The sequence below is a fragment of the Punica granatum genome, chromosome 7 (assembly GCF_007655135.1).
Source record: "Punica granatum isolate Tunisia-2019 chromosome 7, ASM765513v2, whole genome shotgun sequence".
Classification (NCBI taxonomy): domain Eukaryota; kingdom Viridiplantae; phylum Streptophyta; class Magnoliopsida; order Myrtales; family Lythraceae; genus Punica; species Punica granatum.
Genome location: NC_045133.1, coordinates 14,113,589 through 14,174,536, shown reverse-complemented (window position 1 = coordinate 14,174,536; position 60,948 = coordinate 14,113,589). Strand labels below are relative to the sequence as shown.

At 51.3% G+C, this 60,948-nt stretch overlaps 1 protein-coding gene across 1 annotated transcript; it reads right to left on the bottom strand.

Moving 5' to 3' along the window:
* Positions 1-14,699: 14,699 nt before the first annotated feature.
* LOC116214414 (uncharacterized protein Mb2253c-like) lies at positions 14,700-15,437 on the bottom strand. Its single transcript, XM_031549823.1, has one exon. The coding sequence runs from the start codon at positions 15,435-15,437 to the stop codon at positions 14,700-14,702; it is 738 nt and encodes a 245-aa protein (XP_031405683.1).
* Between the last annotated feature and the right edge of the window lie 45,511 nt (positions 15,438-60,948).

Here is a 60,948-nt window from a genome sequence, read left to right as displayed (position 1 = left end):
CCGCTCTCGACCGGCCACCGAGCGCAAAGGGATGTCGGCTTATGTTTATGTTCTTTTTCTTTCGCGTATTGTATTTTGTAAAACTATGGAACTCGGGTCAAACCAACGTAATAACATTAGCATTTTGAAAACTCATGCATCTCATACATCTTGTCCCTTTATTTATTCCGTACTTATCATTTCAAAATGTCGACGTTGCCCTTACACATTCTTCGAATTTAGGTGATCGCAACTGGCGTCACATCGATACCCAACTCGTCAACGTGTCAGGATGGCGGAAGAGGATCGCGTCGATATCTCCGAGGAAGTTAATCCACCGGCCCCGGCACATTCTCAACCGCCCCCGACGTATGCTCCACCACCTCCGACTCCCGCGGGCGTACTTCCGGCGTATTCAGGCGCCCCTTCCCGCCCCCGACGTCTTCAGGGGTGCCCCTCCAACGAGTCTCACTAACGTCGTCCACCTCCGACGACCATGCTCGCATCGTAGCACTCGAGGCCACAGTCAATCAATTAGCTGCGAGCATGACCACCAACATGGCGGAGTTGTTTGCCCTACTCAGAAGACCGAACCGCGGATCCTCAAGCTCCACACCACCTTTGGGACAAGGACCCACGGCCGACCCGACATCTTGGATTCCGCCTACTCAAGTTCCGGAAAACACTGATGTTCCCGCACCACCAACGATGCACACGGCCGCGGCTCACCCATTTACCATTCCTTAGCCACCACCACCGGCCCCCACAGCCATCCCTCTTCCACCGGCGGCGTTCCTCACTTCGGACCAGGTCCTATCTGCGCCGCCACCAGTTTCCATGCTGGCCCCAGCTGCAGCATATACCGTCCCTCCGCCGATGGTTTTTCCAGCGCCAAGCGCACTTGCTCCGACTCACCCTCAAGCCGCAGATCTTCCCTCCTACCCACCTCTACAACCTCACACCAACTTCCCCTACCAAGCACCGCCGCCCATAGACACTCTTTCCTCGAACCAGGCACGCCGACTCACGCGGCCCAGTTCGCCTCACCGACACCCTTTATCATCTAGGCTGACACCGAGCAAGAGCGAAGGCTCAAGAGGATGGAAGAAACGATATGGGTCTTACAGGCAAGTGAGGCTCGACCCAACGTGCGCTACGGCGACTGTAGTCTATTCCTGGGCATGAGGTTACCCTCGAAGGTCAAGATCCCGGAGTTCAGAACCTACGAAGGCACAACGGATCCGCGGTACCATCTCCGTCATTACCGAGGGAAGATGCTACAGTATTGGGATTACGAGGAATTCGTCATCCACTCATTCCAAGATAGCCTGTCGGGATCCGCTCTCGATTGATTCATGTCACAGTACCAATACTGTGCAGAAACTCCACCGACCCTCTTGGAATTGAGCATGAAGGAGATGGCGCACGGCCAAAGATTCGAGGAATACGCTACTAAATGGCGTGCCCAAGCAGCAAAGCACATCCCTCCAATCATCGAAGTACAATAGATCCAGTTATTCCATTCCACCCTGAGAGGAGTGTACTATTTGCACTTGTTGGCCCACACCTCTTCATTCTCCGATCTCATCGAGGCTGGTAAAAAGCTTGATTTGGGCATTAAGCTTAGTAGGATGGAAGGCCCCACCGGTAAAGGAGAAGAACCCTCGAAGAAGGCCCCTGCGACGACGACGTCTTCCAACAGAAGGAAAGGGAAGGAGGTTTCAGTTAACGCCGTCAATTCGGCACATCCAATGCCCCAATAGTACTCGATGAACGTCACGTCTGCACCCCCAGTGGTCCCCACCTATGCTCCGCAATATCGGCCTCAACCCCCTACCCAACCGATCTACTATTCTGCACTACCACCTCCACCCCCACTTACGGTGTCGTCGCCCGTTGTCCACCACTATACCCTTACTCCACCCCAAGCCCCTCAATACCAACCCCCGACTCCGAGGGTTTCTCAGCCAACACAACGAGTCCCACCCCCGCAAGGTCAACAGGGCGGTGCGGCACAACCGCGACCCCGCAGGCAATACCCGTCCCTGCCGGTCCCGTTTTCCCACATTTACCAGCAAATTCGCGACAAGATCGGGACAATAGCGCCCGGCCCGAACTTCGATCCAACCATCCAAGATCAAAGCAAGCAGTGTGAATATCATCAAGGCGTGCCGGGGCACATCTTGAATAATTGCTGGAAGCTACGGGAGAGGATCCAAGAGATGATCGACGCAAAAGAGCTCGTGTTCAATGCTGTAAGATCTTCGAACGTACAAGCTAATCCCCTCCCCGACCATGGACCGGCTCGGGGGTCCTCCGTCAACATGATCAGCATATGCGCATTAGGGGAGGGCGAAAGCGAGCAAGGCTGCCCCTCCCCCTTCGTGATTGAGTACGTCCCCGCAGGAACTGCAGTTGGGTTCGCCGGGATTGACGCATCCCTTGCCCCGTTCGTCATAAATATTCTCGCCCGAGAACCATACTCGGACGACAAGGTCCCCTGGACCTATGAGGGAGGGCTCGGAAGCCTCGAGCAACAATTTAGTGTCATGGGCATAACACGCTCGAGACGGCTATATGAGAGCCCGGCAGCCGCAGACAAAGGGAAGGCACCCGTAATAGGAGTTGAGGCCATACCTGAAGCCCCGCCTACTCCACCCAAGAAAGTGACCGAAGAAGAGGCTGAAGCCTTCATGAAGATCATTAAGGCAAGCGAGTATAAGGTGGTGGAACAGATGGCCAAATCTCCGGCCCATATATCATTGCTCGCCTTCCTCCTCAGCTCGGAACCACATAGGGAAGCCCTCCTGCGGGTCCTAACGACTGCACAAGTTCCTAAGGGGACATCTCCAGACCGGATAGAGGAAACCATCAACTCCATCTTCTCCAATACGATCTCGTTTTCGGCTGACGAGCTCCCCTCTGAAGGGTGTGTGCATTCCCGGGCATTGCACATCGTCTGCAAATGCAACAACCATATCGTTGGCCGAGTCATGATTGACAACGGCTCCGCGCTCAACGTATGCCCGGTGACTACTTTAAAGCAGATGAACGTAGATCTCAATCGCGTCCGCCCTAGCAAGACAGCGGTCCAAGCCTTCAGCGGCTCGCGGAGGGAGGTGAACGGGGAAATCGACCTCCTCATAGACGTTGGCCCATGCTCTTTTAGCGTCACATTCCAAGTACTGGATATCCTGAACGCCTTCAGCCTACTGCTCGGGAGGCCTTGGATCCACTCGGCCGGTGCCATTCCCTCCTCTCTACATCAGAAGCTGAAATTCGTCGTCGAAGAGAGGATTATCACGGTCAAAGGGGAGGAAGACTACGCCATCTATAAAGAGACGGCAGTCCCTTACATCAGCGTCGGAAACGACGAAAACCTGCCCTTCTACTCCTTCGAGACCATCTCCGTCATTCGGGACTACGGAGAGATCAGACCATCCCATGCCGACCGCATGATAGGGAAAGTTCTCTTGCGCCATAACTACATCCCCGGCACCGGCCTTGGGGCGCGCGGGCAAGGGATCAATCGCCCCATTGAGGTTGAGGAATACAAGCATATGAGGGGACTCGGCTTTCGCCCCTCCTTCCATGAAATCATTGACGCCCACAGGGGCAACCATCTCCAACGCCTCGCCATGCACTACTGGAGGCTCAACAAGGGAGTGCAAGTTCCCCCGCTGTCTCACTTCTTTCCCGGACGTCCACTCATCATCGGGAGCACCCTTGACGGCCCTTCCTCGGACCTCAATGACACGTCTAACACTTTGCCAACCGTGCATGCCGTCACCGAGGAGTCCTTCAGGGGTTCACATCCGCCCGGCGTAGGAAAATGAGGAGCTTAACAACTGGACCTCAGTCCCGCGCTATTCAGCTGTGATCGCCGATGTGTAAGACTTATCTGTGTATAAGAAGTTTCCCGCGTGTCGGTGTAGCCATAGGCCACACGACGGATGAGGGATCTCTGTTATGGTTTCACGATTCATGCTATCAATGAAATCCCTACATTCATTTTTTTATTCCTGCGTGTTTTATCTTCTTTCCCTACTCTCTCGTTCACAGCGTCCTAAATTTTCTGAAACTATTTTTTTCAATTTTCCAGGCTCCACTGGAATCCAAATTATCGACACGTCAATTCGAACCCACCCGAAGAGTGTCTCGGAGAGCTTGGACCCATATACTTCGGGGAAGGGCCCGACGAAGACAGTCAAGTGCCCAAGATGGAAGAGAGTTTGCTCCGCCTCGAGGATCGCCAGCTCACTTCACTCGAGCCAACGAAAGAGATTAATGTGGGCACCAAAGATGAGCCTCGTATCTTAAAGATTGGTACCGGCCTCGACTTAACGCAACGAGCCCGAATGGTCGATTTCCTGACAAGATACCAAGAAGTTTTCGCTTGGTCCTACGCCGACATGCCGGGCCTAGATCCATCGATAGTCAAGCACTTCCTCCCACTCGACACAGAAAAGTTCCCACCCAAACGACAGCAGTTGCGACGGCAACGAACGAGCCTCCTTCTCCGTATCAAAGAGGAGGTTCTCAAGCAGATCAACGCAGGCTTCCTCGAAGTCTGTAACTATTCTGAATGGGTGGCAAATATTGTACCGGTGGAGAAGAAAGACGGAAGGGTCCGAGTTTGCGTCGATTACCGAGACCTCAACAAAGCCAGTCCCAAAGACAACTTTCCGTTACCTCACATTGACGTTTTGGTCGACAACACTGCGCGCCATACTCAATTCTCCTTTATGGACGGCTTCTCTGGATATAACCAAATCCGGATGGCCGAGGAAGACAAGATCAAGACGACATTCACGACAATGTGGGGAACCTTCTGTTATCGAGTCATGCCTTTCGGCCTCAAGAACGTCGGGGCAACCTATCAGAGGGCCATGGTCATGTTGTTCCACGACATGATGCACAAGGAAATAGAGGTCTACGTCGATGACATGATCGCCAAGTCAAGAGAAGGAGAAAATCACCTTGTCAACTTAGAGCGCCTCTTCAATCGCCTAAAAAAATATAAGCTTCGGCTCAACCCGACGAAGTGCACATTCGGCGCCAGGTCGGGGAAGTTGTTGGGGTTTGTGCTCAGTGAACGCGGCATCGAAGTTGACCCGGAAAAAGTCAAGGCCATTAGGGAGCTCCCTCCACCATCATTGGTTCGTGAAGTACGAGGCTTCTTGGGGCGATTGAACTATATCGCACGATTCATTGCAAACCTGACAGACAAATGCCAACCACTCTTTCGCCTGCTCCGCAAAAACGCAGCAATCGAATGGAACGAAGAATGTCAGAAAGCCTTTGACACCATCAAGGTATATCTAGTTCAACCGCCTGTATTGGTTCCGCCTACACCAGGCCACCCCCTCGTACTCCACCTAACGGTGCGTTGACAATCATTGGGGTGCATGTTAGGGCAGGAGGAGGAATCTTCACACACGGAGCACGCAATCTACTATCTGAGCAAAAAGTTCACTAATGGAGAATCCAATTATCCGGAAATTGAGAAAATGTGTTGTGCATTGGTGTGGGTCATGCAAAGACTCTGACAATACACTCTCTATCACTGAATTCGTTTGCTGTCAAAGATGGACCCCTTGAAGTATTTGCTTGGTAGCCCATCCTCCATGCGGAACATCGCCAAGTGGCGTTGTCAATTAACGAAATACGACATTGAATACGTGTCCCGTACCTCGGTTAAAGGGTAGGCGATCGTGGATATTTGGCAGAATTCCCAATTGAGGATAGCACGTCGATCAATCCCGACTTCCCGGACGATGGAATTCTCCAAGTAGATGATGAAGAAGAGAAACCGGAGTGGAAGATGTACTTTGACGGTGCCGTCAACTCCACGGGGTCCGACATCTGCGCAGTGGTAATATCCCCGGACGGACGCTATTACCCAGTGGCGGCAAAGATCGACTTCCCGTGCACCAATAACGTGGCCGAATACAAGGCATGCATCCTTGGCCTACAAGCGGCAATCGACTTCAAGGTAAAAGAGCTAGAAGTATTCGGCGACTCTATGCTCACAATCTTCCAAACATTGGGACAATGGAAGACAAAAGATGCGAAGTTAGTGCCATACCACGAGTACCTCGAGAGGTTAGCTGAGAACTTCGAAGACATCTCGTTCACCTACACCCCGCGCATGAATAATCAGTTCGCAGATGCGCTCGTGACCCTCGCTTCCATGGTGAGCATCACAAAGGAAAACCTTATCGAGCCCCTCAAGATTGAGATAGCCAAAGGACCGGCACACTGCAACGCAATCGAAGTGTCCGAGGCAAAGCCGTGGTACGAAGACATTAAGAATTTCTTACGAACCGGCCAATACCCTCCTTTCACCGACCGCCGTGATCGAAAGACGCTCAGGCGCCTCGCGATACACTATTTTTTGAGCAGTGAGATATTGTACCGCCGTTCCTTTGACTCCACGCTCCTCCAATGCATCGAGGAACACGAATCACGACGTCTCATGGAGGAAGTGCACAGGGGAAATTGTGCACCCCATATGAATGGTCTCATGCTCGCTAAGAAGATTATGTGCCTAGGCTACTATTGGTCCACCATGGAGACTAATTGTGTGAAGCATGTCAGACATTGCCACCAATGTCAGGTCTACGCCGATCAGATCAAAGCGCCGCCCAATGAACTACGCCACATGACGGCACCATGGCCTTTTTCAATGTGGGGAATGGATGTTATTGGCCCGATCAACCCCAAAGCGTCTAACGGACATATGTTTATCTTGGTGGCAATTGATTACTTCACCAAATGGATCGAGGCTATCACTCTAGCGTCGGTCACTGTAAAAGCCGTGGCCCGTTTTCTCAAACGTGATGTCATTGCCCGGTATGGAGTCCCGACGATGATCATCACGGATAATGCCAAGAATTTGAACAACAAAGTCATCGACGAGCTCTATGCCCAATTCAAGATCCAGCATCGCAATTCCACCCCATACCGTCCACAAATGAACGGTGCGGTGGAAGCTGTGAACAAGAACATCAAGAAGATCATTGAGAAAATGACCGTGAATTACAAGGACTGGCACGAAATGCTCCCTTACGCTCTCTTGGCATACCGAACGTCAATCCGGACTTCCACGGGGGCAACCCCATATTCCTTGGTCTACGGCATGGAAGCAGTCCTCCCAATCGAGGTTGAAATCCCTTCCATGAGGATTCTTGCCGAAGCCGAACTTAAAGAAGCAGAATGGGCAAAACAGCGTTACGAACAGTTAAACTTCATTGATGAAAAGAGACTGAGGGCGCTATGCCATGGACAGTGCTACCTGTGCGCACCCGAATTTCATCTCGTCGGGGCACGCATGCGTAAAGCCCATGCAACGCGGCTTGGGAGAGTCCACCTTCCCGGGGACGCGCGACGGACGCACGTGAGAAGGAGTCGCCACTTACTGTTTACGACCCGTAGGTCGAGGGCCGTTGAGTCGCCCGGGTCTAGGGGTACGGGTACACCTAAATATTAAGGCAATGGTCATACGGAACCGGAAATTCCGAATTCGGGGGTTCTATTACGTGCGGGCCTATATCCCGCACGCCCTTTCGATACTCTAGTTTGCTTGGCTTTCCGTTTTGTTTATTTACCGCGTGATTTAGGGTTGCATTTGACTTGCCCATTTTGACACCGTAAAGTCGATGAATTGATCAAATTGGGCCAAGAACCCAAAAGATGAGTAGTCTCGTGTGTCGAGGAATCGGTTCACTATCCTAACGTTTACAGTTTGTCAAACCACGGCGGTCGACTCCCTGCGTGAATCGAAACCGCGAGTATTCGGGCTTACTCATCTCTAGGCATTAATAGGCCAACTTGGCCGGTTCAACACTCGAACCTCTCGCTTGTCGATCGGGGATCCTTACAAATGAATGAATGGATGTACAAATAAGATCCTCACAATCTACACTCGAATAATTACATAATACAACTGAATAAAGTAAATGGACCCCGATCGGTTTGCATTGGGCCAATATTCCGCTCCGGCTCTCCGTGTGTTTTGAATGACCAATAAATAATTAAGGCAACGCGGGCTCAAGGAGCTGGGGGTCGGGTCCAATCGAACCGACGGTTTATAGGAGAACCGATTGGTTCCCACTGTAACCGTTGGACTGATCGAGTTCCCGGGTGATATCTAAACACGTTTCACACATCCAATCCAAATTGCCTTCCACATAGGCCATATTTGGAGTGTGATGGTGACTCGAGGCTAGATCCCATTCCGCACTCGAGTTGCGCGCGCTCAATGAGTTAGGAGGCGTTGGACCTCGTGTTCGGTGATTTGGGGCGTTGGACCTTGTGCAACACGTAACCTATGGGCTCGGACCCGAACCGCAACAAATCAGCAAAAAAAAATGGAAAACAGAAGAAAAATGATAAAACTGACGAAAAACAGATAATAACTGACAAGTATCGGTGAATACAGACAAGTGGTGTATTAAGTCGAGTGTACGTGATTTAATTAGTTATTAACCGGGGTTGAGTAACAAACAAAGTATCTAACCTAGGCAAACATAGATGGCGGGCTAGAATATGGTTCTAAGCCAATTATGTGTGTGAACTTGTTTTAGAACTCTTATTCAGTTAGGTGTCACTACGGTTTCACCGAATTAGCCAAACTCGTATTTTGACTCTAAATTGGAATCTAGCATTCCACCTATCCATTATCTAATGTTTGCTTAAGTCGAATGCACGATTAATCCGATTCTTCATGTTTTGTAACAGAAGTAAAATGTTCACCACCGAATCTACGATAGGAAGATAGAAACACCGAAAGTGAACGAAATGGGCCATGCGAATGAAACTCGCACCAGAACGGGTAGCCCTTTTTCATTCGTAGATCGAGGTGTTTCCAACTCCCTGACGCCTAAGGTATCGGTGAATCAATGAATGACGATTATGCCATTGGGTAATGAAATTTTTGATGTTCGTGTACAAATTGAAGATCGCGTCACACGAAGAAGTCTAAGGAGGACTCGCGTGCCTTGACTCGAGCCACCTCAAATCGGGCCCGGACTCGAGTCATAGCATGCGAGTACTCGTTAGACGTCAATTCTATTCGTGTTACGTGTCTCGGTATTTTGAAATCATGTGCTTTTAAAGAAAAGAGCATTTTTGCCATTCCGTGAGCCATCGATGCGTTTACTAATTAATAACCAATTCACCTAATTATTTAGTCCAAGTGATTTACTTAGTTGAATGGCACGTCCCGTTTATCCCGTTTGTGAGATTCTTCGATATTTATTATTTCATGTCGCGGTTACGGTTTCGACGGGTGAAATCTGGATATAACATGTCTAATAAGTAATAAACGCGTAGACGACGATTAAAAGGGAATGCAATTTCGAGTAATTCCAAGGATCGACCTCGGAAAGACGGAGAGACCAACCGAGACCCCAAAGAGGTCACGGATGATTCGGGCACCTCTCAAGGGTGATCGGCCGAATATTCCTTGACCCGGTTCGAGTTTCGATGGGTCTTTCACGTTGTTCCTAACCGCCCCTTGCATACATCAAACAACATGTATGTGAGAACAACACATATTTCACTAGATCGGCGCCAACACGATCACGATTTACACAAATAAGTACGTGAGACATTCAAAACATTATATTCACGGAATCAACAAACAATATTAGCTCATTTCATGATAAACCTAAAAATAATACACGGGAATCGCACGGTATCAAGGAAAAGGGTGCCCTAAGGCTTCGGATAGGCCAAGGAGCCTCACGACCCCTATTGTAAGGAGGTGGCCGTGGGTTTCTCGGCATGGCCGAACCCTCCAAGGGCTCTCCTTCCTAGATTCCGAGCCATTCCCCTCATTTAATCATGTCTTAGCCGCGGTTAGAGACTTCCCGACGTAGAGGTGGCCTAATCCGGGAGGAGGAGAGGGTCATGGACCCTAGGGGGCCGAAGAGGCTCACGGCCCTCCTTCATGAGGCTCGGCCGAGAGGCTCTATGGCCTCCTCGAGTTTATGATGATCTCCTCCTCTCGGATCCGGTCCTTCTCACGTTATGCATGCATATTAATACGACGTACGGATGTGATAATAACACATGACGATGCATGGTTTGCATGGGATTTAGATCCGAAAAAAAAAACGCCACCTTTCATGCTTCTCGATTATTTTAACCATATAAACGTTTCATACAAGCAAGAATCGAATATCCTAGCTTCCCTAAGTTGTAAAGAGATGTTACCTAGCCTCGATGTGCGAGGAAAAGAGTCGGGGACGCGGTCTTGAGAGTCGCAAGACTCAGCTAGAAGCAACGGGTCAAGGGACCCGGGAGGTGGCAGCCGCGGCAACTCGGGAAGAACGGGGTCGGCACGCTAGCTCCGGCCACGGCACGATGCAAGATCGGGCTCGTTGGACTCCTAAGGGACGGATCTAGACGTTCATGGGTAGTCCCGAACGTGCCAAGCCCTAGACAAGCCCGAAATAGTGAGAGAAAGTTCGGTAAAAACACAAGGAGCTCGGTAAGGAAGAAAACGATGAAACGGTGGTTGTGCACGGTGGATCGGCCCTCGGATCGTGGCCTCCTCTTCACGGGAGAGGGTGAGGGTTGTGAGGAACCCTTTGAACGTGATGGCACGACTCGCCAAGGTCATGGGGCGAAACGACATGCGTGGAGGTCCGGTGTGCACTCGGTAACGGTCTCGGGACCCGATTCTTCGTGCGGGCAGAACACGATGATGGAGGCTTCAAATGGAAAAACTAAGCCCGGAAATGGACTTAGGGGGTGGGAAATATGTAGGCTAGGGAGTTTAATGATTTTTGGTTTAAGTCGAGTCAGGTGGTTACCGAAATACCGGGTGGTTTTCCGGTGATTTTGGCCGGTTTCGGCCTTAGCAAATGCTGGACGGAAATAAGGAGGTGGCTGGAGTTTGAGAGGTTTTTGGAGAGAGATTGGCTTGAGAGAGAGTGAAGTGGAAGAAGTGATTAAGCCTAATGATGAATGTGAACTTATAGGAGGCTCTAATGGTTCGGTTAAGTGAAGTTAATCACGGTTTTGAGGCTAATAGGGGGCTGCCGAAAATTGGAGGGAGATTAGGATGGGGTTTGGGTCATGTTGAGTGTGGGGAAAGCAAAGGAGACGTGATGGGGGTGATGGATGGATGATAGGAAGTAATGGATGTGTAAGAGAAATTTGAATTTGTGGTGGGGGAGCTTTGAGCCGCCGGCCATGGGGAATTAGCCGTGGCTAATTGCGGCTGAGCCGCGGCTTGAGGGATTGAGCCGTGGCTTGGGGTTGAGCCGCGGCTTGGTGGCTTGGCTTGGCTGAGCTGTGGGTCCCATTCGAATAAGAGAAAAGCCGAGAAAAGCTCGAGACTTGATTGAACGCACATCCGATCTCCGATGTCCAATTAATTAATGGATTTGGAACGCTTGCACGAAGAGGATTTGAGTGAACCCAATATCGCCATATCTCATGTGAACGAATGTTCGGGTGGCTCGGGGCCTTGAGAGTCGGTTTTGCCCTGTTCGGACATTCAGAGTGGAGTTGAGTGCCCCCGGTCTTCGATTGCTCTTTGTGCATCTTAATGTTCATTTCGATGATCCTTTTGCCTCGCGGGGGATCGTTGGCTCGTCGTCCCCGACCGAAGACCGTTGCCTCGGGGGAGACCTAAGGACTTGTGACCGGGGCTTTTTCAGTGTTTCCCGAATGTCTTGAGGTGTTCGGGGATCGCTGTGATCTCTGTTTTCTGTGAATGTGCCCCGAAGATTCACCGGGAGGCGTTCGCTACCATTGAAACGTCCCTCGAGAAACCCTGTAGAGTTCCGAAAGGTCATCTGAAGCTTGTTCCCCGACCCCGGTGGTCCCTGGGTGCCTGTAGGCCCGTTTTGGGGTGCCGTTTACTTGTCAGTGGGTTGGGGCCTCCCGGAGCCCCGTCAAAAAAGACGTCTGTGAGAGTTTGGGATACGCCCCGGCCTAAGTAGGACACCTCCGAAATGAGCCCGGATGCGTCATTGGTCACTTTGGCACCGGGAGGGATTTTTAGAGTCCCATATTGGGCACCTTTCGAGGCTTCGGTGATTTGGTGATGAACAGTGCCACAGTGCAGGCTCCGCTGTTTTCGGGGTTCCTTGTTTGTCTGTTCTTCTGACGGCTCTCCTCTGCCTTTCTAGTGCACCCTGCTTTTCTCCTGTAATTCATGTCTCAGTGCCCGCATGTTCGCCTCTGATTGTCGAGTGATGAATAGTAACCCGAGCTTTAGTCGGGGATTCTCGTGTAGGAAGCCGGTGGGCCGAAAACTCGTGTCTTTACTTTCCCTGCACCGCACAGGCCCATAAGCCCGTGTTTTTACTTTTCCTACACTGCACAGGCCCATAAACCCGTGTCTTTACTTTCTCGCACTGCACGAGCCCATAAACCCGTGTCTTTACTTTCTTGCACTGCACGGGCCCATAAACCCGAATGACTGGGATGGACCCAAATGAGACCGGGATAGACCCGAATGATCGGGATGGACCCGAATGGGGATTTAGACTGGGAATTTGCGCAAAGCGCTGTGTGATACGGCTTGCTTGGCATGCGAGTCTGGACCGCCTCATGCGCAGTGATTGATGATGATGTTCTATCATTTGTCCTTCTTTGAATATCGTCGGTTTGGGCGGTGTGGCGCATCCCTCGACGGCTCCCGGCGTATCGAGAGCACGGCCCGTCGCGCGAGGCAGACATGAATCCGTCGGCGGGGAGCATCCTTTGGGGTTCACGATCGTGCCTGCACTTAGAAAAGAAAAAGCCTACAAGGGATGTCAGCCGCACAAAATCGTTGAGACTACGACGCGTACAAGGAATCTATGTAAAGATGTATCGGGGGCATGATATTGGTGGTCATTTGAAGGGCGGCCGCGTCCCTGTCGGAGAATGGCTTTTTCTGAGATGGGTAACCCGCAGAATATGTGCATAGAGGTAAAGGAAGGGATCTTATGGGATCCTCCAAATCAAGGATACGTCGATTCGGCCCCATTCCGGGGCGAGTCTCGAGCCTGGAGAGTTGAAGAGAGTTTGCTTGCGTTGGAGGATGCCGAACCACTACTCAGTGCAACTTCATGGAGAAGTGTTGCCTTTCTTTTGTGGTCGAGCCGACATTGTCCCCTAACTTTTGCCTAGGCTGCGAGATGCGTGATAACCTAGCGGGGTATTTTATTTGATTTTTCTCACATGAATGCTCACCTTTTGCTACGATCACCCATGTTTGGGTCCAATCGCACCTCTCAGTTCCTCTAACTTTTGCCTAGACCGCCCTTTGCGGGTTTTCAGCCTAACGAGGAATTGATTTGTGCTCTCCTTTTGCCACGACTCCCCTTTGCGGGATTTTAAGTCGTGCTACTCGTTCCCTAGCTTTTGCCTAGGCCGCCTCGAGGAGGTTTTCGACTTAGCGGGAGATTTATTTTTTTTCTCTCAAGAAGGTTTTACATTGGACAAATGGCGGGAGTTGGCACTCGTGCATGTGAACGGAAATGTCTTACAATGAAACGGGCGCGAGGCCCGGCAAACGAAAAGTAAACACAAGTCGTCACGGATAATACTTCTTGATGGCATCAGCGTTGACGGGAAGTACATTTTCAGTGCCGTCCATATCGCTCAAAATGACTGCTCCCCCGGAGAACGTCTCTTTGACGATGAAGGGACTGTCGTATTTTTACGAGAACTTCCCTCGAGAATCGGTGCGACATGTAAGACCTTTCTCAAGACAAGGTCACCGGGACTGAACTCTTGATGACGGACCTTGGCGTTGAATGCTCGAGCCATCCTCTGTTGGTAGCACTGTCCGTGGCAAGTGCCTTCAACCTTTTCTCATCAACGAGGTTTAACTGTTCGTATCGTTGTTTCGCCCACTCCGCTTCTGCAAGTTCGGCCTCGGCAAGGATCCTCATGGAAGGGATCTCGACCTCAATTGGGAGGACTGCCTCCATGCCATAGACCAGGGAGTACGGGGTTGCCTCGGTTGAAGTCCGTATGGATGTTTGGTACGTCAAGAGTGCATAGGGGAGCATCTCGTGCCAATCTTTGTAGTTCACCGTCATTTTTTCGATGATCTTCTTGATGTTCTTATTTGCCGCCTCCACCGCACCGTTCATTTGGGGACGGTATGGGGTGGAGTTGCGATGTCGAATTTTGAATTGTGCACATAGCTCGTCGATGACCTTGTTGTTCGGGTTCTTGGCGTTGTCCGTGATAATTGTCGCAGGGACCCCGTACCGGGCAATGGCGTCACGTCTGAGAAAACGGGCCATGGCTTTTGCGATGACTGATGTGAGAGTGATGGCCTCGATCCATTTGGTGAAGTAATTGATTGCCACCAGGATAAACATGTGTCCGTTAGACGCTTTGGGGTTGATCGGGCCAATCACGTCCATCTCCCACATTGAGAAAGGCCACGGGGCTGTCATAGGGCGTAGTTCATTGGGCGGCGCCTTAATCTGATTGGCATAAATTTGGCATCGGTGGCAATGCCGGACATGCTTTACACAAGTAGTCTCTATGGTGGACCAATAATAGCCTAAGCGCATAATCTTTTTAGCGAGCATGAGGCCATTCATATGGGGTCCACAATTTCCTCCGTGCACTTCCTCCATAAGACGTCGCGATTCGCGTTCGTCGATGGATCGAAGGAGCGTGGAATCAAAGGAACGGCGGTACAGTATCTCACCGCTCAGAAAGTAGTGCATCACAAGGCGTCTAAGCGTCTTTCAATCGCAGCGATCGGCGAACGGGGGATATTGGCCCGTTTGTAGAAAGTTCCTGATGTCTTCGTACCACGGCTTCGCTTCGGACGCTTCAATCGCGTTGCAGTGGGCCGGGCCTTTGGCCACTTCGATTTCGAGAGGTTCGATGATGTTCCCCTCTGAGATGCTTGCCATGGACGCGAGTGTTGCAAGTGCGTCCGCGAACTGATTCTTCGCGCGTGGAGTGTAGGTGAATGAGATCTTCTCAAAACTCTTCGCCAATTCCTCAAGGTACTCATGGTACGGGACTAACTTCGCGTCCTTTGTCTTCCATTGCCCCAGTGTTTGGAAGATCATGAGCATGGAGTCGCCGAATAACTCTAACTCCTTCACCTTGAAATCGATCGCCGCTTGCAAACCTAGGATGCACGCCTCGTACTTGGCCACATTATTGGTATAGGAGAAACCCACCTTCGCAGCGACTGGATAATGACGCCCGTCCGGGGATATCAAGACTGCCCCAACTCCTGATCCTACGGAATTGACAGCTCCGTCGAAGTACATCTTCCATGTTGGCTCCTTCTTCTCTTCATCTACCTGGAGGATCCCTTCATCCGGGAAGTTCGTGTTAATCGGCGTGTCGTTGTCGATCGGGAACTCTGCTAGGTGGTCGGCAATCGCTTGCCCCTTGATAGACGTGCGGGGCACGTACTCGATGTCGTATTCCATCAATTGGCAGTGCCATTTTGCGATGTTCCTCATGGAGGAGGGGCTATCGAGCAAATATCGTAGGGGTCCGCTTTTGACAGCAAGCGAATTGTGTGATAGAGCGTATACTGTCGAAGCCTCTGCATGACCCACACTAACGCAGCACACATTTTCTCAATCTCCGGATAATTGGATTCCCCTTCGGTGAACTTCTTGCTCAAGTAATATATCGCCCTTTCCGTGCGTGTCGACTCGTCTTCTTGCCCTAGCATGCACCCCAAGGATTGCCGGCGCACCGTGATGTATAGAATGAGGGGCCGATTTGGCACGGGTGGTACCAATATCGGCGGCTGAATTAGGTAGGCCTTGATGGTGTCAAAGGCCTTCTGACACTCGTGGTCCCACTCCATCGCTGCATTCTTGCGGAGCAAGCGAAAGAGTGGTTGACACTTATCCGTCAGGTTTGCAATGAAGTGCGCAATGTAGTTCAGTCGCCCCAAGAAGCTGCGTACCTCTCGAACCGTTGACGGCGGGGGAAGCTCTTTGATCGCCTTGACTTTGTCCGGATCCACTTCGATGCCGCGCTCGCTGACCACGAATCCTAGCGGCTTTCCTGATCGAGCACTAAATGTGCATTTTGCCGGATTAAGCCGAAGCTTGTATTCTTTTAAGTGATCGAAAAGGCACTTCAGGTTGACAAGGTGGTCTTCTCTCTCTTTGGACTTGGCGATCATATCGTCGACATACACCTCGACCTTTTTGTGCATCATGTCGTGAAACAAGGTGACCATAGCCCTCTGATAAGTGGCCCCTGCGTTCTTGAGGCTGAAAGGCATAACGCGGTAGCAAAAAGTTCCCCACATCGTAGTGAACGTCGTCTTGAGTTTGTTCTTTTCGGCCATCCGAATTTGATTGTATCCGGAGAAGCCGTCCATGATAGAGAATTGGGCGTGGCGCGCTGTATTGTATACTAGGACGTCGATGTGCGGCAGGGGGAAATTGTCCTTAGGGCTAGCTTTGTTGAGGTCCCGATAGTTGACGCAGACTCGGACCCTTCCATCCTTCTTTTTCACCGGCACAATGATCGCCACCCACTCGGAATAGTTGCAGACTTCGGGGAACCCCATGTTGATCTGTTTGACGACCTCTTCTTTGATGCGGAGGAGAAGACTAGCCCGTTGTCGCCCTAACTGTTGGCACTTGGGCGGGAATTTCTGAGTGCCGAGTGGAAGGAAGTGCTCGACTATCGAGGGGTCTAAGCCGGGCATATCGGCATAGGACCAGGCGAAGACCTCTTGGTACTCCCTTAAGAAATCAATCATCCGGGCTCGTTGCGCGGGGTCGAGGGCTGTCCCGATTTTCAAGGTGCGCGGTTCTTCTTCGGTGCCCACGTTGATCTCCTCTATCGGCTCGACCGAGGTGATTTGATGGTCCTCAAGGCGACGCAAACTCTCTTCTATCTCGGGCACTTGACTGTCCTCAGGAAGCTCTTCCCCAAAGTATACGGGTTGGGGCTCATCGAGGTACTCTTGGAATGGGCTCAATTTGAAGTGTTAGGGATTTGGATTTGAGTGGACCCTGGAAATTCGAGAGAATTGTCTTAGAAAATTTATAGTGCTGCGAAATAGAGAATAGGAAAAGGAGATGAAACGCATGGGAATTCAAAAAAATGCGTGAGAGATTTCATTGATAATGTGAACATTAAGCCATAATAGAAACCCCTCTCCCGTCGTGTGGCGCATGGCTTATGCCGACACGCGGGGAACATCTTATACATAGATGAGCCTTACACATCGGCAATCACAGCCGAGTAGCGCGGGACTGAGGTCCAGTTATTAAGCTCCTCATTTTCCTGCGCCAAGCGGATGTGAACTCCTAAAGGAATCTCCTTGGTGACGGCGTACACGGCTGACGGAGCGGTAGGAGTGTCGTCGGAGTCCGAGGAAAGGCCGTCAAGGGTGCCCCCGATAGTGTGTGAAGGCCCGGGGAAGAAGTGGGATAGCGGGGGGACTGGAGTGCCCCTGTTGAGCCTCCCATAGTGTGCGGTGAGGCGGTGGAGATGGTTGCCCCTGCGGGCTTCGATGATTTCGTGACAGGAGGGGCGAAAGCCGAGTCCCCTCCTGTGCTTGTATTCCTTGATTTCAATAGGGCGGGATGGTCTAATCTCTCCGTAGTCCCGGCGTTATCACAATTTGTTTAGCTCATTCAAACATACAAACATTCACAAACGTGTTAATTAAGGAAAATGATAACATAACACCGGCTTCATGCATGCAATAATGATAAACAAACTCGGAAATTAACTTGAATAGGCTAAGGAGACCGATCTTAACCCGAAAAGAGCAATTTAAGTCTCAACCCTCTCCTTTAGAGAATTGACCGAGACTTAATGTGCCATAATAGGGTCGGGATAGTCTTCTTTATGATGATCCAAGCCCCTTTCCGACATGGTAGCAAGTCCTAAGATAGTGTACGTGTATAATATAACATAAAATTGCATAAAAATTAAATCTTGCGAATGAAACATGCATGAAAACACCATAATACTCCATAGCCATGCAAAAATATAAAAAGTCCTAACTCCTCTAAGTCAAAAGTGTTTTACCTAGCCTCGGAATACGAGGAAAGAGTCGGGGAAGTGTTTGAGAGTCGAGTGACTCGGTGGAACCCTTAAAAGGGTATTCGGGTGCAAGGGTGGACGTGCACGGGCACGGTCGAGCACGGTGACGGGAGCTAGTGGGCACGGACAGGCGCTGGTGGTGGGCGCGGGTGTGCGCGGTGACAGGCGCAGGCGTGCGCGGATGACAGGCACGGGCGTGCGCGGGTGACGGGCGCGGGCGTGCGCTGGTGACGGACGCGGGCGTGCGCTGGTGACGGGCACGGGCGTGCGTGGTGACGGGCGCGGGCGTGCGCTGGTGACGGCGCGGCGTGCGCTGGTGACTGGCGCGGGCGTGCGCGGTGACGGGCGCGGCGTGCGCTGGTGACGGGCGCGGCGTGCGCGGTGACGGGCGGCGGCAGCGTGCGCGGGTGACGGGCGCGGCGTGCGTGCGCGTGACGAGCGCGGCGTGCGCGTGCGCGGTGACGAGGCGGGCGTGCGCTGGTGACGAGCGCGGGCGTGCGCGGTGACGAGCGCGGGCGTGCGCTGGTGACGAGCGCGGGCGTGCGCTGGTGACGGCGCGGGCGTGCGCTGGTGACGAGCGCGGGCGTGCGCTGGTGACGAGCGCGGGCGTGCGCTGGTGACGAGCGCGGGTGCGCGGGTGACGGGCGCGGCGTGCGCGGTGACGGCGCGACGGGCGCGGGCGTGCGCGGGTGACGAGCACGGGCGTGCGCTGGTGACGGCTGGTGACGGACGCTGGCTGCGCTCGGTGACGCCTGGCTGCGCTCGGTAACGCCTGGTGACGGGCACTGTTCACCCGAGAGCTCCAACTTCACCCGAAATGATCCAAAATGATAAGCAAACGACTCCAAACTAAAAAACTGGGTTCAGAAATGGAATCCTTGGGTCCGAAACATGTCGTCTATGAAGTTTGAAGAATTTTGGATATAAGTCGGAATAGTGCCCGCTATGGATCCCGACCTAAACTCCAAAGCTATTTGGCTTGATTCTTGATTTTCATGAAGTTCTTTGCTTGCTGCTGGTTCCTAAGGAGTTGAGAGCATTTTCTAGAGGGAGAAACTAGCAAGATGAGGTGTGCTTCATCAATGATTAGCTTAATCACAAATAGGCAATATATATGTGAAGCTAATGAGCAATTAAGCAAAACAAAGCACCATTAAGGGCCTCATTAATGAAGGTCGGTTGCCCTAATGGAGATGAGGATGAATGTCATCCAAGTATCTTGATGAGGAAGAGCCAAGAAGCATTAATGGAGGTGGAGTTAATGGCTTGAGTGTTGACTTGGAAGACCAAAGATATTTTGGGCTAGGTGAGGGCAAGAGAGGAAAGGGGAAAAGGCCGAAAAGTTTGGGGCAAAGGGCGGTTGCCCTTGGGCAGCCCGTGGGTCCCACGGCTTGTGAGGAGAAATCGGGAAAAGACTCGGGTCTCGATTGGTCGCGTATTCGAAGTTCGTGGTTCGAATTGAACGTCGAATTGTCGGTATACGCGTGAAAACGGAGTTAATGAGCCCAAGATAGACATTTTCTATTGAGAAATGTCCCGGATGTGTGTGGGGCTCGGGAGCCGATTTTGCCCATTGTAAGTGATCGGGGCGAAGTTGTCCGCTTCTGACAGCATATCCCGTGTATGCATCTCATGTTGGTCATTTTGGCATAAGTTGTCAAACCACGTGAACAATCATCCCTTAAGCCGGTAATGCTAACGTGGGGCCGGAGACGTCCTAGGAGGCCGAGACTGGTTTTCTCAAGATGACTTCTGAGTTGCTTGGGCACTCCGGAGATTACTGTAATCTCTGTTTGTCAAGATTAGACCTCCAAGGACTTGAAGAGTGTATCTGAGACCTCTAAAGCACTGTTTGAGAGATCTAGATGAATTGTGTGAATTATTCCGACGACTCCACATTGAGCCTTAAGAAGGCTAGCATTGTGTAACGTAAGCATTCGGTGTCAAATTTCCCCAAAGAGGACCTCCGGATATGGATTTCCACTGAAAATGGTCATTTCCGCTCTTCGGAGGTTACTCGGGAAACCGCGAAGGGTTTTGCTGTCTGTTTTGCCCAATTGTGAATGTCTGCTAGAGTTTTCTGGGCAATGCGGTATGAACTTCGTTTGCCGTAATTCCATCAGACCCTTCTCCGGCTATGCTCTTCTGAAGAGGGGTATGCTTGTTTTGCCTTTCGGAAGTCATTTGAAGTGTCTGTGTGACTTCCAAAAGACAATCTGAAGCGTTGTTCCTACTCTGTGTGCTGATGGGGCATGGCCGCGTCTGATATTTGGAATTAACTTTTCTCCCGGAAACCGGCATTTTTGGACTTCCACTGAAAAGTTGTCTGTATACAGAAAGTTGTTCTGTATAGAACAGATGATTTGCAAAATGCCTTTGGGGACACTTTTCATCTATTTGGCACTGGTGTGGATTTTTGGAGTCCAATATTCACTATCTTCCGATGACCGAGCGAACTATCGGAAAATAGTGTCGTCCGTGTAGTACATTGAAAACGCCGGTTTTGGACATTGTTGAGTTCTTTGGTCGCTCTGTTCCCCTTTGGTGACCCCTAGAGTCCTTCTGTCATGTCCATGGGCCATTTGCTCAATTTTGCCAACTTGAGGATGAATAGTGATTTCTTACTCTGCCGAGCCGTTTTCTGTATTCTGCTCAAGTCGTGGCTTGGGTCATTGCTAATATCATTGTTTGGAATGGTGAGCCAAAATGGGGTGCTGACAGGCACAGAGTCATGAATAACGGGAGAAAAGCATGGTCCACCGAGAAAAGCAGAGGAGAGCCGTCAGAAGGACAGACAAACAAGGAATCCCGAAAACGACGGAGCTGGCACTGTGGCACTATTCATCACCAAATCACCGAAGCATCGAAAGGTGCCCAATATGGGACTCTAAAAATCCCCCTCGGTGCCAAAGTGACCAATGACACATTCGAGCGTGCTCCGGAGACATCCTGCTTAAGCCGGGACACCCCGATCCCTCACAGACGCCTTTTCGACGGGGCTCCGGGAGGCCCAACCCACTGACAAGTAAGCAGCACCCGGAAACGGGCCTACAGGGGCCCAGGGACCACCAGGGTCGGGGAACAAGCTTCAGATGACCTCCGGCACTCGACTTGGTCTCCCGAGGGACGTTTTAGTGGTCACAAATGTCTCCCGGCGAGCCTTCGGGGCACGTCCACGGAAAACAGAGATCACAACAATCCCCGAGCACCTTGAGACATTCAGGGAGCACTGAGAAAACCCCGGTCACAAGTCCCTAGGCCTTCCCGGGGCAGCGGTCTTCGGCCGGGGGCGACGAGCTAACGATCTCCCACGGGGCAAAAAGGGTCACCGAGACGAACACTACAATGCATAAAGAGCAATTAGAGAACGGGGACGGTTAATTCCACACCGAATGCCCAAACGGGACAAAATCGGCTCTCGAGGTGCCGAGCCACCCGAACATTCGTTCACATGACGTATGGCGATATTAGGCTCATTTAAATTCTCCTCATTGTGCGCACCCGAATTTCATCTCGTCGGGGCACGCTTGCGCTTGCCTAAGCAAACGCGGCTTGGGAGTGTCCACCTTCCCGGGGACGCGCGACGGACGCTCGTGAGAAGGAGTCACCACTTGTCACTTTACGACCCGAAGGTCAAGGGCCGGCAAGATACCCGGGTCTAGGGGTACAGGGTACACCTAAATGCTAAGGCAATGGTCGTACGGAACCGGAAATTCCGAATTCGGGGGTTCTATTACGTGCGGGCCTATATCCCGCACGCCCTTTCGGTACTCTAGCTTGCTAGGCTTGCCATTTTGTTTATTTACCGTGTGATTTAGGGTTGCACTTGACTCGCCCGTTTTGATACCGTAAATTCGAGGAATTGATCAAGTTGGGCCAAGAACCCGGAAGATGAGTAAGCTTGCGTGTCGAGGAGTCGGTTCACTATCTTAGCGTTACAGTTCATCGGACCGTGATGGTCGAATCTCTGCGTGAACTGAAACCACGAGTATCCGAGCTTACTCACCCTTTGGTGGCGATAGACCCATTTAACCGATCCGGCACTCGGACCTCTCGCTCATCGATCGGGATCCTTACAAGTATATGAATGAACATACAAATAGAATTCTCACAATGTTCTCTCGACTAATTACAAAGTACGACTGAATGAGTAAGTGGATCCCGATCGGTTTGCAATGGGCCAATATTTCGCTCCGGCTCGCCGTGTATTTTGAATAACCGATAAACGAATTAAGGCAATGCGGGTTCAAGGAGCCGGGGGTCGGGTCCGATCGATCCAACGGTTTACGGGAGAACCGGTCGGTTCTCACTTTACCTGATGGATCGATCGAGTTCCCGGGTGATATCTAGATCCGTTTCACACGCCCAATCCAAATTGCCTTCCACATAGGCCATATTCGGAGTGTAATGGTGAATCGAGGCTAGATCCCATTTCGCACTCAGTGAGTTAGGAGGCGTTGGACCTCGTGTGCGGTGATTTGGGGCATTGGACCCCGTGCAACACGTAACCTATGGGCTCGGGCCCGAATCACGGTAAATCAACAAATACAAGAATAAAACAGAGGAAAACTGATAAAACTGATGAAATACAGACAACAACTGATAAGTATCAGTGAATACAGACAAGTTGTATATTAGGTCGAATATACGTGATTTAATCAGTTATTAACCGGGGTTGATTGGCAAACAATGTATCTAACCTAGGCAAACATAGATGGTGGATTAGGATAGGCTTCTAAGCTAATTACATGTGTATATTTGTTTTAAGACTCTTATTCAGTGAAGTGACACTGCGGTTTCACCGAATTAGCCAAACTCGTGTTTTGACTCTAGATTGGAATTTATCATTCCGCCCATCCATTATCTAGTGTTTGATTAGACCGAATGTACGATTAATCCGATTGTTCGTGTTTTGTAACTAAAATAAAAATTCTCCCCACCGAATCTACGATAGGAAGAAAGAAACACCGAAAATGAACGAAATGGGCCACGCGAATGAAACTCGCACCCGAACGGGTTGTCCTTTTTCATTAATAGCTCTAGGTGTTTCTAACCCCCTAACGCCTAAGGTATCGGTGAGTCACAGAATGACGATTATGCCCTCGGAATAAAATTGTGGTGTTTGTATGCAAATTGGAGATCCCGTCACACGAAGGAGTCTAAGGAAGACTCGCGTATCTTGACTCGAGCCGCCTCAAATCGGGCCCGGACTCGAGTCATAGCACACGAGTACTCGTTAGACGTCTATTTTATTCGTGTTACGTGTCTCGGTATTTGAAATTGCGAGCTTTTTAATGAAAAAGGGCATTTTCACCGTTCCGTAAATCATCGATGCGTTTACAAACTGAGGATTGTTTTGCCCAATTATTTAGTCCAAGTGAGTTAATTAGCCGAATGAAGCGTCCCGTTTATCCTGTTTGTGAATTTGTTCAATGTTTATTATACCATGTTGCGATTACAATTTTGACGGTTGGCACCCGGATTATAACATGTTTAACAAGTAATGAGCGCATAGGCTACGATTAAAAGGAAGTGTAATCACGAACAATTCCAAGGATCGATTTTGGAACGAAGGAGAGACCAACCGAGACTCCAAGGAGGTCACGGATGACTCGGCCATCCCTTTGAGGGTGAATGGCCGAATATTCCTTGACCTGATTCGAGTTTCGGTGGGTCTTTCATGTCATTCCTAATTGGCCCTTGCATGCAACGAACGACATACGCATGAGGGTGACATATGCTTCATTAGATTGACATTATCGTAACACCGATTTACACAAATAAACACACAAGACATCCTAAACATCGTATTCACGAAATCATCAAACAATTTTATCCGATTTCATGATAGGATTAAGGGTGGTGCGAGGGAATCATGCAGCCTCGAGTAAAAGGGAGCTCGAAGGCTTCGGGCACACCAAGGAGCCTCACGGCCCCTATTGCAAAGGGGATGGTCGTGGTTCCTTGGCATGGCCGAGCCATTCTAGAGCTCTTCTTCCTTGATCCCGTATTATTCCCTTCATTTAATCACATTTAGCCATGGTCATAATCGCATGAAATCATACAAAACACACACGGACGGCATGTTTGAATGGAAACAACGGCACGACATCGATTCAACTAATAACGAAATGGACGAAAACACGGGAATCGGCCCGACTCGAGGTGGAAGAAGACTTCCCGGACTCGTGTGGTCCAAGGAAGCTCTCGGCCATGTTCCTTCAAGGAAGGCCATGAGCTTCCATGGCTCACGCGGGTCGGGAAAGTTTCTCCGGCCCCGATTCGGGTCTTTTCCCGTCATGCCATCATGCTATATGCGATTAACGGTAAAGAGATGTGGGAATCAACTCTTTTCGGGAAAGGAGAGAGCATCCTAGCCCCGGGCAAGCCAAGGGAGCTCACGAGTCTCTCCCTAGAGACTAAACCGTGAGTCCCGTGGCTCAACCGTTGCCAAGGGGACCTCTCCCGTCCGGAACCGAGCTCCTCCCCACCATGGCATGCAAGCTCACACATCATATGGACATGACACAATCATACATGTAGATATAACGTACGCACGTTGCATGAAATGCATGGGAGGCATAGATCCGAAAGAAAAACGTGATCTTTCATGTATCCCAAACCTTTAAACCATATGAACACTTCATGCAAGCAAAGGTTAAGGGTTTTAACGTATCTAGATTGTAAATCGACGTTACCTAGCCTCGTTGCATGAGGAAAAGAGTCGGGGAAGCGGCCTTGAGATTCGCAAGACTCGGCTTGAGCGTAACGGGTTGAGAGACCCGAGAGGAGGCAGCCGCGGCAGTCCGAGGAAAATGGGTAGGCACGCGAGTTCCGGCCACGGCACGGTGCGGGGTTGGGCTCGTTGGACTCCTAAGAAGTAGATCTAGATGTCCGTGGGCAGACCTGAACATGACAAGCCCTGGACAAGCTTGAAAATGTGAGGGAAAGTACGGTAAAAAACGTGTAGAACCCGGTGGTTGTGCACGGTTGATCGGCCCTCGAACCGTGACCACCTCTTCACGGGGGAGGGTGAGGGTTGTGAGGAACCCTTTGAACGTGATGGCGTGCACTCGGGTGACCCACGGGACCTGATTCTTCTTTCGTCTGGAATGTGACGTTGGAGGCTTCAAATCGAAAATCTAAGCCCGGAAATGGACTTAGGGGGTGGGAAATATGTAGGCTAGGGAATTTGATGATTTTTTACTTGAGTCGGGTCGGGTGGTTACCGGAATACCGGGTGGTTTTTCGGTGATTTTGGCCGGTTTCGACCTTGGCACGGGTTGGACGATGATGTAGGGATGGGCTGGAGTTTGAGAGGATTCTTGAGAGAGATTGGCTTGAGAGAGAAGGAGAATGAAGAAGTGATTAAAATTAATGGTGCAAGGGCTTATAAAGGGGAGTTTAATGGGACAATTAGAGAAAGTTAAGTGTGCTTAGGAGGGGCTTAGTGGGCTGCCGAATTTCAAGAAAGGATTAGGGAGGGGAAATGGTCTTGTTGAGTGTAGGGGAAGGCAAAGGAGAGTGATGGGTGTGATGGATGTGTAAGAGGAAGTGATGGATGTGTAAGAAGATTTGAATTTGTGGTGGAGGGAAGGAGGAAGCCTCCTTGGAGCCGCCAGCCAAGGGGATTAGCCGCGGCTTGGGGCTGTCTCGTCGGAGCCGAGGGTTTGAGTCGTGGCTTGGGGTTGAGCCGCGGCTTGACGGCTTGGCTTGGCTGAGCTGTGGGTCCCATTCGATCGAGAGAAAAGCCGAAAAACGCTTGAGACTTGATTGGACTCGCATCCGATCTCCGACGTCCAATTAATTTATTGATTTGGAATGCTTGAACAACGAGGATTTGAATGAGCCTAATATCACCTTACGTCGTGTGAACGAACGTTCGGGCGACTTGGCGCCTCGATAGTCGGTTTTGCCCTGTTCGGACGTTCGGAGTGGAGTTTAGTGCCCCTCGGTCCCCGATTGCTCTTTGTGCATCTTGACATTCGTTTCAGTGACCCTTCCGCCTCGTGGGAGATCGTCGACTCGTTGTCCCCTATCGAAGACCGGTTGCCCGGTGAGGCCTAGGGACTTTTGACCAGGATTTTCTCAGTGTTCCCTGAACGTCTTGAGGTGTTCGGGGATCGCTGCAGTCTCTGTTTTCCATGAATGTGCCCCGAAGATTTGTCGAGAGGCGTTTGCTACCATTGAGACGTCCTTCGGGGAGCCCCGTAGAGTTCCGACTGGTCGTCTGGAGCTTGTCCCATGGCCTTGATGGTCCCTGGGTGCCTGTAGGTCCGTTTTAGGGGGCCGTCTGCTTGTCAGTGGAGCGGGCCCCGAGAGTCCTGTAAGAAAAGGAGTCCGTGAGTGATCGGGGTGTCCCGGCTTATGTGGCATGCCCCGGAAATGAACTCGGACATGTCGTTGGTCACTTTGGCACTAAGAGGGATTTTTAGAGTCCCATATTGGGCACCTTTCGGTGCATCAGTGATTCGATGATGAATAGTGCCGCAGTGCCAGCTCCCGTTGCTCCGAGATTTGTCGTCTGTTTGCCTTTCTGATTGCTCTTGTTTTCTCATTGGACCATGTTTCTCTCTCGTCGCTCACGGCTCTGTGACCGCATACTCGCCTCTGCCCGTCGGGTGATGAATAGTAACCTGGGCTTCAGTCGGAGGTTCTCATGTGGGAAGCTGGTAGGCCAAAATGGGGTGCTGACAGCTTACCCCTCTTTGGTTGCATGCTCGGTTAGAGGATGTAGCCAAAGATCATAAGAAGCACCTCTTTTTGGGCTCGGCGACTGCTCTAATGTAGCTTCACCTGTGGTTGCTCGTGCCTTGCTCGGATGTATTGGGACACTATGCGGGAAATTAAAACCGGGATGGACCCGAATGCCTATGAACCAGGATAGACCTGAATGACCGGGATAGACCCGAATGCGTGAACCAGGATAGACCTGAATGACCGGGATAGACCCGAATGCGTGAACTAGGATAGACCTGAATGACCGGGATGGACCCTTATGCATGAACCAGGATAGACCTGAATGTGACCGGGATGGACCCTTATGCATGAACCAGGATAGACCTGAATGACCGGGATGGACCCGAATGCATGAACCAGGATAGACCTGAATGACCGGGATGGACCCGAATGACCGGAATTTAGACCGGATGGACCTGAATGACCGGAATTTAGACTGGATGGACCCGAATGACCGGAATTTTGACCGAATGGATCCTGAGTGACCGGGATTTAAACTGGAAGGATCCGAATGACCGGAATTTAGATCGGACGGACCCGAATGACCGGAATTTAGACCGGGCGGACCCGAACGAATGAAAATTAGGCCGAATGAGCCCGAATGACCGGGAGGACCTGAGTGACCGGAATTTAGACCGGAAGGACCTGAATGATCGGAAGGAGCGGAATGAGACCAAGATGGACCTGAATGACCGGGATGGACCTGAATGTGACCAGGATGGACCTGAATGTGACCAGGATGGACCTGAATGACCGGGATGGACCCGAATGTGACCAGGATGGACCTGAATGTGACCAGGATGGACCTGAATGACCGGGATGGACCCGAATGACCAGGATAGACCTGAATGAGACCGGGATAGACCCGAATGCTTGAACTTAGTCCTGAAAGCACTATGTGATATGGTTCACTCGGGGTTGGGCTCGAACTGCCTTATGTGCGGTGACTGATGATGATCTCCTCCTGTTTGTTCTTCTTTCAGCATTGTTGGCTTAGATGGCGTGGGACATTCCTTGACGACTTCCGGCGCCTTGAGAGTACAACCTGCCGCGTGAGGCAGCCATGGGTCCGTCGGCGAGGAGCATCCCTCGAGGTTCTCGATCGCACCTGCGCGTTGGAAAGAGAGGCCTGCAAAGGATGTCAGCCGCGTGGTATCGTTGAGACTACAATGTGTAAAAGGAATCTATGTAAAGATGTGTCAGGGACATGATATCGGTGGCCATTTGGAAGGCAGCCGTGTCCTTATCGGAGAATGGCTTTTCTGAGACGGGTGACCCGTAGGATTATGTGCATAAAGGTAATGGGAGGGATCTTATGGGATTCTCCAAATCAAGGATACGTCGATTCGACCCCATTCTGGGGCGAGTCTTGAGCCTGGAGAGTCGAAGAGAGTTTGCTTGCGTCGGAGAATGTCGAACCACTACTCGGTGTAGCTCCACGGAGAAGTGTTGCGGTTCTTTCGTGGTCGAGCCGACATTGTCCCCTAACTTTTGCCTAGGCCGTAGGATGCGTGATAACCTAGCGGGGTATTTTATTTGATTTTTCTCACATGAATGCTCTCCTTTTGCCGCGATCCCCCGTGTTTGGGTAAGATCGCACCCCTCGGGTCCTCTAACTTTTGCCTAGGCCGCCTCGAAGAGGTTTTCGACCTAGCGAGGAAATGATTTATGCTCTCCTTTTGCCACGACTCCCCTTTGCGGGATTTTAAGTCGTGCCACTCGTTCCTTAGCTTTTGCCTAGGCCGCCTCGAAGAGGTTTTCGGCCTAGCGGGAAAATTTATTTTTTTCTCTCAAGAAAGCTTAGTATTGGACAAAACGGCGGGAGTTGACGCTCGTTCACGAGAACAGAAATGTCTTACAATGAAACAGGCACAGGGCCCAGCGAATAATGAAGAACGGAAACACATACAAGTGCTCACCGATAATACTTCTTGATGGCGTCAGCGTTGACGGGGAGGGCATTTTCGGTGCCATCCATATCGCTCAAGATGACCCCTCCTCCGGAGAAAATCTCTTTGACAACGAAGGGGCGGTCGTATTTGTACGAGAACTTTCCTCGAGAGTCGGGTGCGACATGTAGAACTTTCCTCAGGACGAGGTCACCGGGGCTGAACTCTCGGGGACGGACCTTGGCATTGAATGCTCGTGCCATCCTCTGTTGGTAGCACTGTCCGTGGCACAGTGCTTTCAGCCTTTTCTCATCGATGAGGTTTAGTTATTCGTATCGCTACTTCGCCCACTCCACTTCTGCAAGTTCGGCCTCGACGAGAATCCTCATGGAAGGGATCTCCACTTCGATTAGGAGGACTGCCTCCATGCCATAGACTAGGGAGTACGGGGTTGCCCCAGTCGAAGTCCGTATGAATGTCCGGTACGCCAAGAGTGCATAGGGGAGCATCTCGTGCCAATCCTTGTAGTTCACCGTCATTTTTTCGATGATCTTCTTAATGTTCTTATTTGCCGCTTCCACGGCACCGTTCATTTGGGGACGGTATGGGGTGGAGTTGCGGTGTCGGATTTTGAATTGTACACAGAGCTCGTCGATGACCTTATTGTTCAGGTTCTTGGCATTGTCCATGATGATTGTCGCAGGGACCCTGTACCGGGCGATGACGTCGCGTCTGAGGAACCGGGCTACGGCTTGTGCGGTGACCGACATGAGAGTGATAGCCTCGATCCACTTGGTGAAGTAATCAATTGCCACCAAGATGAACATGTGCCCGTTAGACGCTTTGGGGTTGATCGGGCCAATCACGTCCATCCCCCACATTGAGAAGGGCCACAAGGCCGTCATAGGGCGTAGCTCGTTGGGCGGCGCCTTAATCTGATCGGCGTACACTTGGCATCGGTGACAGTGTCTGACATGCTTTACGCAGTCAGTCTCCATGGTGGACTAATAATAGCCTAAGCGCATGATCTTCTTAGCGAGCATAAGGCCGTTCATGTGGGGCCCGTAATTTCCTCCGTGCACCTCCTCCATAAGACGCCGCTGTGCGCACCCGAATTTAATCTCGTCGGGGCATGCATGCGCGCGCCTAAGCAAACGCGGCTTGGGAGTGTCCACCTTCCCGGGGACGCGCGACGGACGCACGTGAGAAGGAGTCGCCACTTGCCATTTTACGACCCGAAGGTCGAGGGCCGGCAAGTTACCCGGGTCTAGGGGTACGGGGTACACCTAAATGCTAAGGCAATGGTCGTGCGGAACCGGAAGTTCCGAATTCGGGGGTTCTATTACGTGCGGGCCTATATCCCGCACGCCCTTTCGGTACTCTAGCTTGCTAGGCTTGCCGTTTTGTTTATTTACCGCGTGATTAAGGATTGCACTCAACTCGCTCGTTTTGACACCGTAAAGTCGATGAGTTGATTGAGTTGGGCCAAGAACCCGAAAGGTGAGTAGGCCTGTGTGTCGAGGGATCGGTTCACTATCTTGTCGTTACAGTTCATCGGACCAATATGGTCGATTCCCTGCGCGAACCGATATCATGATTATTCAAGCTTACTCATCCTTCGGTGATGATAGACCAACTTAACCAATTCGATACTCGGACCTCTCGCTTGCCGATCGGGGATCCTTACAAATGAATGAACGAACATACAAATAAAATCCTCACAATGTTCTCTCGAATAATTACAAAGTGTAAATGAATAAGTAAATGGATCCCGATCGGTTTGCATTGGGCCAATATTCCGCTCCGGCTCACCATGTGTTTTGAATAACCGATAAACAAATTAAGGCAACGCGGGCTCAAAGAGCCGGGGGTCGGGTCCAATCGAACCGACGATCTGCAGGAGAACCGGTTTGTTTCCACTGTAATCGTTGGACCGATCGAGCTCCCGGGTGATATCTAAACACGTTTCACACGTCCAATCCAAATTGCCTTCCACATAGGCCATATTTGGAGTGTGATGGTGACTCGAGGCTAGATCCCATTCCGCACTCGGGTTGCACGCGCTCGGTGAATTAGGAGGCGTTGAACCTCGTGTTCGGTAGTTTGGGGCATTGGACCCCGTGTAACACGTAACCTATGGGCTCGGGCCCGAATCGCGATAAATCATCATATGCCAAGACAAAACAAAAGAAAACTGATAAAACCGACACGATACAGAAAGTAACTGGTAACAACTGATAAGTGTCAGTGAATATCAACGAATTGTGTATTAGGCCGAATGTACGTTATTTAATCAGTTATTAGCCGGAGTTGATTAACAAACAATGTATCTATCCTAGGCAAGCACAAGTGACGGATTGGGATGAGGTTCTAAGCCAATTACATGTGTGTGTTTGTTTTATGACTCTCATTCAGTTAAGTGTCACTGTGGTTTCACCGAATTAACCAAACTCGTGTTTCGACTCTAGATTGGAATCTAATATTCCACCTATCCATTATCTAATATTTGATTAAGTCGGGTGCACAATTAGTCCGGTCTTTGGTGTTTTGTAACTGAAATAAAATACTCCCCACCGAATCTATGATAGAAAGAAAGAAACACCGAAAAACGAACGAAACGGACCACGCGAATGAAGCTCGCACCCGAACGGGTTGTCCTTTCTCGTTCATAGCTCTAGGTGTTTCCAACTCCCTAAGGCCTAGGGTATCGGTGGATCACGGAATGACGATTGTGCCCTTGGATAGTAAAAGTGTAATGTTCATGTATAAATTGAAGATCGCGTCACACGAAAGAGTCTAAGGAGGACTCTCGTGCCCCGACTTGGGCCGCCTCAAATTGGGCCCGGACTCGAGTCATGGCACGTGAGTACTCGCTAGACGTCAATTCTACTCGTGTTACGCGTCTCGATATTTTGGAATTGTGAATTTTGGTGGAAAAGGGCGTTCTCGCCGTTCCGTGAATCATCGATGCGTTTACGAATTAATAATCAATTTATCCAATTATTTAGTCCGAATGATTGAATCAACCGAGTAATGCGTCTCGTTTTCCCCACTTTGTGAAATTCTTTGGTGATTATCAATCCACGTTGCGGTTATGGTTTTAACAAGCGACACCCGGATCTAACAGGTCTAGTAAATGGCGATTGCGTAGATAACGATTAAAGAGGGACGTATTTACGAACAATTCCAAGGATCGTCTTCGGAAGGACGGAAGGACCAACCGGGACTCTAAAGAGATCACGGAGGGTTCGGCCACCTCCCAAAGGTGATCGGCCGAACATTCCTTGACCCGGTTCGAGTCTCGATGGGTCCTCCACGTTGTTCCTAACCGATCATTGCATGCATCAAACAACGTATATATGAAAACAACACATATTTCACTAGATCGGGGTCGACAAAATCACGGTTTACACGAATAATCATGCGAAACATGCAAAACATCATATTCACGAAACTAACGAATAAATTTAACACATTTCATGATAATCTTAGAGATAATGCACGGGAATCACACGGCATCAAGGGAGGAGGAGCCCTAAGACTTCGGCTAGACCAAGGAGCCTCACGGTCCCCCATCACAAGGGTATGGCCGTGGGTTCTTGGACATAGCCGAACCCTCCAAGGGCTCTCCCTCCTAGATCCCGAGCCCTTCCCTTCGTTGAAACATATCTTGGCCGCGGCTAGGGCTTTTCCGAACGGGGAGGTGGTCTAATCCGGGAGAATGAGGCGGCTATGGACCCGAGGGAGCCGAGGAGGCTCACAGCCCTCCATCTAGGAGGCTCGGCCGAGAGGCTCCATGGCTCTCTCGAGTCTATATCCGTCTCATTCCCCTAGATTCGGACCACACCACGTATACATGCATGTTTACTCGATTATATAGGCATAGAATAACAAGATGGAACACGTACGTTGCATGAGGATGCATGGCAAGTTCGGATCTAAGAGAAAAATGAAATCTTGCATGCATACCGACTTTTAAAATCATATAAACACTTCACATACATAAAGATCGGAGATCCTAGTTCTTCTAAGTTGTAGAGGGATGTTACCTAGCCTCGTGCACGAGGAAAAGAGTCGGGGAAGTGGCCCGGGGAGTCGGAAGACTCGGTTAGGGCGGCTACGGGTGAGGGACCCGTAAGTGGGCAGCCGCGGCAGTCTCGGGAGAATAGCTTGGCACGCTCTCTCCGATCACGGAACGATGCAAGGTCGGGCTCGTTGGACTCCTAAGAGGCAGATCTAGGTGGGCACGGAAAGCTCCGAGCGTGCCGAACCCTGAATAAGTCGGAAATGATGAGAGAAGTTCCAGTGAAAACACAGAAAAACTGGTTAGCGAAAATGGGCCAAACGGAGGTCGTGCATGGTTGGTCGGCCCTCGGATCGTGACCACCTCTTCACGAGAGAGGGTGAGGGTTGTGAGGAACCCTTTGAACGTGATGGCACGACTCTCCGAAGTCGTGGGAAGAAATGGCACGCGTGGAGGTGTTCGGTGCACGCGGGTAACGCCTAGGAGACCCGATTCTTCATGCGACCAGAACTCGATGTTGGGGGCTTCAAATGGAAAATCTAAGCCCGGAAATGGACTTAGGGGGTGGAAAATATGTAGGCTATGAAGTTTGAGAATTTTTGGGTTAAATCGGATCGGGTGGTTACCAGGATACCGGGTGGTTTTCCGGCGATTTTAGCCGGTTTCGGCCTTGGCACGGGCTGAATGAAAGTGAGGGGAGGGGCTGGAGTTTGAGAGGATTTTAGAGGGAGATTGGCTTGAGAGAGAAGGAGAATGAAGAAGTGATTAAGTCTAATGGTAAAAGGGCTTATAAAGGGAAGGCTAATGACTTGATTAAGTGAAGTTAAGTGTGGTTTTGTGGGCTAACCTAGGGCAGCCGAATTTTTAATGGGGGATTAGGAAGGGGTAGATGTCTTGTAGAGTGTGGGGAAAGGAAAGGAAGGAGTGATGGGTGTGATAGGATGTGATAGGAAGTGATGGATGGATGGAGGGAGGTGATGGATGGGAGGGAAATTCAAAATGTGTGGTGGGGAGGGCTTGGAGCCGCCGGCCATGGGAGCTTGAGCCGCGGCTTGGGGCTGTCAACTCGAGCCGAGGGTTGAGCCGTGGCTTGGGGTTGAGCCGCGGCTTGATGGCTTGGCTTGGCTAGGCTGTGCGTCCCATTCGGTTGAGGGAAAAGCCGGGAAACGCTTGGAACTTGATTGAACGCGCATCCGATCTCCGATGTCCAATTAATTTGAAGATTTGGAATGCTTGAACTACGAGGATTTGAATGAGTCCAATATCGCCATACGTCGTGTGAACGAGCGTTCGGGCGACATGGCGCCCCGGGAGTCGGTTTTGCCCTGTTTGGACGTTCGGAGTGGAATTTAACACCCCTTGACCTCCGATTGATCCCTGTGCCTTCTTGCATTCGTTTTGGCGATCCTTGTGCCTCGTGGGGGATCGTTGGCCCGTTGTCCTCGGTCGGGGACCGTTGGCCCGGGAAGGCCTAGGGACTTCGACCGGGATTCTCTCAGTGTGCCCTGAATGCTTTGAGGTGCTCGGGGATTATTGTGAGGTGCTCAGAGATCGTTGTGGTCTCTGCTTTCCGTGGAAATAACCGAAGGTTCACTGGGAGGCGTTTGTGATCACTGAAACGTACTTCGGGAGATCGAGCCGAGCTCCGGAAGGTTGTCTGAAGCTTGTTCCCCGGCCCTGGTGGTCCCTGGGCGCCTGTAGACCCGTTTTGAGGGGCCGTTTGTTTGTCAGTGGAGCGAACCCCGGGAGCTCTGTCAGAAAAGGCGTCCGTGGGGGATCGGGGTGTCCCGGCTTAAGCAGGATGTCCCGGAAATGCGCCCGGACGTGTCATTGGTCATTTTGGCACTGGGAGGGATTTTTGGAGCCCCATATTGGGCACCTTTCGGTGCTTCGGTGACTCAGTGATGAATAGTGCCATAGTGCTAGCTCCGTTGTTTTCGGGATTCCTCGTTCGTCTGTTCTTCCGAAAGCTTTCCTTTGCTTTTCTCAGTGACCCAGCTCTTCTCCTGTTACTCATGACCCCGTGCCCGCATATTTGCCTCTGATTGCCGAGCGGGCGATGAATAGTGTCCCGGGCTTCGGTCGGGAATCCTCGTGTGGGAAGCCGGTGGACCAAAATGGGGTGCTGAAAGCTTGCCCCTCTTTGGTTGCATGCTCGATTAGAGGATGTAGCCAAAGACCATAATAAGCATCCCCTTTTTGGGCCCGGCGACAGTTCTGATACCGTTCCCTCCCCGCTGCTGCTCGTACCTTACTTGGACGTGTCGGGACATTGCGCCGGAAGTTAAGATCGGGACGGACCCGAAAGAAATCGGGATAGACCCGAAAGAAAGCAGGATAAACCTGAACATGGAATTTAAAAGCCGGGATGGACCCGAGGGGCCAGGATAGACCTGAACAGAAATTTAAAAGCCGGGATGGACTCGAGGGGTCAGGATAGACCTGAACAGAAATTTAAAAGCCGGGATGGACCCGAGGGGCCAGGATAGACCTGAACTGGAATTTAAAAGCCGGGATGGACCCGAGGAGCCAGGATAGACCTGAACAGAAATTTAAAAGCCGGGATGGACCCGGGGGGCCAGGATAGACCTGAACTGAAATTTAAAAGCCGGGATGGACCAGAGGGGCCAGGATAGACCTGAACTGGAATTTAAAAGCCGGGATGGACCCGAGGGGCCAGGATAGACCTGAACAGAAATTTAAAAGCCGGGATGGACCCGAGGGGCCAGGATAGACCTGAACATGAATTTAAAAGCCGGGATGGACCCGAGGGGCCAGGATAGACCTGAACATGAATTTAAAAGCCGGGATGGACCCGAGGGGCCAGGATAGACCTGAACATGAATTTAAAAGCCGGGATGGACCCGAGGGGCCTGGATAGACCTGAACAGAAATTTAAAAGCCGGGATGGACCCGAGGGGCCAGGATAGACCTGAACATGAATTTAAAAGCCGGGATGGACCCGAGGGGCCAGGATAGACCTGAACTGAAATTTAAAAGCCGGGATGGACCCGAGGGGCCAGGATAGACCTGAACTGGAGTTTAAAAGCCGGGATGGACCCGAGGGGCCAGGATAGACCTGAACTGAATTTAAAAGCCGGGATGGACCCGAGGGGCCAGGATAGACCTGAACATGAATTTAAAAGCCGGGATGGACCCGAGGGCCAGGATAGACCTGAACATGAATTTAAAAGCCGGGATGGACCCGAGGGCCAGGATAGACCTGAACAGAATTTAAAAGCCGGGATGGACCCGAGGGGCCAGGATAGACCTGAACATGAATTTAAAAGCCGGGATGGACCCGAGGGGCCAGGATAGACCTGAACAGAAATTTAAAAGCCGGGATGGACCCGAGGGGCCAGGATAGACCTGAACATGAATTTAAAAGCCGGGATGGACCCGAGGGGCCAGGATAGACCTGAACTGGAATTTAAAAGCCGGGATGGACCCGAGACAGGGATTTGAAATTTGGAATTCATGTAGAGCGCTGTGTGATACGGCTCGTTTGGTGTTTGGATCTGGACCGCTTCATGTGTGGCGACTGATGATGATCTCTTATCGCTTTTCCTTCTTTGAACATCATCGGTTTGTACGGTGTGGTGCATCCTTCGACGATTTCCGACGCACTGAGAGCACACCCTGTTGGAGGGGATTGACTTGCCGAAGACTGGTCTCGCTGTTAGGGCAGTTGCCTGGTTGTTGGGGATGGCCCAGTCTTGTGATGTGGGACTCAAGCTCTAGGGTGGAGCGCCTACGTATCCCGAGGGGTTGGAAATCGGTGTCCGTCGTAGTTCTTGTGGTGGTTGTACCTGCGATCCTGACATCATTAGTAAGTCATGGGATTACTAGTGATTTGTAAGCACAGGTAAAAGGAAGTGTTTGTGACGCATGTTCTTCAGTTTCGGGTCGCCTGGGCGACCCGTGGAGAGTTTTTGCTTTGGTGATGCGAATGGGGGTCCCGCCTTCAGAGGCCCCGATGTGAGGCCTCCGGGGCTCCTGTTGGCCTTGCATGGGCATATCGAAATGTTCTCAAAGGTACCCAAGCGGCTCTATCGGTTGTTCGACGCGCCTGTGAACTTAGGACCCTTCTCATCAGGGTACCGTAGGGCGGCTGCATTTGTAACCCGCATGAGGAATTTTGTTCAAATTTGGTCAGACCTTGGTCTAGTCATTTTCAGAGTGTTATGACTAGACTCCCGGAAAGAAATGTCTAGGATTTTGGCTTTATGGTAGCCGATTGAAGGGTGGCTGTGACCCATTTTGGAGTTGTGCAATGACAAAGAGAAAAGAGAAAGCTTGGGGAGCACGTTGCCCAAGGTTAAAAGGATACACGGGTTCACACTTGCCGTGAGATGTACCCCCTTCTCTTCCGTCCTTCGGTTGGTGTTGGCTGTCTTGAACTGTTTGGATTGCGTGCTTGGTCGCCCGCTGTGCTTGAAGAAGAATCCGCCTTGGACGGTTGAGTTCGGTAGGAGAGCCGATCGGGGATCGTGTTGGAGTAGATAACTTGGCCATTTCCCTTGGGGATCCCTGGTCCGCGCAGTGTGCGAAGGCCCAGGGTGACTGTTTTGTTTATCTCTCATTTTACTCTCCTTTTGCTACGGTCACCCGCCTCGGGGCCGTACCTCTCAACCTAAAGGGGATGAACTCTCCTTTTGCCACGACCGCCCGCCTCGGGATTTTCAGTCGTGCCTCTCTTTTGCCCTAACTTTTGCCTAGGCCGCCCCGAGGGGTTTTCGACCTAGCAGGCTTGATTCTTTTGCCTCTCGAGTTTGCAAGGGCGAAGAGTTCGAATAATTCGACCTTCGAGTGCGTTACGTTCTGTCTCCGTCGAGGAGTTGCGTCTGCTGCTCCCCCTTTTTGTCGAGGTTTGTTGATTTCTTCTTTGAATTGGCGGTGCCAGAGTTTTATATCTCGGCGGTGCCTTGTTTTGTTCATTGGCGGGTTTTTCCCGCATCTTTTCTCTCTCTCTTCTCTTCTTTGTTGGCGGGTTTTTCCCGCGTCTTGTCGCTCTCTTTTTTTTCGCAGCTGGGGTCTGTATTGTGCCCCTTGTATTTGTTTGAAACTCCTCGACTTTGCGTCGCCGAGGCCACTTTCGTTTGCTTAGCCCCGTGGAGACTTGATGTGCTTCGTCATCCTAGCCCAATTTTGTGATGGCTGGTTTTCTCAGAAGTCTGATTCTTATGCACTCGAAAGTCGAATTTCGCGTCTTTTGCCCTTGCAAACTTTACAAGTCCTTTCCCCTGTTGTCTAAAACGAAAACAAGATTGCCCCAGGAGTGTGGGTGACCAAGGTTGCCTCCGCGTGAATGTTGGACGGGGATGCCCCGGTCTTTGTGATCTGTACCAGGCATGTTGTGCGGTCGCTCCTCCCGATCGTGCATTGTTGCTCCCGTGGAGGGTGCCCCTTAGATGATAGGCACTCTTGAAGCCGAATGAGACCTGCCCCGGGGCTTATCGTTGCATGTTGTCAGTGATGGGTCTTTACAGTAGGGAAGGCCTGATTTGCCTTGAGGTGCCGCTCAATCCCGGTGGAAACGCATGCTTCGAGGTTGAACGGTTTGTTCGATTGTCTCTATCTTCGGCTTCGTGGGGGGTACATATTCGTCGGAAACCTCCCTCGTCGAAGTATGAGGGAAGGGTCCGAGAGGAATTCTCAAGGAGGTGTGAACCTGTGTATCGTTCTTTGCCTGTGACTGGCGTGTCCCTGTGAGAGATGACAAAGAAGATGACGCATTAGGTGATTGTCCGGTGGGATGTACGGTAAGAAATGTAAAGTGATCCCATGGGAAGTCCCATCGTCCAGCTTGCGACCCATGGGGTGCCGCGCGTGAGGGACACTCAATTCCGAGAGTTTAGTCATCACCACCCTGGAGTGGGCAGACCGTGACTGGGGGCCTCATAGGTGTACTTTCCCCGATTGCGGGTTGGCATGCGCAGCCGTCCTAGGGAAGGCTCGAGGAGCCGGATCCCATGAGGACAGACGAATCGAACAATTCCGACAGAACCAACAGGGCGTCTTCGGGCCTGTCCTAGTGCGCCCGTGAAGGGTTCGTTCATGCCAGGAGCTTGTTTGGGAATGCATATAAATGTAAAAGAGAGTTTAGGGAAGAGCGCATGTTGCCCCAGTGACTGGTTAATGGCCACAGTGGAGGGTGGGCAGGGATCATTCTCCGGTCGGAGATGTGACCGTGCTAGTGATTTTCGCGGCGGGTGGGCAGGGCCATGCTCTGTTCGTCGGAGCTGTTGCTTGTGATCTTTTGCAGTTGAAGGATTAGACTTGCTCCTCGGAGTATCGCTTGGATGAATTTGAATCCAAGTCGATTTTGGATTTTAGTTGAGCCTGAAAGCAGTAAATGCGATGTGTCAAAACCTGAAAGCAGTAAATGCGGGGCCGGAGCCCAAAAGCAGTAAATGTAGGACCGAGGCCCGATGCGGGGCCGAAGCCCATTGCAGTAAAAAAGGTTGGAACTCGATGCGAGGTCGAAGCCCAATGCAGTAAATGCGGGGCCGGAGCCCGATGCGGGGCCGAAGCCCATTGCAGTAAAAAAAGGTCGGAGCTTGATGCGAGGTCGAAGCCCAATGCAGTAAATGCGGGGCCGGAGCCCGATGCAGGGCCGGAGCCCGATGCGGGGCCGAAGCCCGATGCAGTAAATGCGGGGCCGGAGCCCGACGTGAGGTCGAAGCCTAATGCGGTAAATGCGGGGCCGGAGCCCGATGCAGGGCCGAAGCCCGATGCAGTAAATGCAGGGCCGGAGCCCGAAGCGGTAAATGCGGGGCCGAAGCCCGATGCAGGGCCGGAGCCCAATGCGGTAAACGCGGGGCTGGAGCCCGATGCGAGGCCGAAACCCGATGCAGTAAATGCGGGGCCGGAGCCCGATGCAGGGCCGGAGCCCGATGCGGGGCCGAAGCCCGATGCAGTAAATGCGGGGCCGGAGCCCGATGCAGGGCCGGAGCCCGATGCGGGGCCGAAGCCCGATGCAATAAATGCGGGGTTGATAGGAAAGTGCAAGAAGTGCGAAAGCAAAGGTCAATGCTGAGGAATAGCGTGAGGCGCTGCGATGCGGTGACGCTGATTTGCTTGCGGTCTTGCTTTGTGGAGCAGGGATGGGGATTTAGTATTGAAATCCCAAGGAGCTAGATGGATGGAAGACGTTTGTTGTCTCAATTGTGGTCGATCAGTGTTCAGGCTGTCTTCTTGTGTAGAATTTCCTACAATGGGAAAAGAAAACAATGAAGGAGCAAACTATATTCGCGATTTCAGCGTAAGGGCTTAGGGGATTGAACTAGCCTGGTAGGCGTCGTGTGAGCGCGCCGAGGGTGTGTGCATGGAGAAGGTGGAGGCATGCTCGCACGACGCGGAAATGGCACGCTCAGTTGTGCTGATGGAAGCACTTGTAGCATAGAGGGACGTGTGCTCTACCATGCAATGACATAACCGATTGCGCGGGATTAATGGGGAGTTAGTGTTGCTTGGATGGTTGGCCCTTGAGCTACTGATCGTCTCGCCGTGGAGGAAGGGTGAGGACCACGAGAGGTCCACCTGCAAAGGCGGTCACAACTTTGTCTACCGTGTGGTAGTGTTAATCGTCGTGTAAAACAGTGAATGGATAGGACGCATGCAGTGCGTGAGTTTTCAAAGGCTAATGTTGTCGTTCACATTGACTCGAAAGGTCCAAAGTACAATGCAAATTTTGTAAAATAGAGCCTTAAGCTGATTTGCCACCATACTCGGGGTTTGGGCGAGCGCGGCCTCGGAAAGCACCGGTTCTAGGCGAGGGCCTTGCGGAGATATCTATCCTAGAGTGCATGGATGGTCCTCCACGAGCCCTCTTCCTAGACCTCTCCAGGGCGACGTTCGCTCAAGCGAGCTCCTGACCGCATCTCTGCATCTTGGCACGGGTTTGGGAGAGCTCCCTCTAAGGTGGTTGGCCGGCGAGTTCTTCATCTCTCAGCGACCTCTCGGTGATCGAACCTAGTGTTGATGAGGTCGATCATGTTGTCCCGGAATATACCATTCGCGTTCTGTGGCGGGTCGGTGAGGTCCTCGTGTGTTGGCGGACTCTGTCGAGGTACGGGCAGGAGGCCGAGCAAGGCGTCCCTTACCAAGACGACAGGAAAATCCGCTTAGGACTCGTCAACATGAATGACATCCTAATTTTTGAAAATTGCATGATGCATGTGTGCAAAGAGAGTAAATGCCCACGGCTTAATAGAAATTACATGTACATCGCTCTTGAAATGGAAAAGACTCAAATGGCTCGCAGGCCGACTCGATGGACTGTTGACGGAGTCGGGTTGAAGGCTTGCATGGAGGCATAACATGATGCATGGTTTGGTGCTACAGGGACCGTGCTATCTATGGATGGGGGCTCCCGACTCAAGGGTGTGAATTCCTTGAAATCGAGCGAGGATCTTTGGGGGCCGGTTCGGTGGCATAGTCGACTCGATCCGTTCCCTTACTCGGAACCTTTGACTAACATAGCTTCCTACTTTGGCGCCCGTGGGATTTCGGACGAGGTACCTAAAGCTAGCATGATATGCAATGCATGCATGAAATAAATGTGCGTAAGTAGATAAGCGGTAAACGACGGAAAGCAGTAAATAGACAAGCAAGCAAGCAAACGGGATTGAGCCCGAACCCTCTAGATGCTCCCCAGTGGAGTCGCCAAGCTGTGCGCACCCGAATTTAATCTCGTCGGGGCACGCATGCGCGCGCCTAAGCAAACGCGGCTTGGGAGTGTCCACCTTCCCGGGGACGCGCGACGGACGCACGTGAGAAGGAGTCGCCACTTGCCATTTTACGACCCGAAGGTCGAGGGCCGGCAAGTTACCCGGGTCTAGGGGTACGGGGTACACCTAAATGCTAAGGCAATGGTCGTACGGAACCGGAAGTTCCGAATTCGGGGGTTCTATTACGTGCGGGCCTATATCCCGCACGCCCTTTCGGTACTCTAGCTTGCTAGGCTTGCCGTTTTGTTTATTTACCGCGTGATTAAGGATTGCACTCGACTCGCTCGTTTTGACACCGTAAAGTCGATGAGTTGATTGAGTTGGGCCAAGAACCCGAAAGGTGAGTAGGCCTGTGTGTCGAGGGATCGGTTCACTATCTTGTCGTTACAGTTCATCGGACCAATATGGTCGATTCCCTGCGCGAACCGATATCACGATTATTCAAGCTTACTCATCCTTCGGTGATGATAGACCAACTTAACCAATTCGATACTCGGACCTCTCGCTTGCCGATCGGGGATCCTTACAAATGAATGAACGAACATACAAATAAAATCCTCACAATGTTCTCTCGAATAATTACAAAGTGTAAATGAATAAGTAAATGGATCCCGATCGGTTTGCATTGGGCCAATATTCCGCTCCGGCTCACCATGTGTTTTGAATAACCGATAAACAAATTAAGGCAACGCGGGCTCAAAGAGCCGGGGGTCGGGTCCAATCGAACCGACGATCTGCAGGAGAACCGGTTTGTTTCCACTGTAATCGTTGGACCGATCGAGCTCCCGGGTGATATCTAAACACGTTTCACACGTCCAATCCAAATTGCCTTCCACATAGGCCATATTTGGAGTGTGATGGTGACTCGAGGCTAGATCCCATTCCGCACTCGGGTTGCACGCGCTCGGTGAATTAGGAGGCGTTGAACCTCGTGTTCGGTAGTTTGGGGCATTGGACCCCGTGTAACACGTAACCTATGGGCTCGGGCCCGAATCGCGATAAATCATCATATGCCAAGACAAAACAAAAGAAAACTGATAAAACCGACACGATACAGAAAGTAACTGGTAACAACTGATAAGTGTCAGTGAATATCAACGAATTGTGTATTAGGCCGAATGTACGTTATTTAATCAGTTATTAGCCGGGGTTGATTAACAAACAATGTATCTATCCTAGGCAAGCACAAGTGACGGATTGGGATGAGGTTCTAAGCCAATTACATGTGTGTGTTTGTTTTATGACTCTCATTCAGTTAAGTGTCACTGTGGTTTCACCGAATTAACCAAACTCGTGTTTCGACTCTAGATTGGAATCTAATATTCCACCTATCCATTATCTAATATTTGATTAAGTCGGGTGCACAATTAGTCCGGTCTTTGGTGTTTTGTAACTGAAATAAAATACTCCCCACCGAATCTATGATAGAAAGAAAGAAACACCGAAAAACGAACGAAACGGACCACGCGAATGAAGCTCGCACCCGAACGGGTTGTCCTTTCTCGTTCATAGCTCTAGGTGTTTCCAACTCCCTAAGGCCTAGGGTATCGGTGGATCACGGAATGACGATTGTGCCCTTGGATAGTAAAAGTGTAATGTTCATGTATAAATTGAAGATCGCGTCACACGAAAGAGTCTAAGGAGGACTCTCGTGCCCCGACTTGGGCCGCCTCAAATTGGGCCCGGACTCGAGTCATGGCACGTGAGTACTCGCTAGACGTCAATTCTACTCGTGTTACGCGTCTCGATATTTTGGAATTGTGAATTTTGGTGGAAAAGGGCGTTCTCGCCGTTCCGTGAATCATCGATGCGTTTACGAATTAATAATCAATTTATCCAATTATTTAGTCCGAATGATTGAATCAACCGAGTAATGCGTCTCGTTTTCCCCACTTTGTGAAATTCTTTGGTGATTATCAATCCACGTTGCGGTTATGGTTTTAACAAGCGACACCCGGATCTAACAGGTCTAGTAAATGGCGATTGCGTAGATAACGATTAAAGAGGGACGTATTTACGAACAATTCCAAGGATCGTCTTCGGAAGGACGGAAGGACCAACCGGGACTCTAAAGAGATCACGGAGGGTTCGGCCACCTCCCAAAGGTGATCGGCCGAACATTCCTTGACCCGGTTCGAGTCTCGATGGGTCCTCCACGTTGTTCCTAACCGATCATTGCATGCATCAAACAACGTATATATGAAAACAACACATATTTTCACTAGATCGGGGTCGACAAAATCACGGTTTACACGAATAATCATGCGAAACATGCAAAACGTCATATTCACGAAACTAACGAATAAATTTAACACATTTCATGATAATCTTAGAGATAATGCACGGGAATCACACGGCATCAAGGGAGGAGGAGCCCTAAGACTTCGGCTAGACCAAGGAGCCTCACGGCCCCCCATCACAAGGGTATGGCCGTGGGTTCTTGGACATAGCCGATCCCTCCAAGGGCTCTCCCTCCTAGATCCCGAGCCCTTCCCTTCGTTGAAACATATCTTGGCCGCGGCTAGGGCTTTTCCGAACGGGGAGGTGGTCTAATCCGGGAGAATGAGGCGGCTATGGACCCGAGGGAGCCGAGGAGGCTCACAACCCTCCATCTAGGAGGCTCGGCCGAGAGGCTCCATGGCTCTCTCGAGTCTATATCCGTCTCATTCCCCTAGATTCGGACCACACCACGTATACATGCATGTTTACTCGATTATATAGGCATAGAATAACAAGATGGAACACGTACGTTGCATGAGGATGCATGGCAAGTTCGGATCTAAGAGAAAAATGAAATCTTGCATGCATACCGACTTTTAAAATCATATAAACACTTCACATACATAAAGATCGGAGATCCTAGTTCTTCTAAGTTGTAGAGGGATGTTACCTAGCCTCGTGCACGAGGAAAAGAGTCGGGGAAGTGGCCCGGGGAGTCGGAAGACTCGGTTAGGGCGGCTACGGGTGAGGGACCCGTAAGTGGGCAGCCGCGGCAGTCTCGGGAGAATGGCTTGGCACGCTCGCTCCGATCACGGAACGATGCAAGGTCGGGCTCGTTGGACTCCTAAGAGGCAGATCTAGGTGGGCACGGAAAGCTCCGAGCGTGCCGAACCCTGAATAAGTCGGAAATGATGAGAGAAGTTCCAGTGAAAACACAGAAAAACTGGTTAGCGAAAATGGGCCAAACGGAGGTCGTGCACGGTTGGTCGGCCCTCGGATCGTGACCACCTCTTCACGAGAGAGGGTGAGGGTTGTGAGGAACCCTTTGAACGTGATGGCACGACTCTCCGAAGTTGTGGGAAGAAATGGCACGCGTGGAGGTGTTCGGTGCACGCGGGTAACGCCTAGGAGACCCGATTCTTCATGCGACCAGAACTCGATGTTGGGGGCTTCAAATGGAAAATCTAAGCCCGGAAATGGACTTAGGGGGTGGAAAATATGTAGGTTATGAAGTTTGAGAATTTTTGGGTTAAATCGGATCGGGTGGTTACCAGGATACCGGGTGGTTTTCCGGCGATTTTAGCCGGTTTCGGCCTTGGCACGGGCTGAATGAAAGTGAGGGGAGGGGCTGGAGTTTGAGAGGATTTTAGAGGGAGATTGGCTTGAGAGAGAAGGAGAATGAAGAAGTGATTAAGTCTAATGGTAAAAGGGCTTATAAAGGGAAGGCTAATGACTTGATTAAGTGAAGTTAAGTGTGGTTTTGTGGGCTAACCTAGGGCAGCCGAATTTTTAATGGGGGATTAGGGAGGGGTAGATGTCTTGTAGAGTGTGGGGAAAGGAAAGGAAGGAGTGATGGGTGTGATAGGATGTGATAGGAAGTGATGGATGGATGGAGGGAGGTGATGGATGGGAGGGAAATTCAAAATGTGTGGTGGGGAGGGCTTGGAGCCGCCGGCCATGGGAGCTTGAGCCGCGGCTTGGGGCTGTCAACTTGAGCCGAGGGTTGAGCCGTGGCTTGGGGTTGAGCCGCGGCTTGATGGCTTGGCTTGGCTAGGCTGTGGGTCCCATTCGGTTGAGGGAAAAGCCGGGAAACGCTTGGAACTTGATTGAACGCGCATCCGATCTCCGATGTCCAATTAATTTGAAGATTTGGAATGCTTGAACTACGAGGATTTGAATGAGTCCAATATCGCCATACGTCGTGTGAACGAGCGTTCGGGCGACATGGCGCCCCGGGAGTCGGTTTTGCCCTGTTTGGACGTTCGGAGTGGAATTTAACACCCCTTGACCTCCGATTGATCCTTGTGCCTTCTTGCATTCGTTTTGGCGATCCTTGTGCCTCGTGGGGGATCGTTGGCCCGTTGTCCTCGGTCGGGGACCGTTGGCCCGGGAAGGCCTAGGGACTTCGACCGGGATTCTCTCAGTGTGCCCTGAATGCTTTGAGGTGCTCGGGGATTATTGTGAGGTGCTCGGAGATCGTTGTGGTCTCTGCTTTCCGTGGAAATAACCGAAGGTTCACCGGGAGGCGTTTGTGATCACTGAAACGTACTTCGGGAGATCGAGCCGAGCTCCGAAAGGTTGTCTGAAGCTTGTTCCCCGGCCCTGGTGGTCCCTGGGCGCCTGTAGACCCGTTTTGAGGGGCCGTTTGTTTGTTAGTGGAGCGAACCCCGGGAGCTCTGTCAGAAAAGGCGTCCGTGGGGGATCGGGGTGTCCCGGCTTAAGCAGGATGTCCCAGAAATGCGCTCGTACGTGTCATTGGTCATTTTGGCACTGGGAGGGATTTTTGGAGCCCCATATTGGGCACCTTTCGGTGCTTCGGAGACTCAGTGATGAATAGTGCCACAGTGCTAGCTCCGTTGTTTTCGGGATTCCTCGTTCGTCTGTTCTTCCGAAAGCTTTCCTTTGCTTTTCTCAGTGACCCATCTCTTCTCCTGTTACTCATGACCCCGTGCCCGCATATTTGCCTCTGATTGCCGAGCGGGCGATGAATAGTGTCCCGGGCTTCGGTCGGGAATCCTCGTGTGGGAAGCCGGTGGACCAAAATGGGGTGCTGACAGCCGCGATTCGTGCTCATCAATGCATCGGAGGACGTGGAATCAAAGGAACGGCGGTATAGTATTTCGCCGCTCATAAAGTAATGCATTGCAAAGCGCCTGAGCGTCTTTTGATCGCGGCGATCGGCGAACGGGGGATATTGGCCCGTTTGCAAGAAGTTCTTGATGTCCTCGTACCACGGCTTCGCTTCGGACGCTTCGATCGCGTTGCAGTGGGCCGGGCCTTTGGCCACTTCGATTTCGAGGGGCTCGACGATGTTCCCCTCTGAAATACTCGACATGGATGCAAGCGTCGCAAGTGCGTCTGCAAACTGATTCCTCGCGCGTGGAGTGTAAGTGAACGAGATCTTCTCGAAATTCTTCGCCAACTCCTCAAGGTATTCGTGGTACGGGACTAGCTTCGCATCCTTCGTCTTCCACTGCCCCAACGTTTGGAAGATTGTGAGCATGGAATCATCGAACACCTCTAACTCCTTTACCTTGAAATCAATCGCTGCTTGCAGACCGAGGATGCACGCCTCGTACTTGGCCACATTGTTGGTACAGGAGAAATCCACTTTCGCAGCGACAGGGTAATGGCGCTCGTCCGGGGATATCAAGATTGCCCCGACTCCGGATCCTACGGAATTGACAGTCCCGTCAAAGTACATCTACCACGTTGGCTCCTCTTTTTCTTCATCTACCTGGAGGATTCCTTCATCCGGGAAGTCCGTGTTGATCGGCGTGTCGTCGTCGATCGGGGATTCTGCTAGGTGGTCTGTAATCGCCTGCCCCTTGACAGACGTGCGAGGCACGTACTCCATGTCGTATTCCGTCAACTGACAGCGCCATTTTACGATGTTCCTCATGGAGGAAGGGCTATCAAGCAAGTACCGCAAGGGGTCTGCTTTTGACAACAAGTGGATCGTGTGATAGAGTGTGTACTGTCGAAGCCTTTGCATGACCCACACCAACGCGCAACACATCTTCTCGATCTCCGAATAATTGAATTCCCCTTCGGTGAACTTCTTGCTCAAGTAGTATATCGCTCTTTCCGTGCGCGTTGACTCGTCTTCTTGCCCCAGCATGCACCCTAAGGACTGTCGGCGCACTGTGAGGTACAAAATGAGAGGCCGGTTCGGCATGGGTGGTACTAAGATCGGCGGCTGAATTAGGTAGGCCTTGATGGTGTCAAAGGCCTTCTGGCACTCGTGGTCCCACTCCATCGCTGCATTCTTGCGGAGCAAGCGAAAGAGCGGTTGGCACTTATCTGTCAGGTTCGCAATGAAGCGTGCAATGTAGTTCAGTCGCCCCAAGAAGCCGCGCACCTCTCGGACCGTTGACGGCGGGGGAAGTTCCTTGATTGCCTTAACTTTATCCGGGTCCATCTCGATGCCGTGCTCACTGACCACAAATCCCAGCAGTTTTCCTGACCGAGCGCCGAATGTGCACTTTGCTGGATTAAGCCGGAGCTTGTATTCTTTTAGGCGGTCGAAAAGGCGCTTCAGGTTGATAAGGTGGTCTTCTCCTTCCTTGGACTTGGCGATCATGTCGTCGACATATACCTCGACTTCCTTGTGCATCATGTCGTAGAATAATGTGACCATAGCCCTCTGATAAGTTGCCCCCGCGTTCTTGAGGCCGAAAGGCATAACGCGGTAGCAAAAGGTTCCCCACATCGTAGTGAACGTCGTTTTGAGTTTATCATTCTCGGCCATCCGGATCTGATTGTATCCGGAGAAGCCATCCATGAAAGAGAATTGGGCATGGCGCGCCGTATTGTCCACTAGGACGTCGATGTGCGGCAAGGGGAAGTTGTCCTTAGGGCTGGCCTTGTTGAGTCTCGGTAGTCGACGCAGACTCGGACCCTTCCGTCCTTCTTTTCCACTGGCACAATGTTTGCCACCCATTCTGAATAGTTGCAGACTTCGAGGAATCCCGCATTGATCTGTTTGACGATTTCTTCCTTGATGCGGAGAAGGAGGCTAGCCCGCTATCGCCGTAACTGTTGCCGTTTGGGCGGGCATTTCTCGGTGTCGAGCAGGAGGAAGTGCTCGACTATTAAGGGGTCTAAACCGGGCATGTCGGCGTAAGACCAGGCGAAAACCTCCTGATATTCCTTCAAGAAGTCGATCATTCGGGCTCGCTGTGTAGGGTCGAGGGCTGTTTCGATCTTCAAGGTGCGAGGCTCTTTTTCAATGCCTACGTAGATCTCCTCTGTTGGCTCGACCGGAGTGATTTGATGGTCTTCGAGGCGACGCAAACTCTCTTTTATCTCGGGCGCTTGACTGTCCTCGGGAAGCCCTTCCCCAAAGTATACAGGTTGGGGCTCACCGAGTTGCTCTCGGGATGGGTCCGAATCGAAGCATTGAAGATTTGGATTTGAGTGGAGCCTGGAAATTCAAGAGAATCGTCTTAGAAAATTTATAACGCTGCGAAATAGAGAATAGGAGAAGGAGAAAGAATGCAAGGGAGTTCAAAAAATGCGTGAGAGATTTCATTGATGTTGTGAATGAGAAGCTATAATGAAAACCCCTCTCCCGTCATGTGGCGCATGGCTATGCTGACACGTGGGGAACATCTTATACATAGATAAGCCTTACACATCGGCAATCACAGCCGAGTAGCGCGGGACTGAGGTCCAGTTATCCAGCTTTTCGTTTTCTGCGCCAAGCGGATGTGAACCCCTGAAGGAATCTCCTTGGTGACGGCGCACACGGCTGACGGAGTGGCAGGAGTGTCGTCGGAGTCCGAGGAAGGGCCGTCAAGGGTGCCTCCGATGGTGTGTGAAGGCCCGGGGAAGAAGCGAGATAGCAGGGGGACTGAAGTGCCCCTGTTGAGCCTCCTGTAGTATGCAGCAAGGTGGTGAAGATGGTTGCCCCTGCGGACCTCGATGATCTCAGGGCAGGAGGGGCGAAAGCCGAGTCCCGTCCTGTGCTTGTATCCTTCGACTTCGATTGGGCAGTTGATCCCTTGCCCGCGCGCCCCGAGGCCGGTGCCGGGAATGTAGTTGTTGCGCAGAAGAACCTTCCCTATCATGCGGTCAGCATGGGATGGTCCACTCTATCTGTAGTCCCGGATGACAGAGATGGTTTCGAATGAGTGGAAGGGGAGGTTTTCATCATCCCTGACACTAATATAGGGTACTGCCGTCTCCTTGTAGATGGCGTAGTCCTCCTCTCCCCTCACCGTAATGAGCTTCTCTTCTACGATGAACTTCAACCGTTGGTGCAGAGAAGAGGGGACGGCGCCGGCCGAGTGGATCCAGGGTCTCTCGAGCAACAAGCCGAATGCGTTCGGGATGTCAAGCACCTGGAATGTGATGCTGAACGAGCACGGGCCAACGTTGTCAGCACCCCATTTTGGCCCACCGGCTTCCCACACGAGGATTTCCGACCGAGGCCCGGGACACTATTCATCACCCGGCAATCAGAGACAAATAGGCGAGCATGGGGTCATGAGCAATAGGAGAAGAGCACGGTCTACTGAGAAAAGCGGAGGAAAGCCATCGAAAGAACGAACGAACAAGGAATCCCCGAAACGACGGAGCTCACACTGTGGTACTATTCATCACCGAGTCACCGAAGCACCGAAAGGTGCCCAATATGGGACTCCAAAAATCCCTCTCAGTGCCAAAGTGACCAATGACACGTCCGGGCGCATTTCCGGGGCGTCCTGCTTAAGCCGGGACACCCCAATCCCCCACGGACGCCTTTTCTAACAGAGCTCCCGGGGTTCGCCCCACTGACAAGCAAACGGCCCCTCAAAACGGGCTTACAGGCATCCAAGGACCACCAGGGCCGGGGAACAAGCTTCAGACAACCTTCCGGAACTCGACTTGGTCTCCCGAGCTACGTTTCAGTGGGCACGAACGTCTCCCAGCGAACCTTTGGGGCATTTCCACGGAAAACAGAGATCACAACGATCTTCGAGCACCCCACGACGATCCCCGAGCGCCTCAAGACATTCAGGGAACACTGAGAAAATCTCGGTCACAAGTCCCTAGGCCTCCCCGGGCTGACGGTCCTCGGCCGGGGACGACGAGCCGACAATCCCTACGGGGTAAAAGGGTCACCGAAACGAATGTTAGGATGCACAAAGAGCAATCGGGGACCGGGGGACGCTAAACTCCGCTCCGAACGTCCAAACAGGGCAAAACCGACTCTCGAGACACCGAGTCGCCCGAACGTTCGTCCACACGACGCATGGCGATATTAGGCTCATTCAAATCCTCGTCATTCAAGCATTCCAAATCCATAAATTAATTGGACATCGGAGATCGGACGCGCGTTCAATCAAGTCTCGAACTTTTCCCGGCTTTTCTCTTAGTCGAATGGGGTCCACAGCTCAGCCAAGCCAAGCCTCCAAGCCACGGCTCAACCCCAAGCTACGGCTCAAACTCCAAGCCGCGGCTAAAACCCAAATTCGGTGGCTCAATCCTTCAAGAAGCTCTCTCCACCACACATTTCAAATATCTCTTACACCCATCAACTCCACTCTTCCATCCATCAACTCCACTCTTCCATCCATCACTTCCCATCAACCTTTTCAAGACAACTTCCCCTCCCTAATCCCTCTTAAGAAATTCGGATGCCCTAAGCACCATTTAATTGCATTTAACTTCACTCAATCTTGTCATTAAGCTTGCATTTATAAGTCCATTTGGTCATTAACTTAATCACAACTCCTCTTGCACTCTCTCTCTAGCATTTCTCACTCAAACAAATGCTCTCAACCTCCCAAGAACTTCAAAAAAAATCGCAGCAAGCAAGAACCACCCAAAAACCAAGCAAAACACTCAAGACTTAAGTCGGAATCCATTCCGACTTAAATCCAAACTTCACCAAACTTCATATCCTACATGTTTTCGACCCCCTCTATCCATTTCCGAGCTTAGATTTCAATTTTGAAACCTCTAAGTTAGAGAATCAGCTCAGTACAGAATCGAGCGCAGTTTTGGCCCAGCCGGGTCAAAACTTCCAGCCCTGTTTTCTCACCTTTTCGAGTCGGTCTGAACTTTCAAAACCCATCAAACACCTCGGGGGTTCGTTAGGAGTCGGGAGCCACCGACCTTGCTCAAATATTCCATCGGAATCCACCGTTATGAATTCCGACCCGAAAACTGCTCAGTTGGGCCGGCGTTTCTGATTGTCTGTTCGGTTTTCTTGCAGGTCGGGTCGATCCGTGACCCTTTTCGACGAACGACCACTTCTACCACCTCCAGGGGTCAGTTAGGAGTCGGGAGCCACCGACCTTGCTCAAATATTCCATCGGAATCCACCGTTATGAATTCCGACCCGAAAACTGCCCAGTCGGGCCAGTTTCCAGACGCGCTCTGTTTTCGGTGATTTTTGCAGGACTGTACGGGTCGACCCGACAACTCTGGGAACAAACGACCACCACGGTCACTTAGAGGGGTCCCTTGGCTACCCAAGGCCGCCGATCTTGCCTCAAAATTCCATCGGGAGCCTTCGTAGCGACGTCCGATCCGACTTGTGCCAGTCGGGTCTGTCCAGTATTTCAGCCGGGTCTGTTTGATGCCATTCGGGTCTGTTCAACGGAAAACGGCCCAAACCCGACCCATCCACGGTCCAACCCGACTCTTGAAGGTCCCATCACGCATCTCGGGACTAGGTATGGCCATTCCCGACTTAGAGGAGTTAGGACTTTTACATTCTCATTGCGTTTATGGAGTTATAAGGGGTTTTATGTATTTTTTTATTTCCAAGTTTTAATCTTTATGCACTTTCCATGTTATATCATGCATATTTATCCTTGATTTATATGCTAGCATGTCGGGAAACATTTGGATCGTAGTCGAGAAGAACATCCCGACCCGGGAAAGGCAAAGAGCTCACGAGTTTCCCTCCAAGGGAGGTGACCGAATGCTCCCTTTGCTCCTTTCGGGCAAGGAACGATCTTCTTGACCCGATCCAAGTTCGATTCCCGAGTTTCATCGTATTTTCTCATGTGCATGAAGTCGGTATTGTTTTATCGATTCCTTAAATAACTTGTTTGTGCATGTTTCCATGTTCGAATGCGTTATTCAAATCATGGCAATACCGACTTTCGTTTAATCGTGTCATTTATAATGATTGTCGTTTAAGCATGCGAGAAATGATTCGAAACGAGACGGGGAAACCTCGTGGAACCCCATTCGGGCCATGGGACCTCTCGGCTATCTCCAAGGAGAAGTAACCGAGAGCCTCTTAGACTCGTACGGGTTGCATGAGGCTTCCTCTTCCCGTTTTGAGTCCGTTTTCGGCTTTCGTGTAATTTGCAATTTACATTATCGTCGTAATATCGCATGAAAATGTCTTTTCAAAACAAAGCATGCATGGATTCAGGTATCGATAACTCATTCGGGTCCATTCGGTTACGAGGGTAGTTTCGGTCATTGGACCAAATTATCCTCGATCCTTATGGAATCGTCTTGGTCGTCGAGTCGCGAATCGTTTTCACAATTAATGCATTCGGCACAACCCTTAAGCATTAATTCCACAAACGGGTTAATCGGGACGCTCACATGATTAAATCCACTTCACACTGATAAAGTTTACACGAATTGGCCATTAACTGATAACTCGGGTCGATGAGTTGTCAAATGACGTTGGTGCCCTTTTCAAACTTATCAATTTCAAAACCCGAAACGCGCGGTCCGATGTAGCATGGACGTCTGAAAAGAGCTTCTGTGTCTCAACTTGAATGTTTACCTGATTCCAGGTAGCTCAGGTCAGGATACAGAAGATCTTTCTAGATCACTTCCGGGCAGATCGACCGGTTCTTTGGCTTTTTCGGGGTTCTTGCACAACCCTGGACGATCCAGGGATTTGGTTGACACCGGCTACAGGCCGAGGTGGCCCGCACTGCGATGTTTCCCCTTTTCTGAAAACAATTTTCAAATAAAGGGCAAAATCGTCTTTTCACAATTCAGCGACACTCTCAGGGTTAGCATGACAGAAACACTACAGTACGGGATAAGAACGGGCTACCTGTTCAGGTGCAGGTTCATCTGCATAGCCTTTTCTTATCTAACTGATGAGTTTCTATCATCCTAACATAGACTCGGGTAACTAGAACGGTTATCTCTGTCAGAAAACATACAAAATGCTGATTAACCTTTCATTCGACCTAACCAAACACTAGATAATGGTTAGGAGGAATTCTAGATTCCAAATCTAGAGTCAAAACACGAGTTTGGCTAATTCAGTGGAAATTCAGTGTCACAATACAGAACAACTGTAAAAGCAATCCACACACACAAGATTTGACTCTCTTTGTCAAGTTCTCAAAACAAAGCCGAATGCTAAAACGTCGGCACGTGTTTGTTTGTCTAGGGTAGGATTTGCATGCCAAAATACCCCGGATTAACAACTTGTTAAAACACGTACACTCGATAATAACAAACACCTTGTCTGTTATCTACCTGCTGCGTGTTATCTTTCTGCACCTGTTTGCCATGCGGGTCGAACCTGATCCTTAGGCCGAATAATATTAGGGTTCAACGCCCTAATCATCGAGCACAGGGTCCAACACCCTAATCATCACTCACAGGGTCCAACGGTCTATTCAGTGAGAGCGTCCATTGAATTTCAGTTCTTCGGTCTTTTCCCTAAACTCACGGTGAGTTAGAGTGGAATAATAACCGAACGCGAAACGACTGGAATTCGACCCTTTTGTAATTTATATTTATTGTTTTCGAGAGCATTGTAAGGATTTTATTTTGTACATTCATTCTGTAAGAATTCCAGTCGGTGAGCGAACGGTCCGAGAGTCGAATTAATCGAATCGGTCTAATGCTTGCCCAGATACAAGTAAATCCAAGAACTCGCGGTTCTGGTTCACGCAGGGATTCAACCTCCATGGTTCGATGAACTGTAACGCAAGATTGTGAACCAACTCCCCGACATACGGGTTTACTTCTCTCTCGGCTTCTCAACCGATATCGTTTGGTTCACCGAATTTCTGGTGTCAAAACGTGCGAGCCGAGTACAGCTTAATTCATGCGGTAAATCATAAAACATGCAAGCCCAGCAAACCAGAGTACCGAAAGGGCGTGCGGGATATAGACCCGCACGTAACATGAACCCCCGAACACGGATTTTTCGATTCCGCACAGATCAATGCCTTAACAACAAACTAGGTGTTCCATACCCCTAGACCAGGGTAACTTATCCACCCTCGACCTTCGGGTCGTAAAATGATAAGTGCCGACTCCTTCTCTCACGCGTGTCCGTCACGCGTCCCCCCCGGGAAGGTGGACACTCCCAAGCCGCGTTTGCTTAGGCGCGCGCATGCGTGCCCCGACGAGATGAAATTCGGGTGCGCACAGCTTGGCGACTCCACTGGGGACATCTAGAGGGTTCGGGCTCAATCCCGTTTGCTTGCTTGCTTGTTTATTTACTGCTTTCCGTCGTTTACCGCTTATCTACTTACGTACATTTATTTCATGCATGCATTGCATATCATGCTAGCTTTAGGCACCTCGTCCGAAATCCCACGGGCGCCAAAGTAGGAAGCTATGTTAGTCAGAGGTTCCGAGTAAGGGAACGGATCGAGTCGGCTATGCCACCGAACCGGCCCCCAAAGATCCTCGCTCGATTTCAAGGAATTCACACCCTTGAGTCGGGAGCCCCCATCCATAGATAGCACGGTCCCTGTAGCACCAAACCATGCATCGTGTTATGCCTCCACGCAAGTCTTCAACCCGACTCCGACAAATAGTCCATCAGGTCGGCCTGCGTGCCACTTTGAGTCTCTTCTATTTCGAGAGTGATGTACATGTACCTTGTAATTTATATTAAGCCGTGGGCATTTACTCTCTTCGTACACATGCATCATGCGGTTTTCAAAAATTAGGATGTCATTCATGTTGACGAGTCCTAAACGGATTTTCCTATCGTCTTGGTAAGGGACGCCTTGCTCGGCCTCCTGCCCGCGCCTCGACAAAGTCCACCATCACACGAGGACCTCACCGACTCGCCACAGAATGCGAATGGGGTATATTCCGGGACAACATGATCGACCTCATCAACACTAGGTTCGATCACCGAGAGGTCGCTGAGAGATGAAGAACTCGCCGGCCAACCACCTTAAAGGGAGCTCCCCCAAACCCGTGCCAAGATGCAGAGATGCGGTCAGGAGCTTGCTTGAGCGAACGCCGCCCTGGAGAGATCTAGGAAAGGGCCTCATGAAGACCCACACATGCACTCTAGGATAGATATCTCCGCAAGGCCCTCGCCTAGACCCGGTGCTTTCCAAGGCGGCGCTCGCTCAAACCCCGAGTATGGTGGCAAATCAGCTTAAGGCTCTATTTTACAAAATTTGCATTGTACTTTGAACCTTTCGAGTCAATGTGAACGACAACATTAGCTTTTGGAAACTCACGCATTGCACGCATCCTATTTATTTACTGTTTTACACGAGAATTAACACTACCACACGGTAGACAAAGTTGTGACCGCCTTTGCAGGTGGATCTCTCGTGGTCCTCACCCTTCCTCCACGGCGAGACGATCAGTAGCTCAAGGGCCAACCATCCAAGCAACACTAACTCCCCATTAATCTCGCGCAATCGATTACGTCATTGCATGGTTGAGCACACGTCCCTCGATGCTACAAGTGCTTCCATCAGCACAACAGTGTGCCCTTTCCGCGTCGTGCGAGCACACCCCTACCTTGCCCATGCACGCATCCTCGACACACCTTGTGCATGTCTCTCAGTGTGCTTGCATGACGCCTACCAGGCTAGTTCGCTCCCCTACGCTGTTGCATTCAAATTACGAATAGTTCTTGTTCCTTCATTGCCTTTCCTCTTCCCATTACAGGAAATAACCGACAAGAAGGCAACTTGGACCTTGAACGACCACAATTAGGACAATGAACACTTCCCGTCCAGCACCTTGGAACTTCGACATCGAATCCCAACCCTCCCTCCGCAAAAGATCACAGGCAATAGCTCCGACAAACAGAGCATGGCCCTGCCCACCTGCTACGAAAGTCACTAGCACGGTCACATCTCCGACCGGAGAATGATCCCTACCCACCCTCCGCTGTGGCCATCAACCAGCCGCCGGGGCAACACGCATTCTTCCTTAAACTCTCTTCTATATATGCATTCATAAATGGGTTCCCGACGTGAACAAACCCTTCTAGTGGCACTAGGACAGTCCCGAAGACGCCCTATTGATTCTGTCGGATCTGTTCAACTCGCCAGTCCTCTTGGGACCCGGCTCCTCGAGTCTTTCTTAAGACGGCTGCGAATGCCAACCCGCAATTGGGGAAAGTACGCCTATACGGCTCACAATCACAGTCTGACCACCCCAGGGTGGTGATGATTAGACTCCCGGAATTGAGTGTCCCCCACGCGCGGCACCCACGGGTCGCGCGCTGGATGAAGGAACCTCCCATGGGTCCACCTTACATTTCTTACCACACATTTCACCGCATAATCGCCTAATACATCACTTCCTTTGTTGTATTTCACAGGGGCACGCCGGTCACAAGCAAAGAGCGATGCGCGGGTTCACACCTCCTCGATAACTCTATCAGGCCCTTCACCCTTTTACTTCGATTGGGGAAGAGTCCGACCATGAGGTACCCCCCTACGGAGCCGAAGACGTGGACAATCGAACGAATCACTCGACATCGATGCGACCGTCTTCCTTGAACATCCGACAACTTTAACAGCGTGCACCATCCAAGAGGCACGCACTGTAGCGAACAGCAAGAAACGATCGGGGACATCGCACTAGGAGCCTGCCGCAGGCCAACTTAACAAATGAAGACCGGGGCATCCCCGTTTGGACTTTCGTACAGGGGAAACATCAGTTGTTTATTCACATAGCAACCACACATTTTCTTAGACAATAGGGGAAGTCCACTTGTAATACTTGCAAGGACAAAAGACGCGAAGTTCGGCTTTGGAGTGCACAAGCATCAGACTTCTGAGAAAACCAGCCCTCACAAAATTGGGCTAGGACAACAAAGTACATCAAGTCTCCATGGGGCGAAGCAAACAAAAGCAGCCTCGATGATGCAAAGTCGAGGAGTTTCAAACAAATACAAGGGGCACAATACAGACCCCAGCTGCAAAAAAAAACAGAGCGAAAAGAAGCGGGATAAACCCGCCAATGAAGAGAGAGAGAAAAGAAGCGGGAAAAACCCGCCAACAAAAAATGGGGCAATGCCGAGGTTCACCAAAAGCACCGGCACCCCCAATCCAAAAGAAATGAACAAATCCCAACAAAAAGGGAAGCAGCGGTCGCAACTCCTCGACGGAGACAGAACGTAACGCACTCGAACGTCGAATCATTCGAGCACTTCGCCTTTGCAAACTCGAGAGACAAAAGAATCGAGCCTGCTAGGTTGAAAACCCCTCGAGGCGATCTAGGCAAAAGTTAGGGCAAAAGAGAGGCATGACCGAAAATCCCGAGGCGGGCGGTCGTGGCAAAAGGAGAGTTCATCCCCTTTAGGTTGAGAGGTGCGGCCCCAAGGTGGGTGACCGTAGCAAAAGGAGAGCAAAACGAGAGATAAACAAAACAGTCACCCAAGGCTCTCGCACACTGCGCGAGCTAGGGATCCCCAAGGGAAATGGCCAGGCTATCCACTCCAACGCGACCCCCGATCGGCTCTTCAACACAATTCAACTTTCCAAGGCGGATTCTTTCCCAGGCATACTGGACAACCGAGCACGTCATCCCGGGAGTTTGGCACAGCCCATACCGCGAAAAGACAAGAAGGGGGGTACATTTCGCTGTAGGCGTGAACCCGTGTATCCTTTTAGCTTGGGACAACGTGCTCTCTAAGCTTTCTCTCTTTTCTCCTTGTCATTTACATAACTCCAAAATGGGTCACAGTCACCCTTCAATCGACTACCACAAAGCCAAAATCCCAAACATTCCTTTCCGGGAGCCTACTCATAACACTTTGGGAAGATTAGACTGAGGTCTGGTCAAATTTGCGCAAAACTCCCCATACGGGTCACAAACGCAGCCGCCTTGCGCTACCCTGACGAGAAGGGTCCTAAGCCGACAAGCGCGTCGAACAACCGACGGAGTCGCTAGGGCGTCACTGAGGACGTCTTAATATACCCACGCATGGTCAACAAAAGTCCCTGAAGACCTCGCATCGAGGCCTTTGAAAGCGGAATCCAACCGTATTTACCAAAGCAAAGTTCTTTACGGGTCACCTAGGGAACCCAAAACTGAAGCGTCGTGTGTCACAATGACATCATCTTCATAAGCATTGGTACACCAATACATCGTTAATGACTCACTATGACTTGCTAATGATGTTAGGGTCACAGGTGCCAAGCAGCTAGGACCACCGCAGACGTTGACTCCCGGTCTCACGGGATACGCAGGGCCTAGTCCCGTCATCAGCATTCTGCAGGGCCAAGTCCCATCTCTACTTTTATGCAGGGCTGAGTCCCGTCTTTACTTGTCTGCAGGGCCAAGTCCCGTCTCTACTTTTATGCAGGGCCGAGTCCCGTCTTTACTCTTATGCAGGGCCGAGTCCCATCATTACTCTTCCGCAGGGCCGAGTCCCATCTGCAGGGCCAAGTCCCACCACCACTTTTATGCAGGGCCGAGCCCCATCTTTACTTTTATGCAGGGCCGAGTCCCGTCTTCACTTTCATGCAGGGCCAAGTCCCGTCATCACTTTTCTGCAGGGCCGAGTCCCGTCTTCACTTTTATGCAGGGCCAAGTCCCATCATTACTCTTCTACAGGGCCGAGTCCCATCTGTAGGGCCGAGTCCCGTCTTCACTTCCGTGCAGGGCTGAGTCCCGTCATCAGCATTCTGCAGGGCCAAGTCCCATCTCTACTTTTATGCAGGGCCGAGTCCCGTCTTTACTTGTCTGCAGGGCCAAGTCCCGTCTCTACTTTTATGCAGGGCCGAGTCCCGTCTTTACTTGTCTGCAGGGCCAAGTCCCGTCTCTACTTTTATGCAGGGCCGAGTCCCATCTTTACTTTTATGCAGGGCCGAGTCCCATCATTACTCTTCTACAGGGCCGAGTCCCATCTGCAGGGCCGAGTCCCGTCTTCACTTCCGTGCAGGGCCGAGTCCCGTCATCAGCATTCTGCAGGGCCAAGTCCCATCTCTACTTTTATGCGGGGCCGAGTCCCGTCTTTACTTGTCTGCAGGGCCAAGTCCCGTCTCTACTTTTATGCAGGGCCGAGTCCCATCTTTACTTTTATGCAGGGCCGAGTCCCATCATTACTCTTCTACAGGGCCGAGTCCCATCTGCAGGGCCGAGTCCCGTCTTCACTTTCATGCAGGGCCAAGTCCCGTCATCACTTTTCTGCAGGGCCGAGTCCCGTCTTTACTTTTATGCAGGGCCGAGTCCCGTCTTCACTTTCATGCAGGGCCAAGTCCCGTCATCACTTTTCTGCAGGGCCGAGTCCCGTCTTCACTTTTATGCAGGGCCAAGTCCCATCATTACTCTTCTGCAGGGCCGAGCCCCATCTTTACTTTTATGTAGGGCCGAGTCCCGTCTTCACTTTCATGCAGGGCCAAATCCCATCATTATTTTTCTGCAGGGCCGAGTCCCGTCTTCACCCTCTGCAGGACCGAGTCCTGTCTGTACTTTGCTGCATGGTCCCATAAGCCCGTGTCCTTACCTCCCTGCACCACACGGACCCATAAACCCGTGTCTCTACTTTTCGTAAACTTACAACTTACTGCTTTTCGGACTTCGTGTCCACGGACTTCGCGTCCATTTTACTGCTTTCCGCGGGCTTCGGCCCTTCACCTACTACTTCACATCCTCCAAATCCCAATCATGCTACTATCTCATGACAGGAGGGGCAAGCTACCACGGAGAACGACGACAGAAGCGGTCGCCGGGACCAAAAAGGGTGCCTCTCATGATCTTTGGCTACATCCTCTAACCGAGTATGCAACCAAAGAGGGGCAAGCTGTCAGCACCCCATTTTGGCCCACCGGCTTCCCACACGAGGATTTCCGACCGAGGCCCGGGACACTATTCATCACCCGGCAATCAGAGACAAATAGGCGAGCATGGGGTCATGAGCAATAGGAGAAGAGCACGGTCTACTGAGAAAAGCGGAGGAAAGCCATCGAAAGAACGAACGAACAAGGAATCCCCGAAACGACGGAGCTCACACTGTGGCACTATTCATCACCGAGTCACCGAAGCACCGAAAGGTGCCCAATATGGGACTCCAAAAATCCCTCTCAGTGCCAAAGTGACCAATGACACGTCCGGGCGCATTTCCGGGGCGTCCTGCTTAAGCCGGGACACCCCAATCCCCCACGGACGCCTTTTCTAACAGAGCTCCCGGGGTTCGCCCCACTGACAAGCAAACGGCCCCTCAAAACGGGCTTACAGGCATCCAAGGACCACCAGGGCCGGGGAACAAGCTTCAGACAACCTTCCGGAACTCGACTTGGTCTCCCGAGCTACGTTTCAGTGGGCACGAACGTCTCCCAGCGAACCTTTGGGGCATTTCCACGGAAAACAGAGATCACAACGATCTTCGAGCACCCCACGACGATCCCCGAGCGCCTCAAGACATTCAGGGAACACTGAGAAAATCTCGGTCACAAGTCCCTAGGCCTCCCCG

What these genes read in the sequence shown, in the direction of transcription:
- LOC116214414 (XM_031549823.1), bottom strand. Translation starts at nt 15,437, where the DNA reads ATGAGGAACATCGCAAAATGGCACTGCCAATTGATGGAATACGACATC.